The sequence below is a fragment of the Trachurus trachurus genome (genome assembly GCF_905171665.1).
Source record: "Trachurus trachurus genome assembly, chromosome: 3".
Lineage (NCBI taxonomy): Eukaryota > Metazoa > Chordata > Actinopteri > Carangiformes > Carangidae > Trachurus > Trachurus trachurus.
Window position 1 is genome coordinate 11,553,204 of NC_139893.1, and position 52,941 is coordinate 11,606,144.

General features: G+C 41.8%; 3 protein-coding genes across 4 annotated transcripts; 2 read left to right on the forward strand and 1 right to left on the reverse strand.

Annotated features, from left to right (window-relative positions):
* The first annotated feature begins 325 nt into the window (after positions 1-325).
* On the forward strand, positions 326-3,337 carry marveld3 (MARVEL domain containing 3). The gene is made up of 5 exons (XM_083994875.1): positions 326-430; positions 635-728; positions 1,279-1,542; positions 1,749-1,846; positions 2,403-3,337. The coding sequence occupies exons 3-5, from the start codon at positions 1,286-1,288 to the stop codon at positions 3,011-3,013; spliced, it is 966 nt and encodes a 321-aa protein (XP_083851001.1). The 5' UTR covers positions 326-430; positions 635-728; positions 1,279-1,285; the 3' UTR covers positions 3,014-3,337.
* Positions 3,338-4,798: 1,461 nt separating this feature from the next.
* Positions 4,799-48,682, reverse strand: phlpp2 (PH domain and leucine rich repeat protein phosphatase 2). Of its 2 annotated transcripts, XR_014595285.1 has the most exons (20): positions 48,367-48,682; positions 45,649-45,929; positions 33,362-33,495; positions 24,908-25,098; positions 23,682-23,807; positions 20,904-21,058; positions 18,910-19,056; positions 17,947-18,177; positions 16,154-16,356; positions 15,929-15,989; positions 15,235-15,330; positions 14,374-14,529; positions 12,939-13,139; positions 12,525-12,687; positions 12,303-12,433; positions 11,285-11,398; positions 10,519-10,713; positions 10,172-10,403; positions 8,577-10,060; positions 4,799-5,924 (listed from the first exon to the last, which is right to left on the reverse strand). XR_014595285.1 is itself a non-coding variant. In XM_083969230.1 (19 exons), the coding sequence occupies exons 1-19, from the start codon at positions 48,580-48,582 to the stop codon at positions 8,771-8,773; spliced, it is 4,323 nt and encodes a 1,440-aa protein (XP_083825356.1). In that variant the 5' UTR covers positions 48,583-48,682; the 3' UTR covers positions 4,799-8,770. The 2 variants fall into 2 exon arrangements, 1 of the variants encoding a protein (XP_083825356.1); XM_083969230.1 differs by having other exon boundaries at positions 4,799-10,060.
* LOC311008047 (uncharacterized protein) lies at positions 35,468-38,605 on the forward strand (the record flags this gene model as incomplete). The annotated part of the gene is made up of 3 exons (XM_084001480.1): positions 35,468-35,584; positions 35,829-36,117; positions 37,708-38,605. Exons 1-3 carry the CDS (start codon positions 35,581-35,583, stop codon positions 38,603-38,605), a joined length of 1,191 nt encoding a protein of 396 aa, XP_083857606.1. The 5' UTR covers positions 35,468-35,580.
* Positions 48,683-52,941: the final 4,259 nt, after the last annotated feature.

Below are 52,941 nucleotides of genomic sequence, written 5' to 3' on the forward strand. Positions count from 1 at the left end.
ATTCTATGTTTATCCCTGGGTTTGTGCTATATTGTAAAGAAAGTGGAGGGGTTTACTTTCTCAAAGGGAGTGAAAGCCTAAGTCATTTAATGACTCTTGCTTGTTTCAGATAACCTGATGAATAAACATTAACAGGTATCTGTTTTATTTAATTACAGCACGTGGGACTAAGCTTTCCATAACTGATACTACAGTAGATTAGTCACACGACGTTTATTTTGAAATGACGTACGCCTCACCGGAAATGCAAAGTGTACTTTTGCTGCGAGTTTCTCGATTTTAAACGTGACCGCGTGCGCTCTCTGCGTTCACGTCCGGGTTGAGGCATGAATCGCAATTTTTTGTTTTTGGAACTTGATTACAACTGAAATCAACGATTTCTAGACAATTTTCTGTTTTTATTTAACTTGATTGAAGCTACCGGAATCTTGTAATATCCACCTTTAAACTGATCAGTGACTTAGATGTTGTTTTATGGTCTAAAATGTTATTAAACAACATGAAATAGGCTACAGGGCTTATAATGATGCAATAAATAATATACCATATCGTTGTGTACTATGTGTTACTATAATTTGAAGAAGAAAAAAAAGGAGTTGGATTAATTTTACATCTTTTGCTCATTTTACTGTAGGCTATTTTCCCAGAAACTGCCTCCAAACTAGTGGGCGTGGCACAGCACAGGTGTGGGGCAGCAGAGGGGAACCTTAAACAGGAAGTTGGGAAAGGTAAGTTGTTGTTTCTCAGCACAAACGAAAAAAAAAACGCGACAACGAGGACAGAACACAAAAGTAGGAAAGGTAGGCCTATTGTTGATATTGTTTCTGTGTTAATCCAGAGCCTAACTATTTCACCTTTACGTAAAGACGTCGAAACACACTAATTAATTTCATAGCAGGTGAAGCAAAGGCGTTGTTCTTAATCGTGAGCATTAAGGAATTAAATCCTTTTGACTTTCGGCTTGAAATGAAATAGGCTAACATGCTGCGTAAAAGTCAGTTTTTATTTTGCTGACGTTTAATTCTTGTTAATTGTAATCAGTTTAGTTATTAAACCGCCCCTCTTCTGCCATCACCATTTTTTTTAATATGGTGTCACCTCATGAATGAAGAAACCTCTGTCTTTGGTCCTTTACCTCACCCAGGCATTAATCTCTGTTAAATAGTTCATGCAGCTTTACTGTGCATAGCTAGTGGCCCTAACAGAAACACCAGCCAACTATCCACTTAGTTTATTAGAGTCTCTAATAGGATTCATGCCCATAATCTTCTTTTGCAGGCAGAAGATGCCTGAGAGGGGACGACACCACCAGAGGAGTGATGTGTATGCAGACTACAGCAGCAGGGACTCAGACGTCTCATACAGTGGAGACCACTCTTCCTATGATGGCAGAGGCCGCAACCAGAAGCCAAGAGACGTGGGCGAGAGAGGCTCTGCTGGTGACAGGAGAGCCAAACAAGACAGACAGAGGGACGTGACAAGTGCCTCTCACCAGGAGCCACCTGCTTATAGAGACCACCACCATGAAGGACCCTCCGGACTGTAAGGCAGCCAATACTTTATACAGGCCTAAACAAGGTCCTGTATTCACTGTGATGTCTGTCCATACAACCTAAAGGCCACACTTGTCAGGCTTATGTTACATAATTTGTCTTATTTGTATGTTTATGTAAAAGTATGTTTTTTTTTTTTAGAAAAAACATATTATATCCTCCATTTAAAAAAAAAAACGTTATTATGTCTTGTAGGTCCAGAGAGACATCACTGTATCACTCTGAAGGAGAGTATTATGAGCAGCAACACAGACAGGCTCTGTACAATCTCAGATACATCGTAACCGCCAGAGGCAAGTACAGTTATTTCTGGGCCCTTCTGGGAAAACACATGCTTGTCGGTATTTATAATAAATATATTGAACCACATAAAATTGAATATAGTTAGTTATTGTTTTGTTTTTTTTAAATTGCGGTGGTGCAGTTTTTAGTTCACTTATGTAGGCTACTGTTTGCTTTACATCCTCAATCTGTTTTAAATAGCCTACTGCTGGTTCCTTTGATTGGTACCTCCGCAGAGTGCATGCTAAACATTTGAATTGTAAATGATAAGAAGCCACAACATTATACAATGTACTAGGTTTAGTCAAAACAGGCACAGGGATTTGTTTTTAACTGGTAATTTACATTTAGAGCTATTGATACATTTTTTATCAAACAGTTATTCATTATATAACATGTCAGATTAACAGTGAAAATAATCAATTTATTATAATTAGTAACAAAGATAAGTAGCAAATTTACTCATCAGAGAAACCAGTGTTCTCACTGTAAATTCACTTATTAGTCTCACTGTTTCATGCTGTTGTACTTTCATGTCAGAGTTGTGTTTTATCACGTATCTCTCAGGTCTGTGCCAGTTTATGGAGCTGTGTGTGAATCTGCTCATCGTCATCTGTGCCGGAGTGCCATACAGCAACAACGGGGGTTACCGTGACCTGGCCAGCCTCGGCGGCATCTACTATTATCACTTTGGCGGAGCGCAGGCCTTCACCGGAGCCGACGCAGACAGGGTGAAGGAGCTCGACCAGTTATTCCATCAGCTCAAGCGACCTCCGTACGTCTTCACCATGGTCTGCGGTGGACTCTTAATGGTCTACGCTTGTGCCCTGCTCGCTCTGGGGATTTTCAGAGTCCCTTACCGCTGGCCGCCCGTGCTGCTGGGGGAGGCTGTGCTGAACTTCCTGATCAGCCTGGGTTACATCCCTGCCTTGGCCTTCTACTTCATTAAGCTGCAAGAAACCTACAATAATCCCATCTGTAAGGAGAGAGAGCAGATGTACCAGAGCAAAGGGCACAAGGGTTTTGACTGCCAGTTCCACGGCACAGACATCGCAGGGGGTCTCTTTGGGGTGGTGGGGGTGTTTGTTTTCATCTTTGGAGCAGTGTTAGCTATCAGAGCTTTCAGGTCAGTGCGGGAGCTAAAGAAGCAAAGAGCCAATGAGGACAATAATTTTTAAGGTGACTTTTTTTTACTCCTCAACATTGGGTAGAAATCCCTGAGGGGAAAACATGGAGAGTATTTAGCCTTTTTTTTAATCACGTCTAACTGTCTATTAATCACTTTTAATGTGATTACATTTTTATACACTTTTTATGCTTTGAGAAAGTTTACATTTAATTTTAGAGAATACTTTTTTTTTTAACTATTACCTCTTTTCTACTTATACCTGAGTATGGTGTCTGTTACATTTTGTATAAATGTGAAGTTATAATAAACTAATGAAATGGCAAACTTTTACTTGACATTTTGTGCAAGAAAATAAAAAATAAAAATACTGACACTGATACTAATTGATTGTATTCATTCTAAATGAGTTGGTTGTGTAGTAATGTCAGCCTTTGCCCTTTTCTTTATGAATGACATTTATCTGATATACTTCCATAGGTCTTGATCTCTTACTGTAGGTAAAAAAAAAAAAAAAAAAAAGCCATCCAACAGATTAATTATTGGCTACCCCATAGATTTCAGTTGAGTCTTTTGATCATTAATCCTGGCAGTTTAATCTTAAATCATTCTCTGCTGTGAACGTTTGAATTTTGGAAGTCTTCTTTGCATAACATACCCACTGTATTTCAGTAGAATAAATAACATGTCCATTGAATGTCAATATCTTATAATTTTTTACTTCAGTACTGCTTTACAATCTCCCATCTCACAAGAAAAAAAATGTGGATACCCAGAGTCTTGTTACATTTAACAATTTAACCAACTATGATTGAGATGTTGTTCTAAACTCTACCAACAGATGGCAGATCTACAGTGTAGGGGGATTTACTCATGACTTCAACATGTGGATGAATGTACATTAGTACAGCATCAAGTGCTTCTTCTCATTTATCGTCTCAACATTAATGACAGCCGGTCAGTATTATATTTCATGCTGACCCAAAAGAAGTAATTTTGATTATATTTATTGGCATGAAATCAAAATGAAAAGTATGAGCAAAATGGACACTTGACAAAAATAATCACAGTAAAAAGTTTTATTGCTACTTGGCTTAAAGTTAATTTAAAAACAGCATGTCTGCTCAAAACTAATGATAGCAGCATTTCAAATAAAATAACAACTACCTTCCACTCTCAAAGTTCAGGGGAGTACAGTTCTGTCTGACAAACAGCAAAAGTGCTCATTGTTAGTCCTGTTCCTAAATCATAAATCGTCTTCTAATAATTAAACAGAAAACTTAATTTAAGCAGTAATCTGCATGCTAGAATACAAACCCAAAAATATTAGATATGCTCCTGTTTGTACAAATAAATCACATTTTGTATGCACTCTTATGTTTTTAAGTTGACTTATATTTAGGGCATGCTTTCAACATTAAATACAGTTATAATTAGTACCTTCAAATAAAGTACCATAATGAGAGACAGTATTCTGTAGAATCCCAATCACTTTAAATTCTGTAGTGGAGAGGGAAATATAGATTTGCATGAAACAATGAAGTACAAAAATAAACATCAGCTTCTTGGCATTGAGAAAAAAATATCCAAAGCATTTCTAGAAAACAATGTACAGAAAGGAACAAGTGGGGTTAAACAATGGCTACTTTGGTCACATGTTAAACAACTGGAGCATCTTCGATCAGTTTCATTCACCATATTCACACAGAATTACAGTCAATCCATTGTTCACACGAGCATGCATACACTTGTGGTACATGTGCACTTAAGCTTCGTTTTAAACACACACACACACACACACACACACACACACACACACACACACACACACACACACACACACACACACACACACACACACACACACAAACAGACATTTTGCAACATATTGTAGTTGAACAAGGAGCTTGTTACGTTGTGCAGAGAGGAAATAATCTTTTACAATTAATAAATGATCAGCTGTCAAAACAAAAACACTGGCACTGTAGCCTACTCAAATGCACATACCCTCTATTTTGGTGCAGGAAGGGGGTTATGAGCATTCTACTGGACCCCCTCCACTAAAGAATTAAAGGGAATATTTTTAATTCAATGCACTGTACCCTGTGCTCCCTCTTCCTGTATCTACCCACACAGTTGGCATATGTACACGCACACTGATTAGTCTAGTAATGGATCATTATTCAAATACGCTTAGTGTTGGAAGAACAGGACAGTAGGTGATTATATGGCATCAAGGAGACAGACAGAATTAATGTACAATGAGTGCATAAAACTGCATGAAAAAAACTGATCCAGGTGGCTCTGGTGGCACTAGACATAGCATTGTAATGTAGTCGGAGCTGACTTGGCGAAACTTGGAACAGAATAATGTATTACACTGGAAATGAGAAAGGAAAAGACATACACAATAAAAGAGCAATGAAACTTACACACGCAGTTCCAGTACATACACCACACACACATACATCGAGAACATTAAGAAAAAGGATCATTGTAGTTAAGGTAATGGAAAAAGAAGCTCTGATATAAATGTATATATGTATATATAAACATATATATACATATATATATATACACACACACATACATATACAAATAGAACTGACACTTTGCATATTTGTATGAGGGAATTCCCGCCATCTGTTGCAAACACCACAACCACCTCAGAGTTAACTTAATGAAACTTTTCCTGAAGGAAAGTTCCTTTTCTCCTCTCCACACTCTCTGAAGAGATCGGATTCCCAACTTGTTTCAGATGTGTACTAATACTATTCACAATCATTTGTCTTACAGCTTTTCTAGCTCCTCCTGTGGCAGGTACGCCCTCAGTGGCCATCAGTGTTTCACCGTCATTGGGTCGGATGCCGGACACCATGTGCGGGTTACAGGCTACAGTCAGAACCACATGAGCCCCCAGTGTTTGGCATCTCAGACCCTGTACCATCTGATCAATAAAGTGACTGGAAATAAAATACAGTATTAGCCTCAGCAGTTTCCCATTGGTTATTTTAGAAATTTTAAAATTCAAAACTTATGTTGAAATCAGTAATTGAATTTTGAATGAGCATAATAAGGACAGTAGCAGTGGTTTGATGTTAAACCAATCGTCTTAAGACTACAGTTTGTTGTGACATAAAACATTTTCTGGTAGGCCAGATAATTTTGTATCAGTTTGCACAATGCTTCAGCCAAATACCAAACTAGATATACATACAGTAATGTAAGTGTATATCCTACATTAAAAAGTGAGAGTAATATTGGCAAATAGTGTTAGAGTTACTAAGTACTAAGTGTGTTATGCTGTTTGTGGTGCTGACATAGGTAAATACATTCTGAAAAACTCAGATGTAGCTGAGAGCAAACAAACACATATCAGAAAGTGAATGTTGTAAATGAATTATAATGTCACTTTACATCATTGTCGCTTCCGTTGGCTATTCATTCTGAAACAGGAGGTGATATTCTGGTCTGAGGAAAGCCTCAATAATCCCAGCAAACTATTGTTGATCAACATCTCATATTAAACTCTAATATACATAACTTTGAAAATGTCTATCTTCTATATACAAAGTGCTTTTAACAGTGTTTCAAGAGACAAAACTTTTAAATAACAACAAAAGATTCAGACTCACACATGAATTAAGGCTTCATCAGCAACTGATCACTCATTTCCATGGAGCAAAGTAAGTTCAGAGGGGTTGTTTTAATGAACAACACCCCCAAGCTAAAGACCTCAGTCAAAAACAGAAAAGTAGTGGGACAAAACAATGGGCTCCACCTTTCAAAAATACTCAATAGTGTGACTTTAAGGCTAAAAGGGAACACTCAAAGGTCCAGCAAAACTATGGGATGCCAGAACTCCACCACTACCAACCTGGAGCATGAACTAAAAATATAAAATCTTATGTAGTAATCACTGACATGAGCAATTACCCAACTTTGGCCTTGTTGTAACCACGGCAGCCCCCGGCAGAGCTGCCTGTTCTTTTGGCACAAGGTGGGGAGGTTCAGGAACAGGCAAACTGAGGTTTTCCAGCGCTGCATGATATTTAACTGATCATTTGAATGATGATGTAGTTTTTGACAGCCTGGGTTCAGGTGAGATATATATGATTGATGCAATGCCTTAAAAACACTCATTGTACTATGCAATTAAATTAGGTGAAAAAAAAAATCATTATTAGCGTTACACCACCTCGTAGTGCTGCTGCACAGGTAATATGTTTTCATGTTAAACCTGTGAGTTGAATCCTGATGAACCACTGCCCCCCGATCTGGAATAAGGATAAATGCAATATGTGAGCTATATGAAATTATAGCAAGGCATGATCTGTTTCAATGTCACAACTTGTGCGCTTACTTGTAAAACAGTGGGTTCGGACCCAAACTTTGTGACACCTTCTGTACAAAGACCAGATCTTACAGAATACAAGATAAACAGGTTTCAGTTCTGTGTGTCACAGCACATAAAAGTATACTCTGCTTGTCTGGGTAGAGCTTTCCAGATCTAAGATGAAAAAATATTTGATATGAAAATTAAAAATGTCAATATCCTGCAGTACAAATTCTATATGTACCCTTCATCTCCTGACAGTGAACAGTGAAATAATTCACTTTTGTGCCTTCACTAGTTTGTTCAAATGACTGAAATTAAATTAAATGATGTTTAAAAACCCTGGGGTCTCCACTCTGCTATCCAGTGACAATAAAATAGATTAAATTCAAATTATCTTTATTTTCCGTAGATGTAGATTCAAAGGAGATCATTTGATCATGCACTGCGACAGATTATACTGGTAGAAGGATTTTTGAATTCTTAAACACATCAGCTCTGTACAGTTGAATGACTTTGATATTATAATTTTAGTCAGCTATTCAAAGTACATTGCTCTAAACAGCAATTCTTTTTGATCTTAATGTCAGCAGCTCAAACACACCACATCAGCTGGCTGCTAGTTGTGAGTGTGCAGTATACTTTATAGAATGAATTTACCCTATATAGAAGATTCTATACATTTGAGTGTGAATGGTGTAAATAAAACATAACCATAATATTTCTGGCCATGTAAATGCAGTTATTTTGTTTCCACATCTTCTCTAGTCCAATGTGCCGTACAAGCTTTAATTCTGTCTGATTTCTTTTGTAAGCCACAGGAGGAGGAGGAGAGCAAAAGCTGTGTCCGTGATGTTCTCGTGGACACACGGTCCCTCCTCCTAATTTAACTAACAAACTCACTTCCCCGAACACAGCCTGGGCGTGGGGGAGCTCTAGGCTGAATCGTCCACAGTAGGCACTTTTTCAAGTTGCAGTTAGAGGGTCTCTCTCCAGGACCTGAGAGACCACAAAGCCCCCCCGGAGAGGAGATTTGCCCTCACTGAACATCCTCCCATACACACCCTCCAGACTGCTCGACTTTCCAAGTAAAGGGAAAAGTTGCTGACATGTTTAAACACATGAGGTAACCCATTTCAGGTCAGGTTTGTTTTGCTTCATGATAGCCAGCCATCCTTCTCACAACATCATTGTTATGAACTGGGACCTTCGTCCCCCACCTATTTTCTCCAATACTCAAACTATGCACATAAACCTTTTTTCTTTTTCTTTTTTTTACCTTGAATTAATGGAGCAGGATCACTGCTGATGACTATCAAGGTCACACAGGTTTGTCTTATCCTCACAAAAGATCTCAATGGCAACTTGAGTTGGAAAATCCCACATGTATGAGAAAAACCTCTTCTCTGGAATGGCACAATCACATAATTGCAGCCACATGCCGCTCTGCTGTGTCCCCCCCCCCCCCCCCCTCTAGAGGGCGGTATCATAGACTTCTTGCTGTAGGATGGGAATTGGGCCTGGTCCTGGAACCAGGTTGGAGGCAAATGCAGGAGGGTGTGGATGATCCCACACAGGGTCTTTGAAGGAGGGGATTGTGGACGGTGCAGAGGAGCCTGAGATTAGAGGGCTCTGGCCTCTTAGCTGCTCCCTGACTTCCTGCTCCAGGCTCGGAGGCACGATCAGCTGATCCTCAGGGTCCGGCTGCGCTGGGGCAGTGAAGTAACCAGACTTCTTCTTAGGAGCCTCCAGGGCCACCTCAATAAGATTATGACTGTCCTCAGGGGCCACCACGGAGCCATTAGACAGCTTCTTCCCATTGGACAGGCTGGATGTGGAAGGAGACTTCTTAAGGTCAGCAATCTCTCTCCCGCATACAGCCAACAGGCAGCCGTTCGTCGCTGACACCACCACGCTGTTCTGTCTGCGCATTTTGCCATTTGGATAGTCAGAGCCTCGCTTTTCCAGTTCTAAGTCCTTGGGGCTGTCTGGGGCCCCCGAGCGCAGCTGGAAAGCACAGCAGTGAATGTCCACCTCTACTTCTAACTTGCTGCCGTTGGAGATAACACCCTCAAGTGGAGCTTCGTCGTCGCTATCCAAGCCGTTGTCGGACTGGTTACTCGAGAAGGTAGCACAGGAAGGTTGGCGCTGGAAGAGCCCCGGGTGTGGTACCGCACCAGCTGAGCCGGGCACCATGATCCCACACAGCGTGGTAGCGGGGTGCAAGCTGCAGCGTCTCTCTGGGCGAGAAGCAAGACCAGAGGATTGGTGCTCATCTGAGGCGGTGGAGCCTGCCTCACTGCCCACCTCCGAGGCTGACGTCTCACTGTTGAACTCAGACACAATACCACTGCTGGATGAAAGGGTGGCTGGATCATTGGGTCCCGGGGTCACGGACACGGGTGCAGGGGCAGGAGGGGGACCTCGGGGTTCGGTGGTGGAGATGGGCGGCTCACAGGTGCAGCTGTCTTCACCGATATGCAGGGACACCACCACAGCCCCGATGTTGTCCTTGCAACCGTAACTCTGGGCCAGCGAACACAGCTTCTTGGCAGCAGCGCGAGGATCTCGCACGGCCTGCACAGTGCACACGGCCTCCTGGTAGGAGACCCGTTCAAACAGCGCTCGATTCCCCAGGATCAAGAACTCGTCCTGGGAGCAGAGAGGCTCAGTGTGCACCCAGGGCTTTGGAAGCACCCAGGGAGACAGGTAGGAGCAGCCCAGCAGGCGAGAGCAGCATGTTACTCCACTCACTTTGTTATCCTAAAAGACAGACACGCTATTAGAATTGCGACTGTAACATACCCACCTATGAGTATGAACCTGCACATTGACATTAGATCAAAGGTTCTACATGCAAGCTGTGTGCATCACCTCGGTAATAATGGCTTTGCTGAGTTTAACTCTCTCCATCTCCTCGGTGGAGTTCTCCAGGCTGTAAACCTTAGAGAGAGGCACAGGTCGGCCATCCCGGCACAGCACTGCCTGGCAGGTGCCCACGTTAGCCACAGTGAGGCTGAGCGAGCCTCCTGGATCTGAAGCTTCATGGTGGATATAACACAGCAAAGCAGAAGCACCAAGTTTCTGGCCAGCCATACCCAGTTTCCTGTAGAATTAAAAAAACAAAACAGCAATTGACAAACACTTTGTGGAACAGGTTGCTACTGCGGTAACTAAATAGGTTTTTAATAAAGACAAACATTTTTTTAAATTTGTCTTACCTGTGTGAGGTGAGGAAAGTGTTGCACATATAAACACTGTCGATACCGGAGTGCTGCAGCTCCTCGCACAGCACATCTCCCATGGTGCACTGCAGCAGCCGAGGCACTTCCTCATTGCGGTCTCCATCAAAGATACCATAACACGCTTCTACGCTGTCTCCAAACTGGTCTACAGTCAGCACAGACACACATAACCTGTCCCCCAACAAGAGATCCGCATTAATAAAGTGATGACTCAGCGACTCGCATACAGAGGTCAACTTCATACACACATCAACAAGCAACACCAGCAGCTCCAGGTCAGGGAGCGATAAAAGAGTGTGGTGTCTGGGGCCCCTGAAGAAGCAGCCAGTCTTATCATGCTCTCAACAGCGATGCACTTAACATTGTTACAAGCATTAAATCCAACAGAATTATTAGGCTCCACTGCACCAGCTAAAAAGATTCACGGACTGCCCTGATGTCAGTACTAGGCGCCTACAGTGACTCAGATATTGACTCAGTGGTAGACACCTGCTCTGTGCTTCCTGTTTGAGTGTTGCTGTATAAGCACAGAACACAGCATGCGCATTGCATATACTGCATTGGAGACAGTATATCCAATGCACCACGTAGCAATGACATAAATGCAAAAGCGTCTTAATTGGGTGATGCAGATTTGTTTACACACTGAGCACTCATGTAATCATTTCATAACAGTTTGGATAGATGTACGAAGATGTTCACAAACAAACGAAAACAAACAGGAAGCCTAAGCAATACTCACTTGTTTCTTTGACCACTCATTTCAGAGTAACCATGGTTCCATGGGGTGGAGACACTCTGTGAGTCTCCTGCTGTCGTAGTGGATTTCTGGTCTAATTTTAGGGTGGTGATGTGACTGAAAAAGGAGAAGAAAATATACAGAAACAGGTATATAGTGGCATGCATACGTTTGGGCACCCCTAGTCAAAATGTATGTGAATGTGAACAATTAAGCAAGTGGAGGTTGAAATTATCTCCAAAATCATACAGTTAAACATGAAACACTCTTTTGCCATATTTTGAGCAATATCAGTGTATCATTTTATACACATTTTGTACAATTTTAGAGTGAGAAAGGGAAACAAAGCAGCAGCCTGCAAAAGAATGAGGAAAACCCAGGAGACTTGAGCTATGACAAGCTATGTATGTACCATTTAGACACTGTGAAAGTTTCCAAGGGGGGGGCTACTTGGTACTAGCTATGCAGGGTGCCACATCTTTGCTACGGGCCCTTTTTTTGATTCATCTCTTTCTCTTTTATTCACACACACAAAGATCATCATAATTGACTTGATAGTCACGAGGTGTGTGAACTGGTCTCCTGGGAAAGCTAACTGAAGCTTGTGGTAGGAGCCATTTACATACATTAGACATACATTAGACACACAGTCCTTCTCTGTCGTTTTTAAAATGTAAAAGATGAAACCAAAAAAAAAAAGTATTGTTTAAAATGTAACGGGAATGTGTCATCTGTAACTTTATGCCTTTTGGAGATCATTTCATCATCCACTCCCCTAACTGTTATTAACATTAACAGAAATTTTGACCAGGGGTGCCCAAACTTTTGCATGCCACTGTATTGTATGCACATGCACAATATATACATGCAATACACAGTGTATATTAAGACTGAAGCTTTATCTCTTGAATATGTGTCCAGACAGCTATAGAATCCGATATGCTGGTGCTTATGTTTGCTTGATACATTTTCCGTGAGATGCCTGCAGTCTTTTTAAATGTGACAGGGCTCTGCCACTCACCTGAAGAGGTTAAGGGTTTTGTGTTCCAGCATCAGGCTGCTGTTGCCTGTCAGGTCCAGTTCTTGCAGAGAAGCAGGCAACGAGTCGGGCAGCTGGATCTCCGTCAGCTCATTACAGCTTAGATCTACGAGCTACACACGTACAAAACACACACGGGCTGATGCAGATGCAGCATAATCACATATACAATGTTTGGGCAGATAAAATAAGAACATGTCTGACCTTGATCTCAGGCAGGTTGAGGATCTCTGGGAAGACAGTAATGTGGTTGGAGTGTGCTATGAGTGTGTGTAGTCTCTTACAACTGGACACAGTGGACGGGATAGTCTTTAACTTGTTGCCACTTAGATTTAGCTCCTCCAGCAGCTCCAGCTTACTCAGCTTACTAAAGAAGAGCAAAAATATCAGCGAAAAACCCTAGGGCACAGAGAAAAGCCAAATAATCTGAAACTAATGATTAAATTTTTAAATCAAATTACTAATAATTCAAAATGAACTCTTGAAACAGGTCATGGATTTACACCAATCAGCCACAACATTAAAACCAGTCATCTGTGAGGAAGGAAAATGGTTGGTAATGATAAACAAAACAAATAAAACCTCTGTGTTCATAATAAAGAAAGCACAGGTAACAACCTGGCAGGGAAGGAAAGTAATTGGTTGTAGGCGAGGTGAAGGACGCGCAGGTTCTGGTGTCCAACCAGCAGAGCACCACAGTTGTCATTGAGGTTGTTCCTGGTCAGGTAGAGCTCCTGAAGTGTGCTGAGGCTCTCCTCTGATTGGCTGCTGGGAGGAATACTTTCCAGGGCATTGGATGACACATTTAAGTATTTTAGGCTGTAGGAGACAAATAATAACAAGAGACACATTAGTGATTGGTCAGGATTGAACCAAAATAGTATACTGTATGCACCCATCCCTGTTTCTTTTACTTGGAGAAGCTGAAATTGTAGGTTCTCATTTCTCTTTGTGTATGGTGGATGAACAAAGACATTATTATAATATATTATATAAGAGCGATCCAAATATTGAGGAAATTATTTGCGACACGTTGTAGGTTCCATCATGTGAACAGACATTTTTGCCATTTTTATGATGCAGATCTGAACAGAATTTCCCCTTGTATGCATTATTTCTCTCTGCTTTTATCCATCCAAAAACAGTGTGTGTAAGCCGCAAATGTGTTTCATTAGACTTTTAATGTAAGTGAACCTGGCCTCACCTCTACAGTGAACAGGATAGAGGACGTAAATAATGTTTGTGCAGTAATACATGGGGATTTTTCTAGTTTCCATTCTGATTTCTGACACAGTTCATTTGTCTTTGCAAGTGGAGACTTCATTTACATGTTGTACAACTTGCATATAGAGCAGCAGCAGCATTTGAGTGGTTCTTATGTACTTTTGTTAAGTTACTGTCTGTTCATATCAGATAATGAACAGTAATAAAAACCTGCCCCTCCCGTCCACAGAGCGTGTCATGCTGTTATTTAAAACAGTCAGACACTGAATTGTCTGTGCAATCTTAAGGCCATAAACATTACAAGACCACTGACATCTCACTGTGTCGACCTATGAACACATGAAAAAGTGCTGGTTATTGCCCTAGATTCTATAGTCAGAGAGCTATACTGTTTCCATCTGCCTTGAGTGTCACTGCCTTTCCTTTCCTACACAGCTCTTGAAAGCATATTAGGAAAACCATCATGCATAAAGCAGTTACTGCCATTATGCCTCAGCATTAGAGACAGTAAAGTACATTAGAGCATTTGAACTGCTAATGGGTGTTAAGTGATTTACCACACAGGAAATAGGAGGGCAAATGAAGCTCCAGTTACTATCTAGAATGCTCCAATGGTCTTGACCACAGTCCTTACACACAATATATCCCTCGCCCAAAACAATCAGCTGCAGTGCGACAACTGTCGGCTGCAAAATAGCAGTGAACAGACTACAAGTAGAAGTTTAAAAACAGAGGAACCATTTGATGATAGACTCAGTTAAGAGTATAAATAGTCTTGAGGGCAAAACGACAAAGCAAACACGAAGAGGAAACGGATTGAAAGACTCACTTTAAGGCTTTGTAAAAGAGACTCTCCGGGAGCTCAGCTAGTTTGTTGTGCTGGAGGTCTAGGGCTTCCAGAGGGACATGGTCAACTAGGTCAGGCACTCTCTGCAAACGATTGTTCCCCGCCAGCAGCTTTCTCAAACTCAAGCTGTTGAGCAGTCTGTCAGAGGCCAGAAGAGACATTAGAGAACAAGATTAGGCCAAGAAAAAAATGAACAGATGAACAAAAAACCAAGGAACCAAAGAACATCTTCTCCCCATGCAGACTTGACTATTGTGGAGCTCGGGGGAAAGTTGTCAGACATGGCAACCCATGCTAACTAATCCATCAATGACATTCCCAGCTTGGCTGCCCAAGAAAATCAGCAGAGCAGCTTTTTATTCTCTCCTGAAACCGTCACAAAAGTCATGAGTGGGTACAGTGGATAGAGGAATATTATCTCATTTGCTTTTTGGATATCTAATTCAAATGCAAATGCAAGTATTGAGGGCTGGCAGTGAATGGTGGTAGCTACTGTATGAGCCAAGCACTATAGGATGGGATGGCCGTGTTTTACTGTGGCAACCAAAAGACACAGATATTGCTTCTACAAAGAGCCTGATACCAGCTGTTTTTCGTGCCTTGTGATTTTTTCCATGGTTCCACTACCATAACAAAATCTTCCAATCTAATGAAAAGCCATTTGGCATGAGTGAGCTGTTAAAAAGCACAACCATGTGTAATGACACACCTGATCTTCTACATCGGCATTGGACAGCCAGCTGTTTATATTACACAAGGCTGAATAAATTCATATTATGCAACAGAAAAAAAAAAAGTCCCAGCAGAAACCGTTCAGGATTAGTGAATCAAAAAGCCAATAACCTGGAAGGAAGCTCAGACAGGAGGTTATGTGTGACGTCCAGCATCTCAATTTTTCTGCAGTCACACACCCAGTCCGGAAGGTACTCCAAAAGGTTCCTGTCTCAACACACACACACACAGTCACACACATAGAGAGACACACAGAAACACTCAAACTGAGCAGAGTTGTCATTTTGATTTTTAATTGAACAGATGAGCAAACTGTAAATTGGAAGCCAAATTAATATCTTCCAGGATCAGATAAGCATGCAAATTGTGTCTATCTGTATTTCAACAAAAAATAATACATTAACATCAGAGACTTGAAAGGAGACATTTTACAGATCTTTCCTACACCAGACATTTGGTCTGGAAACAGAACAACTGCTTAGGGCAAGCTTATACTGTCTATAATCTTGACAAGCAGCATTTTCTACCACAATCCAGTTATGAACACAAAAAAGACAAAACCTTAAATGCTATGGGTGAATACCAAGTGGTTAGGGTGAGTAGGGACAAGTCTAAATAGTTGGTTACAATGGACGACAGTATGAATACTGTGAATACTTTGAAACTTCACTATATCTGTTCATCTAAACATCTTTTATCCTACGTGCCTGATTTGATTAATTAAAATGCAATACAATTTATTTTTTTGAACTGAAAACATCTGTCAAAAATGAGAAACTATGACTGCTTCCCAGCCAGAACTCACTGTGATAGATCCATGTGTGTCAGTTGGTTAGGGACGGGATAGATGTTGACTGTTGTAAGGCCTGTGGGCAGATAAAAGCAGTAATCAGCAGCTGAACATCTGGGCCATTCATATGTGTGTTTATAAGATGAACGTATCGCGAGCTAGAAGGGCCTGAACACACACACACAGACAAACAGACAGTCAGGCAACAATAGCAGCGACTTGACACTCGTTTTGACTCACGGTTGCTGCTGGCATGAAGCATGCGCAGTGTGAAACCGCTGAGTGTGAGTGTCCCCAGCTGGTTGCGCTGGCAGTGCAGAGTCTCCAGGTTGCAGATGGAGCTCAGGTCTAGAGAGTCCAAGCAGTTGTCCCGTAGGTCCAGCTGGGTCACTTGGCTCACAGCCTCCAGACTCTCACTCTTCACCGAGCGCAGCCCATTCAGTCTACATTTTACAGAGAGAGGACAAGGGACATAATAAAACAGTTTTATGATATTTGTGATTGCAATATTAGGAGGTAGGGCAGTTTAGTTTACAATGATAGATCATCTGCATACACAACTGTGAAGCAATTGCATGTATGTATGCATATACCTATTAAAAACTTGATTTAAAGCTATTTACAATCTGCATTATGTCATCTTTCTTGGAGCTGAAATAGTAGCTAGAAGCAACAACATGCATCCCTTCCCTTTCTTTCTTTCTTTCTTTCTTTCTTTCTTTCTTTCTTTCTTTCTTTCTTTCTTTCTTTCTTTCTTTCTTTCTTTCTTTCTTTTTATTTATTCCAGCCAAGGCAATTTCACAATTTGACAATATCATAGCAAATCACAACATTTTCTTATTCCTTGGTTGGAAGGGAGCAGGGAGAAGATACAGCTTATATTGCCTGCCCCTCACTCAATATCGAAGTATTCTAGTAATCTAGACTGTCACTGAGCAAATTATTTGAAAATAAGATGATGTGCATGTAGAGAAATCAAGCTCTCTACTTGTAGCCAATTAGTGTGAAGTGTGAAAATGCTGAAATTAAACAATTCTACATTCAACACCACATACACAAGTTACACATCAGTCCCTCAGGCTTGAAAATCTATCAGTAGCATCCAAGATGTTGGATGATTCCACTGAATCTCCCTCCATCCCACAGGGAGAAGCTTCTGTTTACTTTATTCAAATTTGTATAATTGGCAATCTCCTGTTTGTTTTAACAGTTTTCACATAGTAAACAAAAAATAGAGAAATTCTAAGTTCATGACTGTCAGGAAAGGCGCCGTGCTGAGGCCCCAGCCCTGCCTGGCTGCGTCTATCAGGTTAATAAACAACAACTTCTCTTTTATGAGAGCTGCCAGCCCAACTAATCCACCACAGATGCACCTTGCCCTCATAAACATAGTTTGCCACTGCCAAACCACAACTTCACTCCCAAGGTTTGAATTATTAGCTTGGCTGTGGGTGGAGCAGCGGTCTCCGTTTTGATCGTCAGACTGGCGGGGAAATCAATGAGTAGACGTTTCTCCTCCCTCCATTACCTGCCAGAGAGGTTCCCCTGAGCAGGACACTTAGCCCCCAGCTGTTCCTGTGGAGCTGCTAAGAAGCTAACAACTACATACGACTGTAGTTTTGGGCAGCTCCCAACTGTGAGTGTAGGAGTGAAGGAGGGCAATGCAGGAAAAAAAATGTGGGCTCAGCAAACCTGGCATCTATAAATACATGTTGAATAAAAAGTTGAGGCTTAGAGAAGTGGTGGGGAATGGAGGCATGGCTGAAGTTCAGACCAGTTTTTGTGTCAGGACATTTATCTTCCTGTCAATGCAGGAAAAATAGGAACATCATTGGAAGATGTAGGAAATTCCCATGTGTACTATTTATTTACTGAATGACACACACCCTCCACAAAATGATGGTGGATATATTGAGAGAGGAGGAAGAGAAAGATGAGAGGAACATAAAGGAAAGAGGCTACACAGAGACACTGCTGCACTGTGCACTGTGCAGAGGCTGAGAGCTGTTTGTTCCCTGGCTGGCCTCTCTTACCGGAGGTCGATGTTTTTCAGGTGGCTCATTCTGGCCAGAGTACACAGCTCCAGACTCTCCACTCTGTTCCCGGCCATGGCCAGCTTGTCCACTGCGCTCAATCTCTCCAGCACAGCAGGGATGTGAGAGAAGTTGTTGAACGAGAACCCCAAGCTGTTTAGCTGGGACAGGCCACCCAGATCTTCAGGCAGGGAGCTGAGGTGGTTTCCGTCCAAAGACAGCGTCTGCAGGCTATAAGATGAAAGGTCGATACAGTCATGTTTTGATTTCTTTTACTTCAAAGAGTGATAAAAAAAAAACCTGCTTGTAGTTTGGAATCATTATTGTCTGCTGAGAAACATCCCACATTAAACAGCAAACACAGGGTGAGTGATTAAGCTTCCTGACTTAATCTGATTGCATAACAAAATTTAAACCTTTCAATTTCGTTGACTCCCTCAAAAAGCCTAAATCCAGAAGTTATGAGTACCTGCATTAGGCTATATATAATTAACATAACATGAGATTAGTAACAAAAGCAAATCAATGTATAACATAAAACACATACAAACTTTAAAAGCCAATCGAAATAGGTGGCAAAGGTCCAATATAATACAATTCTGTCAATCTTTAATAAATTGACATGAAACTTCTAAGTGCTTACAACAATGCACTTGACATAATGACACTGTGTTTCCATGGCAACTCCGACCTGCAGGGTGGCTTGTTGCTACTTGCAGCTATATTATTAGTTGTTTCATGCTTAATATAAAACTCACACACAGGTGTCATTGTCTCCTTTGAAGGTGGTAGGAATTGCATTTCATGCGGGATTTCATGGATTTATGTCTTGTGCACTTTTTCCTTGTGTTGCTGTAATTGTCTAATTCTGATATAAAAAAGAGTGAAAACCTATATCCCTAATGTATGTATTCATATTCATAATATATGTATTCTATGTTTGTGTGTGCTACTGTGTCAAACCTTTGAAGGTTGCCTATCTGTGCAGGGACAGTGTGGAGATTATTACAGGAGAGGTTGAGCTCGGTCAGCGTGAGGATCTCACACACACATTCAGGGAAAACTCCCAGACGGTTGTGAGACAAGTTCAGGCTCTTCAGCTGGGAAAACCTAAACAAAGAGAGGACAGATTAATGGACCTTCAGCACCTGTAGGGTGACAGCAAAACATCTGCATAAACAAACATCTTCCATCAATTAGTTTTGTTTATTGTGATTTTTTTCAGATGTATTTTAGTGGAACTAAATTGATCATAATATCTAATGTTCCTGGATCTTCCAATATCAATATCAGCGACCCAGATGATGATGTAGCACTGTCACTGTGCCAAAGAAAAGGTACATCGATTTCTTTAAATTTCTCTGTGGAATATTTAAGATAGATGAGCAGCAAGTATTTGCTTGGCTCTTCTAAAAAGCTATTTACCCAGGAGAGCAGAGTAAATAAGGGATGGGGGTTGGCAAAGAAGACATATAGTAAACTAACAGATGAGGCTGTTGTTGAAATCCAGGGTGAACACTGCAGAAATTAGATATTGAAGATTGATTCCCCACAGGTCCACTGTGGGAGTTTTGTGCTGTGAGTTATGCTTCAGACTAGTACCATGTTATTAAGCTAATTTAAAAAGCAGCTGAAGAAAACAGCCAGAAGCAGGCAAGGCAGTGTTCTCACTGAAAAAATATTCAGATCACCCTTGGTTTGGTTCCTGCATATTACGAGCCGCTGCCATAACCAGGTTTACATCAGCAAGTCATACACTGTTTCCCAACATTTGATGAAGATGATCTGAAACACGCAACTGATGTGTGCTTTTTTTGTTCATAAATTGTGTTGTCACCTCCTACGGTCTCAGCTGGCTGTTTCAAATAGAAATACATCACAGGCATCAGTTCTGATGTGTGTGTGTGTGTACACATTTGTAAAACGTGTCCAAACGACTGGGCTGTGATAAATGAGGTGGTGCCATGCAGCCGCACAGTCAGATCTTCCATATTAACTCTTGTTCACTTGTTCCCTGAGGTGCTGTGAGCGGTGGAAGTGGCTGCCATGAATCACAGCACTGGTCAGAGTACAGCCCATTTGCTCTAATCCATGTGTCTTCTTACCAGCTATACCCATAAAATGGGGTGAGCACCAAAAACAGAGGGGTGCAAGACACTAAAGTGTAACTCCTCTTAGCTGGAAGCAGAATGGGCCTTTATATAGTGTTATATATTCAGTAATGCAATCACACACACACAAAGAGGAAACCCATAATGCTGGATACAATGACAACTAGAGGGTTCGGAGATGATTAACACTTAATAGCACTGCATCTCCCGATAAATCCATCTTGTTTAAATAAGCTCAATTTCCAAGGCAGAAGTGGACACAAAGCTAAATTCTCACATGGATCCCACTCTGTTTCCGTGCATGTGGCATAAATGAGAGGGAATCATAAGATAATAAGCTGTTTGATGAGCAAGAAATGTCATGGTTACATAAAGAGTTTCACAAAAATCATGTCACAATATAACACTGAAACAGCTGAGTCGCTGGAAAGTTGGCAGTCGTAATTGTGGACTTGTGGGGAGTGACATACTTAAATTTTACTGTAGCACACAGAGCTCAAGACCATATGTTTTTATTTTTTATTATTGCTGAAATTATTGACCCTCAAAAAATATGTGTGATATTGAATTTTCTTAATATACATATCCCATAATAATAACATAAAGTTTTAAATATTATGTTCTATTTTTTCTGCCCACTCTTACACTATAAGACCACGTCTGATCTTTCCCGCGACAAAGCGTAACGGCACCTTTCTATAAATTCAGTAAGGATTGTGGCTGAAATACATTTCAGCAAGACAGACACTTTCCATCACAAGGATGTGATCCTGTTCTCTCAGACTGAAGGACAATCTCCTTTGTTCCGTCTCTTTATAGCCGGGTATGAGGAGGATGTGTGATTACCTGGGTAGGTTGAGCAGGCCCCCAGGTCCCTGCAGGCTCATGAAGTTGTGTCGTAGGTTGAGGTGGGTGATGTCCTGACTATAAAACAGATATTCAGGCACTGTTTCCAGACTGTAGCAAGAGAGATCCACCATGCTCACTGTCTGAGACACCACCTATTCACACGTAAAGACAAAACCCACAGACATTAAAGGCCAGAAAACAAAAGGACAAAAGACATCAAAACATTTTAAACCCTAACCATGTGAAGTAACACTTTCTAAAGTATTACGAGCTATGCCAGCTTTAGCTACCACCTGCTGCTTTATTCAATAACTATGTGACTATTTGAGTCTTTACTTTACATAAATTCCAACAATGGTCAATGGAGGCAACTATATTGGACCCAGATTATGCAAGCATCCAAATGCCTTGCCAAGAAATCTCTCAGACAGAAAATGCCCCAGTTTCCAGAGCAATAAAGTTTTATCTTTAAGGGGAGACACACTGGTTTTAAATTAAATGGCTAACAGACTAACTCCGACATGAGCCAACTGCATTCAGACAGAGCTGCCAGTTTATCAGGTGCACCTACCTAGAATTAATGTAGTCTCATACAACAGCTCTTCAATAATGTTTATAATCATATAAACAATAAAGTTTATAATGTTCAGTTTTTCTTGAAATTATTGATCCAAGACAGTCAGTCCCACTGTTGAATTGCATTGTGTTGGGCTAAGATACAACACTAGCCCCCAAGGAAATAATACTGGATTGTCAATGTTTTCACAAGCAGCAAAACTAACCTGCGTGAGTGTTAAGAAGTGTGTGACTGCATCTGTATGTGTGATACTGTGCTTGTTTTAGCATTGTTCAAATTTCCATCTGCTCTCCCTCCATCATCTCAGAGATGATGTCTGAGGACAGGCTCCTCCATTAACTACAGGGCTGCACACTGTGCAGCAACCCAGAAAATAGGACGGCTGCTCAGCGGAGCGTGACATCGCGTCACTGCTTTTAGAGATGTCAAAGACAAAACAGTTCATCTCCCACAAAACAACTCATTGACCAACCACTTTCATAAGCATCTCCTCCTTAAAAAGAGTAATTAAGTGACAGGAGAGTGGGTGATGGACACAGATTGAAAGGCAAGAATTTAGGAGTGAGAAATAAAGAAAACAGGTCAGATTTGTTGTTTTAGATGATCTGCATAGAAATGAAACCTTTGTGAAGAGACTACACTGAAAGGAGAGAAACTCAGTGAAAATGACAGCTTTGTTAGAAAGGGAATAAAACCTCATAGCATAAATGGAGGTTCAGTGATTTTTACCAGGGACTGTGGTGAACAAATACACAACTATTCAGTGATTCATACATGGAACGGGATCATTTCCTGTAGAGCTGAGAAACCAGGACAGTCTCCTTTTGTGTGGGCTACAAACTTGCACAACTAGCACTTCTGACCACAGCTAAACTTATCACGTTTCTGAGTGTTCCTGTTTCTCTACTGGTGTGTATTTGTGATGAATATACTGTATGATGTCACAGTTCACGTTTCATTGACAATCCTTAAAAAAAATGTGAATAGCACATGTGAAAAATTGATCAGATGCCTGCTTATGCCACTTCCTAGGGAATATTTAGTCCAGTTAGATGTTAGCTGTCACACTTCACATAATGGCACTGACAGTGGTTCCTCTGTCTTTTTATATACTGAGTGTTTAGTGATGGTAACTGAGTACTGAGTTACACTGTATTATTTAACATAATTAGTATTCAGATGCTCTGACTTACTATAAAATACAGATTCTGATATTCATTTCTAAAATATATCTCTACACTAGAGCACTCAGTCTTATCCTGCATGCTCATTTTGCAAGCACCAATGCACTTGCTGATTCACTGACTCTCTCTCTCTCTCACTCACTCTCTCCCTCACACACACACACACACAATTTATGCAATCTAGCATAAACACTGGCCCAAATCCACCAAAAACCTTCATCAGTCATCATCCACAGTCTCCATAGAAACCTCTCATCTCATTCTCAGCCTAAACACAGTGCGCTAACAGGCAACTCTAACCCAGTAATCCCTACCACCATGGTAGAGAGAGATCCTGGACTTAGCATGAATCTGCAACTAATTGGATTTTCCTTTTTTTTTTCCTGTTGGCTTTCTCCTTCCATAGCTAATTGTATGTTGGCTCTGCCTCGGTGGAGACTCTCATAGAGGCCGTTCAGTTCCAGGAAGGAGCCGCAGCACAATAGCCATTAATTAGGATATTAGAGACAAAGCAAGCTGAGCAGAACAGAAACAATGAACTTTTTTGAAGAGCAGCCGAGAAAACCTAGCGTGATTCTCTGATAGACACGCACAGTATGTAACACAAACTAAAAAAAAATGTGTTCTGGTCATTTAGCATCCTCTAATAGACTGTGACTCATTTAACAAAAGCTCTACTGCTGATGACCTTTGTAAAACTCTGTTGTGCACCCAAAGAGAAGTCAACAAGATAAACCATGTGAGCAGAGATGTGCTGTTCAATCAACGCCAGACACCGCTGAGAGTCGGCCTCTGTGGAGCCAATCAGACACACTCAGACAGGCGGTTTCTGATTGGACAACTCAAAGGGGGGAAAGACAACTGTAGTCCCAACATCTAATCTCTGGTTTTAGTACAAGCCCAGAGGGACTAACTGGAAACAAACAAAGAGTTACTGAGAGAAAACACAGGAGACGGGGTAGTGTGTCCTACTACACACACAATAACACACTTTTTTTTTTGTCTCTTGCTTACTTTTGATGCCTGCCGATACCATCGCTGGTAGTCCGCGAGTGTGTCGAAGTTGACAAAGTATGTCTGCGCCTGCGATCCGGCTGAGCTGAACATCAGACAGTGTTGCCTCCGCTTCACCTCCTCCACCTCAACACAAAGACAATGCACAGATATGATAAGGAGGAGCAGTGACAAAGACAAACACATTTAAACAAAAGAGGAAACTGATGATTATCATAAATCAGTATTACCATGACAAATTGAAATTTTGCCACATCATTTTTTATTCTTTTACCACAGATATAAATCAGACTGTGCTGCTTCGTTTTGTGATGACGTGTGAGCTTTTTGATGGAGTACCTACATTTGCTAAAAGACTCCTGAGAGAACGTATCCACAACTGTACATTTCAGCGAGCGGTGTGAGCAAATGTTGAGTGGAGAGTGTGAGGTCAACAGTGAAATAACAGCAATTACTTTCTAGTTTTTTTGTCTCTTTTCCAGGAAAGTCGTTACTTCTTAATCAAACACAACCTGTGTCTTGTGGCTGAGGTGACTGAGTGGAGTGATTAAGCATAATGTATGTGTGAAAAATTATACCACCTCCTAAGTGTGGGCCATATCTCCTTTCATTATCATAACTTTGTCCAATTCATGAGGGATAGTTGAAGAAATAATGCAGAGGACCAGCTATCCCATTTTTTTTTAAATGTTGGAGCCACAAAAGACTTTATCCAGCTATTTCGCACAAGTAGTATTGTTCACCAAAACCTATAAATGGGCTTTGATGTGTATAATTGGAGCCTTTAAGTGAAAGTTTTCACAATACAAAGCAAAGGGAAACAAACGTAACCTTAGGGAGTTGTACTACCTACAAGACTATTACTGTAAGTTTTAGGGTGGACATTTTCCCTTGCGAGTAGGCTACAGCTTTGCTGGGTTTTTAGATCCAAGTTTTCAACTCTCTAAGACTGGACATTAGAGATTTTCATTATAATAAAAACTAACTTTATTAGTTTGTGGTTCAAGATAAATCAGCTGCTATATGTTCTGAGGTTGGGAAGACAACCTGTATTATGCTCTGCTGTCTCTGCATTACTTTGTATGTGCATCATCTCTTTGACTCAGTCCAGCTGTTCAACACAGCTGTGTTTTTGTAGAGTATCTATACTCGACCTGGAGCACAGCCTCTGCCCAGGGGAAAGTGTAACTCTGAGTTTGTCTGATCACCCAACACTGAACTCTCACCTTTCCCCCCACCAGGGGTAAGATGTGCATCTTCCCGGTCAGGCTGTCTTTCACAGAGGCCACGATTAGACAGGTGCCACAGAGGATGACCTGCCGTTCTGCCCACTTATGCAGCTGCGTCTTGCCCTTCCTGACGCTGAATACGCCTTTTAGCAAAGTACGCTCTTGCTGGTCTGCATTCACAGGGTGTTCTGGAAGGAGAAAAAAAAACCCACACACATACACACAGAGGTTAGTGCAGATCTACAGACAACGATCTAATGCACAAGAAACCCCACCCCTCCCGGTGATAAACAAATTCAGCTAATGAATAGCAAATGTTCTGCAGTTAAACATAACATGGAGGTTTCCAGAAAGTGAAGTCATATAGATACTTTCAGGTCACTATGATATCACCCAATGAAAAGTCAACTGCTCAGCATAGTAATTCCAGGAACTGGTCTGACATCAGCCCTTAGGATGAACACTGCCCCATTGTCACATGCCGTAGTCTACATCTGAATAGATCTCACTGCAAGACAATGAGCTTAAAGGGATAGTTCAACATTTTGGCAAATTGGCCCATTGCCATAATCGCTATAGTCATAGCAGTAGGTTCGTTACCTTTAATTGTCGGTGTAAGCTATTTTTAGAACGACGGAGCGGAGCGGCAGGCTGCTATGCTATGGAGGCTAAGGGAATTTCTTGGTTTCCCTCATCAAACTCATCAAATACACAACCCAACAACTCCAAAAGGCTGTCGTGGACAAGTTGTGAGCTGCACAATCACCACGCTATGAGATAATAACGGACCGTTACGAGACGGAGCTGTTTTAGAGGTAAATTCATGCAAAACAGCTGATGCGTGTTGCGTTCAGGGACAGTTTTTCAGCAAGCAGACTCTGTATTTACCCTGTATTTACCTCGAAAACGGCTCCGTCTCGTAACGTTCCATTATTATCTCATAGCGTGGTGATTGTGCAGGTCACAACTTGTCCACGAAAGCGTTTTGGAGTTTTGGGATTTTGTAATGAGAGGGAAACCAAGAAATTCCTTTAGCCTCCATAGCGTAGCCCTGAGCAACCTGCTGCTCCGCTCCGCCGTTCTAAAAATAGCTTACACCGACAAATAAAGGTAATGAACCTACTGCTATGACTATAGCGATTATGGCAATGGGCCAATTTGCCAAAATGTTGAACTATCCCTTTAACTTTACTGTAAGAGAAAGGAAAGGTATATCCATATAACCCCATTATTAAAAATCTATTAGATTAAACCTCAGAGTGCTGCTGTTCAACACATTTGGGCCATTTTGTTGCAGAAAGCTTCAGGCTCAGGTTGGAGTCAGATTTGATTATTTCATATCTCATTTATTGAGAATCGTTCCTCTTTCTCTCTATTACTGTGCCAACCATCTGCCTCCATTGCCACACTATGCAAGAAGGTGCAAAAAGCGAGAAAAGAGAGTCTTATTTGGAAGTACCAGTCAGGTTCAGTGAGGCTAAGTCTTTAACACATGGCTCTGGGCCACATGACGGTGTCAAATGTCTGAGCCCGAACGCCTCAGTGGATTACTGCAATTAAAGATCCAAATGCTTTTTCTTCATTATAATCTCAAAAAAAAATTCCCTCTACTTCACAGGTCTTAACAGATGATACTGGGATTTGGAAAATCAACATGTCAGTCAACATCGCAGCCAATCTGTCCTCTGAATGCTGCGTGAAAAATATGTCTGTCTCTTCTCTGCTGCTGTCCTAACCTAGAAGACGTATCAGCCATATTGATGCATGAGTCAGGGTTTTGTCACATTAAGCATCACTCTTTTCAATTAGATTATGCCAACTTGCACAGCAGGGAGTCTTGGCTGGTCCCTGCTAAAGAACACACCAGACAGGCTTCAAGTACACTCAGGTTAATGGCAGGTCAAATAAGCACAGAGGAGGCACTGTCTCAGCCTCTTGTCCTCTGTTGTTAAATTTCCCTCAAACCGACTTATGCTGCCTCCCACACACTGGCAATCTGCTCTCTCTGTCTCTCTCTCTCTCTCTCTCTCTCTCTCTCTCCCTCTCTGTCTGTCTGACTCGCTCTTTCTCTCCACCTTCCCTTTCACTTCACAAGGGCATCCAAATGAAATGAAAGCCTCCTCATGTTTTTTCTTCGCCAGAAACTGATAATGAACAAGCCAAGTGCTTCTGACAACAAACTGGCAGGCTGGCTGGCAGATCAATAACAGTGGCTGATCCTTGGGTGTCCCCTCACTCTGAGAAAAAGCAGGAGATACAAACCTCCGGGATCAGTGCTGGGTAGTACTGTATAGAGTGATATGAGAAGAGGGAAACTTGGGATTGACCGATACAGTTCTTTCAGGTCCGATACCAATACCTATTATTCGTAAACAAGGAAACTCATAACTTATATTTAGAACTGATATTCATTTGCAGTAAAAATGAAAATTTTGGTGTCAAAATTTAGAATAACACACCTGGGATTCGTCTGAATACAGTATAGCCTACTGATTGTTTGTTTTTTGTGCACTGGGAAAATCTGTGATAAGAAGGACCTTATAATTTTGCAGCGAAGAGTGGTGACTTCGTGCAGAGAGACGGCTGCATCGGAGACAAAGAAGCACGTTTTAAAATACATTTTATACGTTTTTTAGTTTTTTAAATGAATATTTGATAATTGGTTTGGGAAACATCTGGACTGTATGATGATTGCTTTTCTGGTACCAATGAAAGCATCTGAAAATTGTGAAGCACCAATGGCTGGCATCAAATGCTTGCTCATACTCTTATTCAATCAAACTGTGTATGCGATGCGTGCAAGGTGCTTCATCATTTGAGAGGATTTTGGAAAATAACATTTTTTATTTTCCTCCAAATGAGCTATCAAAATGATTTTAGTTCTGATACCAAAACCCGAGGTATTTTATTGGCACTAGTACAAACAAATTTCAAACCATTTCAATGTCATGGCCTTTCCTGTGCTTTATTGTGGAGAATCACTATCATAATTACAATCATCCGTTCAAGGAATCCACATGAAAATCCTTTTTTTCCATTATACAGCTGACAGCTGAAAGAGTAAGTAAGAATAAACTAAAGATAATATATTCATTAAAACAAGTAATTAAGCAAAACATTCGCCCACTGCAGTGTGCACATCAATAAACTCATCATCGTGCACCCACTCGCTGCAAACTCACACAGGTTGTCAAGATGCTCTCACTGGTTATAGAGTGCATCACCAGCAACAAGCGCACTTCACACTGTGCTTTGTTATGCTGTCACGGGGCCACATTCTTGAGGATACGACCTGAAGAAAGACAACACACAGTCTGGTTTGATCTGGTTTGGTGTACTTTATCAATGTTCTGAACATCTGTACTGCAAGCATGAGAGCTTAGACAACACTAAAACCAGTGAGGGGTGGTTTGGTTGAAGAATTCATTAACCTTCTATTTTATCACAGGTAATATTTCATTCTACAAGCCTCATTTGTCTTTCTAAAGCCTGTCTGGATTTGGATGATGTTGTTCATCAAAAAAAGACAGAGATGAGGAAGAACATCAATTATTTGGTGAGACTGACAACTAGAGTACATTTGAAGCACACCGGGCTCACAAAGGAGTTACTAAATAAAAACAGATACTAAAATCATCTCCAGTTTTCTGTTATTCAGATGGAACTGAAGCTTGTCAAGAAAATGCAGTTCATCTGCGCTAGCTCAACAGAGCAATGGACAACACATACAAACAGAAAATTAAGCAGAATAGTCGTACGTATGTGCTGAAAATCAAAGCCCTCAATAAATTGTGGAAAAAGTGAAATAGCACATTATGTCAAATTGTAAAATTGGATAATTTTTCAGTTTTTGTAACTCATCTAAAGTAGTTTTCTTCCCACTAAAATCACCACTACACAGCGTATTTCCTTTTGCACTTCCATATCAATGCAATCATCCATCTGAAAGTCTTTGGCCTATTTATGCAAACAAATCCCAGCCATAAAGAGTCAGTCTCTAAAACAAACATGCACGCTATCCCTCAAGGTCTGTGGGGCTGTTAGTTGCTAAGGAAACAAGTTGCTCACAAAATCAAAGTCCAGTGTGAGTTGGTAAACTCCTATACGATCTCCACCAACCTCTGGCTGCTCTGCAGCAAAACAGATAAATCAGTCCCATCCCACATGATGACGAACAATGTTGACCATCCCCGGTGACTCCAGAGGGGTTTAGTGACATGGCCACAGATGTTGTGTAACTCTGATGGTTTTGTCTGAGCAATGGCCGGCCCAATGTGCAGGTCAAGAGGCTGAGCAGCCTCCAATGAACTTATCATCAACCAATCAGAGTGTTGAGTGCACGACTTGTTGTCTCCAGTCCGTTCATGTCAAGTGTGATTGCAGCTTTCACTCGCCTGCAGACATAGTGACATCTCACTTTATGCGACACGTTAGATGAGCAACGAGGGTGCAACAGATCGAATTCTGTTCCTTAACCACTGAGGGACAAAAACTGACAAATGAATAGATGAAAACATTGATAGGAGACCTCTGACATCATTACTTTGAGCTCTAGGAGATTGTTTCTGGTGCTTTATTGACCAATAACAATACATCCAGAAAATAATCTGTACATTAATCAACAATGAGAATGATATAATGATGGTGATATAGAGTAATTGTTAATTGCAGTCTTAATTTGAGGATTTAAATAAGAGAAGCTGTTGATTAACTGTATGACGTCATAAATAATGCATGCTTGCAAATTCACCATCACTTCCAAAAGATTGTGTGTGCACTCAGCCAACATCTCTGACTTCAAAATAACTGAACAAAATAACGTAGAATGCTTCATTTAGAATAATTCGTCAATGTGGGAAGCTTAAGAAAAACTGCATTTTTCCAAAACAGATGAAATGGCCGTTCTTTTTTACATTTTAGTCCAAAGACTAGAGGGTGTTTACACATTATTTGATCTGTTTTTAATCACATATGGAATGATTTCAAGGCAACACTCAGCACTCATTTGGACACAGTATTCCCTGTATCCCAGAGCTTTTTTGTCTTGCTCAAGATTGCATAGATTGCGTTATCATGCAGTAGGGGGTCAGTGGAGGCGGAAACACAGTCTGATTTGACTCAGAACAGCAAGCTCTTTTTGGCAACAAATTCAAATTCAACCCACCACCCAGATGCCTCCTCTTGGTGATATGTGTTTACCTCTATTTCAACTTTCAACTTTGTGCATTAAAAAAAAAAAATCTGATATCAAATACAGCAACTGTGCACTGTGCAGAACACAGATGGAAAACATATAAGTGAGCACTGCTTCTGAATACAGATGACATTTCAAGAGACCATTAAAATGGTGGATATTTTTCAGCAGCAGTAAGCTGTCTGACTTGAAAAGTGACCGTGAGTCTAGAGCGTCTGAAGGTTTTAAATGGCAAAGAGGAAATCCTCAGGAAAAACAGGAGTCCATCACAGAAACAGCATTTTACAAGGAGCTGGCAGGAAACCAGGGAGAGCCCACTCTCTGCAGAGCTCAGTTGCTCGGGGCAATTCTGTGGGAACCCAGAGATCTGAACAGAATTTCATTTTTCTCTTAAATCTCAATCTGACTGCTTCTCTACTTTTTGTCCCTGTGAACGAATTCTCTCTCCCTTTCAAATGAAAAATGAAGAGGCAAACAAGTGCCTGGTTATTCACCGGGATGTTAGTCTTTCTCTTACTTCAGGACATGATTATTATGATAAATGACTGGGCCTCAGAGTTTCAGACATTAGTTCACGGTCCATGTCATAACAGCATAGGACATCCTTCATTTGGATTTCATTTCACTGGCAAATCAGTTCTAGCCAGATCAATAACTTATTAGGTGGGTTCACACTGACAGTAGATGACTTATTTCCTTCTGCTATGACCATGACTGTGCACGGCGGCTTCAGGTCACTGAGCTCTTAGACAGAGATGTAAGACAGAGATCATACAGGCAGAGATGGAGCAGGGCCCAGTGGACAAGTGCCAGAGCCTACGGCAGGCGTTGTCTGTGCTGCAGCTGAATGAGCCGACAGAGAAGCACTGCCCATCGGGTCTCTGCAGTTGTTTTCACTGGGAGCATTTTTCTATTAAGTCAGCATTTAGGACTGTTTACTCCCTTGTCTCTGTTTGTTTTCATCTCATCTGTGCACCACAGCAGGAGGGTGTGTGTGTGGGACGCAGGGTGGAGAAGTTTCAAGATGAGTTTCCTGAACAAACAAGGGGATGTGAAGTTTAATACATGAACACTTGGAAACACTTAATTGGCCTGAAAGAGAATACGGCTGAAACTGTGTTGTGGTTCAAAACTTACACTGGAATAAATGGGTACACACAGACAAATGCACACACATTCAAATAAGCAAATGAGCACATTGAGATATAAAGCAAGTCCTTCTATTTGAATGTGGATCAATAACCTACTGACAAAGCAATGTAACATTGCCTCTCAGTGTACTGTATGAAGTTGAATGAAACTTCAAATCTCCTCTTCAGATAGATCCATTTGTAGAGACCCTAAGAGGTCAATCTTAAGGTCATTTCACAAGAAAAAGATGAGGGAAAGACTGAAAAAAAAGTTCCAGCTCTAGAAGTTTAGTTCACACTGTTTGCAAAAATATATATTTTGGCAGAAAGAAATTCCCCCCAAAAAATCTTCAGAATAACCAAAACACTGCATTGCGACTTTTTAAAATAAAAAAAAAGCCATTCACCTCCAGGTGTACCTCCAGGCACAACTAGACACCTTAATTAATATGTAATCCCATAGGTTATTTAACAATTACTACTAGTCCTTACTCATGTACCAAAGTTGTCCTCATCTGCTTACTCAGATCATTAGCCCTAATAACATCTGTTAGACAACAAGCAAGCACCTGGGAGAAGGATCTCAGTGTAAGGCTGCTGTTGTGTGTTTTAACAAAACAGCCCACCTACAACACCACTGTGGGTGGGAATGAAAAAAAACACAGGGTCATCTTGGTGCCAACCAAAACACGAGATTGACTGGTGAATCTGTATGACGGCACCGGCACGGCAGGGACAGTGGGTGCACACAACCACTACAGCCTGTAAGTTATTCTACCAGGTACCTCTTTCCCAGTTCTATGGGAATAAAGTGGCTAAATCAAGTTGTCTTCTTGGCCTTAGTTGGGTATTACGAGTTCCTGAGTACCAGTCATGCCTGGTCCCTGGTCCTCTTTTCCCATGAGTGAACAAAAGAAGGCAGGAAGTCTCCAAGGGGCCTGGCTAGACTCCGGCCAGTGTGGCCTGACTACTGATAGTAGCCAAGATCCGATCGGTTCTTATGCTGGCAGGAGGCAAACAGACTAGAAGTAAGACTGAGGCCACAGCAAACTTGAGATCTCACAACTAAACAAACAAGCATCTATTGTATTACCAAACAGATATAAAGACAGAGTTGTATTCATCCTTAAGAGGCTGGCTAAAATAATAATAATTAAAAAAAACAAACACACAACAGAAAAGGTATAAGCTATAATATAATAATGATCGGACTGTATGGTGTAAGCATCAAAAATGTCAGGGCCCTCATCCAGCAAGTTAAATTTTTACTACTGGGAAATCTGAGTGTGAACTTGTTGAGTCACATGCTTAATATTCATGAATGTCATCTTAACTAGTGAAGTTGAGATTTGTGTTGAGCATGTACTTTTATTCAATGTGGCAGCATGTGATGGTAGGGAGGCGTGTGTATTTTTTGTGTGAGGAATAACATCTGAGCCCTTTAGACGCTGTGGTTTGCTCAGTCTTCCTCTTTCTCTGGCACCAAAGCATGTGAGCAGTTTTAACCCAGAACACAAGAAGTTCCACTGACTCAGCAGGAACATCAGTCGCTTAATTAAATGGAAACGCATTACAGAACATCGCTCACCATTTACCCGTAATGGTGAAATCCCTTAATCGCTGCTACTGTAAGAGTATCGTTAGACCAACAAACACACTCAAACAAGGACAGCTAGAGATGTCGAGGTTTCTCTGTTGTGCCACGTCCATTCTACTACCGGATTAATACATCACACTGACACAGGGACATTTAATCACTCCAGACTCGGGGTCATGGGAGCATGTTGGCAGCAGCAGGAGAAAGGCAGGCGACAAGGGAATACAGAAACACCACAGGATGAAGGATGGTAGGTCACTCATCATGGGGCCATGATGGGAGTGTGTTTGTGGCACCTCGGGAAGCACTCACAGAGAGCCTCAAACAGAAACTGCCTCCACTTTCACTTTACCCAGAGGAAAAACAGACACAATGCTGTGACTGAACAGTTTGGTCTGCTGCACCCTGTTTTTTTGTTTTAGGGCCATCATGTCCAAAAACAGGGTGCAGCAGAGGAGGAAACTGCAGCTTCCACTGAGCAGCAGATTAGTGAAGATTGGTTAATACGGACCCTATGGATTTGCACTTACCACTGTAGAAACGGATCAAACAGCTGAGGTCCGAGTTGGCTGCTTCTTGCTGCACTCGCATAGGGTCTGCATAGCCCATAGCTGCCAGGTACTCATACAGAATCTGGAGTGGACGCTCAGAGGGATCCAGCCTCCTGAAGGACAGAAGACAATGAGAAGTGGTGTGACAATGCCCACTACAAAATAGTAACACCAGTGGCATTAAAGGGGACATATTATGGAAATTTCACTTTCTGAAGGCTCTTTAACATATATTTGGGTGTTTGTCTTGCCTTTAGGCCCCCAAAATGTGAGAATTGACAAAAAAATATGAGAGTGAGGAGTTGTCGTCACAGCTCAGAGCCCTAATACATCCATGTCAGAGCCCCTCCCCCCTTCTCCGCCATGATGGAAGGATTCCGGTGGCAAAAGCCTTACTAGTCTATGGGCAAAACAAAATCGTCTACTCCGTAATTTACTGTTTTACAATACTGGAAATCACTGCTGTGTTAAAAACTGCTTCAGTTATTTACTTTCTCCTTATTATTTCTAGTAATTTGTTGATCTGTTGGCGCAAAAAAGAGCTAGAATTTAGTCCGTCTCTGTGCTGTTCTGATGACGTTGCCCCTGGCAACCGATAGCGTCTCCTTCCATCATGGCCGACCATCGGCACGTGACTCCTCACTCTCAATAGGTTGAAATCCACGTGGTTTTAAGAGCTGTTCCCTCAGTTGTCTTCCAGTGATGTAACTAGGATTCGAATTTGCATAATACCACCCCTACCTGGGACCGGTAGAAAGGGTGGGATGGGGCAAGCAGTGGCTCATTTGCATTTAAAGGGACAGACAGTCAGTACGTTTACATGACACTTGAAAAAACCGAATTATTGCCTTAATCCGACTATTGACCCCTTGCAGCTACGTCACAATTAGAACGTGACGCGAGAGGCGACACCATGACGGACGGCAGAAAGTGCTCCGTGATAATGTAGGCCTACTGTCTATGGGTGCCGTCCAACAATGTGGCTCGATCACTTCACACTACAACCTCACAGCATTATCACTTATTTTAAATAGAATATCTACTCATCCGTTGCAATATATGTTTGTTTTTTTGTTATTCGCCGTAGAATATCTCAGTTTTCTGTGCTTTTTCCACTGCTAAGGAGCTAACGTCAGTCAGTGCCACACTCCCCATACAGCAGCTGCTGCTGTCTTTGCTGCTGCTAACTACAGTTAACGGACCTGGAAATTAAAACCTGGTCCGACCCGTGGGTGTTGAACAGGGTTGCCAACTCTCACGCATCTGGCGTGTGTCCTGGGCCGTAAAGTATACCCCCGCAGCCCCCGCGAGGCGGGGGGGCCCCCGCATGCCGTAGGGGCCCCGCCCCCGCCCGTTAAGCCGGGTTTCCACCGAATCAACCTTTTTTTTTTTTTTTTTTACACCGCGACATATGGTTCACGTCATGATAACTTCTGTATTATGGCCATTGAAGCTTCCACAGTCCATAGTTCTCCTCTTTGTTTGATATTTCAAGAGACTTCCTAACCATGGACAGCTCCTAGGCAGGATTGCTCTGCTGTGTTGTCGCCGCCCCCCCCCCCCCCCCCCGTCCGTCCGTCCGTCCGTCATCGCGGCCATCGCCCCCCCCCCCCCCGGTCATCGCCGCCGTCATCCGCGGCGGACGGCCGCGGGGGGGCCCCGCACGGTTACGTTACGGCGCACACGCTTTTAGGTCCTGTCTCACGCTCTCACGCCACTCAAACAATTCTCACGCCAAAATCAAGCGATTTGGCAAAAAAAATAAATAAAAATTAAAGCAAGCTTTGGCACTCATCAATAGGCTCTCTGAGTGGTGTGCGTGATGCTTATCCGCGTGTCAATTGGACGGCTGCTCAAGCCTGTGATCACAGCACAGTAGGACGGGGAGTTGTCGATCCGCGACCCCCCCTCCCCTCCCCTCCCCTCCCCCAACAGCGGCACGGTGCTGAAGCCTGGACCCGACTTGGTCCGAATCCGATGGCCAAAAAAAAGAGGGAGAGAGCGAAGCCCGAGACACAACCTGACCTGACCGAGTTAACGCCGGGTTCACACCGGACGCGGAAGCGCCGAGAAGCGGCGCGGCCGCGGAAATCGCGCGCGAGCCGCGTCCCTCCAGTTCACACCAGACGCCGATTTCTCCGCGGCGGTCGACAAGCGCTCCTGCTCAGCTGTTCTTCATTCAGAGGTGTTTTTCCATCATGGGTAAGTAAATAACTTCATAAAAATTAATAGGCTACGCCATGTTTTTGTAAACAATAAGTTTATACACTATCTCTGTCTCTCCCGCATGGGAGAGAGACACACACACACACACACACACACACACACACAGAAAGAGAGCGTGTTTATGGTAGTAGACAGTAGTAGTGTGGATATAGAATTTAAATACACTTTTTTTATCTACTCTTCACATTTCTTAAATCTATTTTCTCTTCCTGTTTCCCAGTGCGAGTAGACAGAAGGAGAGCCCTTGCGTTGTACCTACTACTTCGCAGGCGTCGCCAGAGAAGAAGATTGTGGGTCCACCCTATTAACCAAAAAAGACAACAACTTGGCGTGTTTCACCATCTTGTGGCGGAACTGTCCCTGGACAGAGATCGCCATGTTAAATACTTCAGAATGTCTGCTGAAAAGATGGATCACCTTCTTTCTTTGATTGGGCCTGATCTGAGCAAACAAACAACCAACTACCGCGAAGCTATCCAGCCAAAGCAACGACTTGCAGTGACACTGAGGTAAGATAACAAAGAAATAAGCATTTTCTGCACAGTGTTTAGTGTGTTTTTTTATTAACTGCAAAACCACTGCAAACTACAATATAAAAACTTAACTACAACACAACAAACAATATAATTTAACAAAATAATAACTTCTTCAATAAATGGCATCATAAAAAAATAGAAGTCATTGCAGTATAAAACAAAAAGGACTTATTCAGGCTATCACTTACATACTCAAAGTTGAGGTATTTTTTGGGGGAGGAGAGGTCTTCAACCTCTTCTAGCATGGACATGCTCCTCTTCACAACCCTTTTGTCGAACTTCTGACATAAATGTAAACATAAAAAATTCAACTATGAAACAAAGATTATTCAGGCTCTCACTGTCTTCCTAAAAGTGGTGGTATGTTGTGGGGGAGGAGGGGTCTTGAAGCTCGTCTATCATGGATGTTCTCTTCACACCTCTTTGTTGATCTGGAGGAGAGGTGTATTGTTGTCCCTGCTGTGGGTGGGACATTGGGGGTTGTGTTTGTTGTTGATATGTAGAGGGGGGTGAGTAGTGGCTTGGTTGATAATGGGATGTTGAATGATAAGAAGCTTGAAAAGTTGTTTGTGGCTGGGTTGCCTGCTGCCAAGGTAATGGGGTTGGTCTTGAAGGTTCTTCTTCTTCTTTTTCCAAGTCGTTGAGGTACTGCACTAGGTGTATTTGAGCACGTGCCTGGGAGCTACGGCACAGTCTGTTCAATCTGGGGACAAGGCTGAGGGCAAAATAATACATCTCCTCCTCATCTTTGGGGACATGCGGCGGGACTGGTACTGGTTCAGCTGTCAGGAATTGCAGGAGTTGTTGTTCTGTTGGCCCTGCAGTAGTTGACCCTTGCCTTCTCTTTTTTCTGGCCTGTGATGTTTCAGTGTCAGCTCCTGATGACAAGGCCTGAACTCTGGGGTGTATTGGGGGGTTTGGAAGCTGGGTAGAGGTTTGTCCTCTGTCTGTTGGGTGTGGAGAGGAAGATGCAGACCTCAGTGTGGGAGTGGTTGGTGTTGCAGGCCTTGAAAGTAGTCCAGAGGGTCCAGCCTCATCTGTGCTTAGGTCTGCGGGTGTTGCTTCACTCACATCAACAGGCCGGAAAGTACTTTTAGAGCTTTAAAAAAAAAAGAGAAAAACCTTTTGTTATGAAATACAGGATAGAAACAAAATATTAAAAATAATAATTTGCAAAAATGATTATGAACGTTCACAAGATCACATACATTTTGAAAAAAGAAATATTTCATTTATAAAAATAACTACTAACCTTCTGGGTTGCATATATGGAATCAAGAAGGACATGATACTGCTGTATTTCCAGTCCTTTGCACTGCCACCAGCGGACCCGCTCGCAGCAGTTTTGTTTTTATTCTTTACAAAATTGTCCCGTAACTGCTTCCATCTCCTTTTGCATTCATCAACTGTGACACAGTAACATACATGAATTAATAATAAAAAATACAATAACCTTTTCCCTATTAATTAGTTATATTACAACACAATTATGATAATTATATTACTAAATACTGTTAATAGTACTGTTTAGTAATTTATATATATTTTTTTCTATTCCCACAGATTCCTTGGTACAGGGGAAACCTTTTCAAGTCTGGCTTTCCAGTATAGGTTGGGAAAGAGCACCGTGTCCACCTCCGTGCACATGACCTGCCGGGCAATAGAGAGGCAGATGATGGCCAAGCAGTTTCCCAGGCCCACAGAGCAGATGTGGAGGGACATCGCCTCTGCATTCTGGACTCGGTGGAATTTTCCAAACTGCCTTGGGGCCATCGACGGGAAACACATAAACATCACAGCACCACCAAAATCAGGAAGTCAGTACTTCAATTATAAAAAAACATTTTCCATTGTTCTGCTGGCACTGGTGGATGCCAACTACAGATTCATTAACGTCCAGGTGGGAGACTATGGACGGGCAAGTGATGGAGGAGTCTACAGTGGATCGGACCTTGGAATTTGCATGGAAAACAAAACGCTGCATGTTCCTGATGACTGTCCTCTGCCAGGAGCAGGCCAACAAGTGCCAGTACCGTACACCATGGTGGGGGATGCTGCCTTCCCTCTGAAGAGGTACTTAATGAGGCCATTCCCTGGACAACACCTTGGGCGGTGGAAAAAGTTATTCAACTACAGACTGTCCAGGGCCAGGATGGTGGTGGAATGTGCTTTTGGCATTCTGGCAGCACGGTGGAGAGTTCTCTACACACGGATAACAATGGCACCAGAGAATGTGGATGCTGTTGTTATGGCTGTTTGCATCCTGCACAACTACCTCCTCAACGCAGTGGACAACCAGAGGTTGTTGGAGGAGGCAGAACAGCGAGGGGAGCACCTCCAGGATGCCAGGAACATGGGTGGCAACAGAGGATGCAGGGATGCGTACGATACAAGGGAAAAATTCTGCGCATTTTTCCTCTCTCCTGAGGGCAGTGTGCCCTGGCAGGATCGTATGCTCTAAGTGCAATGCTGAGCCACAGCTAGAGGGACTTTGATTTGAGGGGAGATACATAGACATTATTTTGGCCTTTATTTTGCTGTGCTGTGTTTTTGCTGTATATGCTTGAAATAAATGTGAAAGAAAATCGATTTATTTGTCATTATTTCATGGACTCTGACTGCTTTTTAAATCTGTGGGTTATTATAAGCCAAATGTGTTAATAGATAGATATTAACATTACTATGTGAGGAATTTATTGCCCAGACTTAATAGGTATAAAAACCACAACATGAAATACATAAAAATACTGCATGTCTCTTCCAAATGAGTTTGTTGTTATTCTAGTGGATTATGAGGGCTAAATAAAAGTAAAAAAAATCGTTTTAAAACAGTAGAGCTTTATTTACAAAGTTATCATGATACTTGTAATGTTTCTATCTAAAAATACAGTCAGAAAATGTGATTTCACAATATGTAGGCTATATTATTATTTTTGGCTCTTATATGCTTTAGAAACAGCACTTAGCCTAATGACTATTCAAGAACTTGTACTTTTGGACATGAAACTGGAGGAGGGAGAGAAAATGGCTGCTGAGGACACTTTTCCTTGGAACAGGTAATGGGGGATGGAAGGTGGAGAAAATGGCTGAGGGACCCTGGTGGCCCCTGCAGACTAGGCTACTGAAGCAGGATTACATTTGGTCACACAGTGTGGAATATGTAGACTATTATTTAATTAATAGAGGCTATATAATTACAAATCTATGGACAATTGATTTTGCACAGAACTTGTGAGACATCTTTTGATTAAGACAGTAGGCTATACTTACTCGTAGATCCAATGGCTGTTGCTACAGCCTCCCAACACTTGTCTTTTTTTATGTTGTCCTTATAAAATAGGTGCTGTGGGTCGTACAGCTCCCTGTACTTCTCGACCTCCAAAATCAATTTCACGTCGTCCATCGTCTCTCTCGCTCTTCTCCCTGGTTGTTTGTGTGTTTAGACACCCCAAACCCCACCCCCCCGCCCCGTTGACAGCCCACTCCGTTGCTGTGTGTCTGTCAGTGTGTGTTTGTTTGTGTGTGTGTGTGTGTGTGTGCGTGTTTCTTTGTTTCTTTGTTTGTGTGCTTGTGTTTTGTTTTGTTTTTGTTTAGTTTTCATCTCCGATCTCTCTACTCTGTTTACATACACAAATATGATCAAATTTGTCAATCGCGGTATTTTATTTTGAAAATCGCTTTTATTTTGAAAATTGACCGGATTCTCTCGTGTTTCTTTGTGTGACTTCCTGCCAGAATTGACGCGGTCGGCCGCGGCTCGCGCACAAAATAGAGCAGACGCCGAAACTGGCGCTCCACGGCGCGAGCCGACCGCGGAGGACCGCGACGCGCCGCGTCTAGTCTGAACTACAACACCAGTTAACGAGGGCGCCGAATGGAAGCGGACTCCGCTCCGCGGCTATTCGCGGCGCTTCGGCGTCCGGTGTGAACCCGGCGTATGTTTTCGGACTGAACGCGGCTCGAACTGACGCCTGCGGTCGGGCTGGTTGGGCCAATCCGTTGAAAACTATAAAATCAGGATGCAGACTGGGTAGCCCAAAAGTACAGCTAGGCAGCTCAGCCCAGAGAGCAGAGGAGAGAGAGACAGCGCAGCAGCAGGTGTGTGTGTGTGTGTGTGTGTGTGTACGTCTGTGTGTACTACGTGTGTGCGCAACTGCGCATGCATGCACGTGGGCCATACCTGCAAACTCCGAATGGGTATGTAGAATGTTTATTACAGAAGAGAAACACACATTTCAGGACCTGACTTGTATCATCAGGCTGTAATATAAGACTGAAAATCACAGGACGTGTCTGTTCTGTCCTTTCATATATTAATAGGCTCAATAGGCTGGTCCAGGCCAAAAACCAGAGCTCCCCACTAGACCAGTTTCATACACTCCAGCCAGACAATGATAGGAACCACAGATCTGCTTTTTTCCCTCTTATCTGAAGCAAATGTTGTGTTTTCCCTTTATTTTCTTCTCAGAGTACACCAGAATGCTTCAAATACATGTTAAAATCACAATTTTTTTCCTGGGGGGGTGCCCCCAGACCCCCCTAGAGGGATATATACGTATTTTGTCACCTATTACACCTCTAGCCTACTCAGTTTGCAGGTATAATGTGTGTGTGTGTGTGTGTGTGAGTGAGAGAGAGAGAGAAAAACTACAATAAACATAACTATTATTATTATTATTATAGACAACCCCCCCCCCCCCCCCACCGCCAACAGAATCTCACTCCAGCCCAGGACCAAAAGTTGGCAACCCTGGTGTTGAAGACCTGACCCGACGTCTGTATAATTAGTGATCATTCTCTGATTAAACCCGGCTGAAAAATAAAAGAAAACAGGAAGCCGTCTTCGTTGTAATCGCCGCGATCCGCCGGCGGCAACTACGTTGTGACGGTGCTATGTTTAATACGAGCGTTAGCTGTTGTTAGCCACAGCATGTAGCTCAGCTAGTTAGCTTCAACTGTGTTTACATCGACTAGGCCTATACACTGTAGATAAACTAACTTATAATGGCATCGATAACGTGTCTGTATATCTTCGCACTGGTCCTGTTGTTGCTCATGTAACCCCGCTGCCAGTGGCCAGCCCCCGGTTCTTAGCTCTAGCCCAGCAAGGAGTTGGTGCTTCAGACCAGTTTTAAGGACCAATAACCGGTTTTTAAGCGGTGGAAAAGCAAAGAACCGGTGCTAGTCAGGCTCTGGCTCCGAATCAGCACTCGAACCAGCTCAGTGGAAAAGGAGGGGAAACCCTACAACCCCGGTATGTCACAAAACTATAACGCGCCCATTCAATTACATTGACGTTCACTGTTCTTTTGCCGTCCATCATGGCGTCCGGAGCTATCGCGAGTGGAACGTGACGTCACGTGCAAGGGGTCAATAACTGGACAACGCATGTGCGCATGCTCCACAACCGTAGAGACGGCACAAAGTGGAGCAGAGAAGCCGCCCGAACTCGGCAAAGTAAAGAAAAAAACCCAACATCAGCGCAGATTCAATGCATTTCACACATACACAGCACAACCAGCCAGATTGTTTTATTAGAGAGAGGGAGAGAGAGAGAGAGAGAGAGAGAGAGAGAGAGAGAGAGAGAGAGAGAGAGAGAGAAAGCCCGCGTATCCTATTCTCAGCGCGAATCCGGCCCAGACCGGTGCGTCTGGTCAGGAACTGCAGTTGAGAATTTATTAATAAGCTTATAAGTTGTTTATATTCAGTTTTTTACGAGGTGACAGAAAAGTCAACAGGACAGGGGGGCGTATTAACCCGCTGAAACAACGGGTGACGCCGCATGCGGGGGCGGACCCTGTCAGTTATTTGATTTTCTCAGCATAGCTCGATTAAGCTCTGCATGTAAACGTACTGACTGAAACCAGCCGTTCTGAACAGGGCTGGTTTGAGAGTATAAGAGAGCACGTGATATTTGATCCTTGGGGTATTTGGACCAAAGCACAGACATGTCTTTAAGACACCTGGGAACTATTTTAATGTGTGGAAAGGGGGCATAATATGTCTTCTTTAACATTAAACTTAAGATGGACACTGTCTTTATCTCCATTAAAAGCATCAAACAGTTTTTGAATGTAATAGTCCTAATACTGCTTAATCTTGCTCAGGAGGTGCAATGCTATAGGATACAGCCCACAGCATGTCAAAGATGAATAAGATAAGCGTATCTATAGAAAGGGGTGAGCAGATAATTCTTTTAAAGTAATATATGCAAAGCAGATTATTCTTTTAAAGTAATAGGCTTCTAATATAATGCAACTTGTAAAATAAATCAAAGCAAATCTGACCAAATACTAGACAGTCTAGTGCAGTGACAAGCAAAAGAATTCCTCACTGGTTTCCCACCGTTGGACACTTCAGTCCCTGGCCAAGCAGCACTAACAAGGACTGTGCCCAAGTTACAGAGAGCTATTTTTTTGTTTGTGTTTAGAGTCTTGTTATGATTGACAGAGCTCAGGATGATCATTTGGAACCACAAACTGACCAAACCAAAACACGGAAAAAATGCAGTTGTGCAAAATCCAAAACATGCTATTGGTTTTTCTCTGACTGTGGATTTGACTTAATCTGGGGAAAAATCATCTTGGTCCAATAATAATCACTTTAAGGACTCTTACTGCAGATACCTAACAGGATGAACGTCAACTCTGGAATCCTGTACCACTAGCCTGGTACAATCGGCCTGTCACACAAATCCTTACTGTATGGCTTCATGAAAGAAGGGTTAGGGCAACCAAAAGAGCATATGAAAATGGGTGTGCAGGTTATAAAGGAACTGACTTGCAAGTACAAAAGAAATTTGATTAGTGTGTTCAGTATTGTATGTATCATCAGGGTATATTTTACATTTTATTACTTGGCTGGATGTAATACCTCAGCGATCAAAGATCATTTAGCAAGGTTTCAGCTTCTTACTAAAGGGATCAAGTGCTGAGAGAAGGAAGCTGGTGTTAGCAAATCCAGCAGAAGAAAGGGAAGACTCTCAACTGTATAAAACTAATTAGTTGTTTTCCCTATGCTGAACTGGTAAGTACCTTAACATAAATGTTAGAAGCACAAAAATGTCAATGTGGTATTTAAGTCAAAGTTTATAACTCAAAGCCAATAAAATGTGATCAAAAACCTTTATTGGTTGTTTGCTATCGCTGACATTAACAATGCGTGATGTGATCTAATTATTCTCCTTATTCAACAGTCCTTAACACCCATCCTCTCTCTTTTGCCTTGTTAGTGGTGAGCACACAAGATAAGATGTCCATGCATGCATCACTTATCTGAGCTGTACTTGACCAGGCCTTAAGGGGTCAACAGTCAAATAATCACCCGTAAATGCAAGCGATCTGTCCGTTGGTCTGGATCATCACCATGCAGAATGTACAGCAGAGGTGAGAGGATTAGATGGGATTTGGCTGCTAGTCTCACTTTACATTTCAGAGTGAGGAGCTCAGTGATTTGGGAGGCCTGTGGTAACAAGCCGCTAACTCCTCTGAGAGGAGGCCGTTGAGATGTCTGTGACCCTCCCTTTGGAAGTGCTCTGGGCAGGGCAAGCCGAAAGGAAACCCGAGGCATACCCAAGAACATGTCGGAGGGATTTCACATTCCATCTATTCTGGAGGCAAATTTGGGGTCGTCATGGGAAGAGCATGTTGCAACCCCTACTACTCACCCTGTTGGCACTGTCACACTGACCAGGGTAAGTGGCTCAAGAATGGATGAATGGAAGGATGTACAGTATGTCCTCCATCAACCCCACTGCCACAGTGAATTTATCTTAAAAGGGAGTTTGAGTGACTGAAAATACAATGTTCCCTAAGCAGGAAAGAACCCAGACCAAGTCTCCCTGCAAGCAGCACATTACTACAAGCTATAAAAAGAAAAGCACTAAAAAAAGCTTCCATCCCTTCCATCATGTCTTTACTTACAAATCCTTCTTCAGTGCTTCTTTCACTTCTGTCAACAGCTTTGTATGCTTCAGATCCGCGTTTATACAGCACATGCATCTATTATCAATGAGCCTAATAAAACATTTCCCTAAAAAGAGTTTATATACAACTACAAGTTCCTTTAAGGTCAAAAATAAATCGGGTCCTCCTAACTCATGTATTTACCATGAACATTGAATGCAACCGTGGCTTATCTTTTACTATATTTGCTGTCTGAAGGAATTAGATCCCCCTTTGAATAAACAGAAATTATAGTTTTCTTAAATCCCCAATACTCTGTTTTTTGGATGGTGAAGTCTTTAATATTGAATTTAAATCCACCTGGTTATACCTGCTGGCAGACTGCAATTTAAGAGCTGCACTGCTGGAATAGAAACCGGACCAACACGGCCCATCCACAGGCTTACCGAAAGCCTTTCATTTATTACCATTCTACATTACTCTGCAATGCCTAGGGGCTTTTAATGAGCAAAGATATGATGATGTCTTATATGTTGTTGGTTGGTCATAACACTGTCTACCATCCTGAGAAATCATTAGTAAGTCATTCCGTGTACTGTATGTGTCTAGTACAATATCTGCAGCACGTTCATGGCATAATCTTCCAACCTGTAACATTTCCTAAGAGAACAATTTACAAGTCTCCACTATAAGTGCACCTATTGGCATTTTTTGCCGGTACCTGACATCTTAAGAGATTTTAAGACTTTGCTCTATGTCAACATCATTTAAAAACTAGGCAGACAGTAAGATTTGCATGGAATACACTATGAGCCACAGTGTTTTCAGCTATAACTGATTTCTTATTTCGGCTCTGCCTTCTGACAGGCTTTCCCATGAAAGCAACAGAGCAGCAACGCAGATTCCTTCCTGGTCACAGATCAGTGAACCAGCTTTTCATCCTTTCACAGATAATCAAAGGGTCATTTGCTATTTCTGTCTACATGTGTCTTCTGGGGCTGAGAGAGGCATATAGTCATGTCCCTGAGGGTATCCTGGTGAAATCCTGTGGGAGTATAGACTGTTAAGAAAACCGCAGGAGGTCTTCAGCACCATGTCTGACCTTTGTGCATTAACCCAAGCTCAAGGTGATATTCTGCTTTTGGTTTTCATGGACAGGATATCAAGGATACCAAGTAAATGCCAGGGCCTGATATGTTTTTTAATATTATACAAATAAGAGAGATCATTAATAGATTCTTCTAGATGGCTTATGTTAGATGTTACTGTTCTGTATTATCCCCATTTCAGTCTTGTTTATTTAAGTGTGTCGGATGGAAGAGATGTGCTTCCATTTCAACCGGTTCAGCAGCTGTCTAAACCTGCTGTGTAACATCCCATGCTTCGCTTGCACTATGCTGACATAACCAGAAACCAAAGCATATTCTTACGCTTCAAATCTTGTTTCTTTCACTTTTCTTTTCATTTCCGTGTCAGTACATGATTATACATAAAGATGTGAAATGTCAGAGGATGCACGCACAGTTGGTCTCTGGACAGCAAGCCTTACTTCATAACATGTTCTACACCAAGTTGTTAGCTTAACTTAGTGTGTTTTTACCTGACTAGGTCTCCATGCAGCTGAACGTAGAGTCCCTGTCCATTCCTCTGAGCACACAGCTCCTCCACTGTGGTGCTGGTAGAACAGAGCACCAGCTGCAGGTCTGTCTGAGGGGTGGAGGAGGTCTGTGGGCCGGAGGCAGGTGGCTGAGGGTCAACTGTCCCCCCATACAGACACACACAGCCCCTCTGGGTGTCCCCCTTTAGCCAGTCCCGCTCTCGCGATCCGAATCTGGTCTTTCTCGTCACACAACCACGACTCCCATTCCGCTTTATGTTGCGCTGCTGACACAAAAAAGAATCATTTTAATACACAAATCAGATATCAGATATATGCTGTACATATTAGCATGTCTAACTGGCATTGGCTGCTAAAAGGGGCTTGACTGTAGTTTCAAAATGTATTGTTGACCCTCCCAGAGATGCTGTGGCCTTACCACAACACAACATCTGCACTGGGAGTTTCTGCTCACCTTTTGAACTGAATGAATATATCCATGCTGGAAATTGGTGCAGTCATATTTGTTGTGAACCCTTCCTACATGCTTTTGCACTTTGATAGAGAGCAGCAATTAAATGTTTTATAATCAATATTCAGTTATTAGTAACTCTGTAGCTAGACACTCCTGTCATTACACTGAACACAATTGCAATTGATTTCCTTTGTAGAATCAACCCTATTGAACTCTACATTTCCTGAGCAGCATGTGTCTAGAGCAGGGGAGAAGACTGTAAGTCAAGAACAGTCTTTGATGTTTTCTTCATTCTGTTACCTTTCTCACTGAGGATGGACTACGGTGTGATGAGATTACTAATGGCGAGAACATCATGTTGTTTCTGTTCGCTTCACTTGTGGTGATGTTAGCTGGATGTGTAAGTAGCTTGATGTATTTCCTTAAAATTATGCAATGCTAGGTTATCTGAATTTGACGTAAATAGAGACAAATGCTACCAAAATGATAAAATGTCACTAACATTAGCCACTCATATCATTCACAGGCCTAGAAAAGGCATTACAGTATGTTACTTGGTTCAAGAGGTAACTACTGTATCTATCCACTGCTCTGACTGCATTTAGGCTCTTCAACACACACACAATCTCTCTCTCTCTCTCTCTCTCTCTCTCTCTCTCTCTCTCTCTCTCTCTCTCTCTCTCTCTCTCTCTCTCACTCTCTCTCTCTCTCTCTCTCTCTCCACTGCTGTTGGAGATTGTCAAGGATGCACCTTGAACCTACATCTATTCAGAATATTCATAAACAGGATATTAGGACACAAGTCTGGACAGAATTCAATTTAGTGGCTTAAAGAAACCAGCCATACCTTTTGTTAATGTTGCCTCATTCAGTTGTTACAGTAATAAGACCGTGGACAATTTGCTACCAAAGTGCAACATATCAATATAAGGAAAATGAGTGTCAAAGTTGCAACTAATTACATTTTTTGTTGTTATTGTGTTTGGTTCTGCTTCACTTTAGTTAATGCATATTAAAAACCAGTAACATCCCTGATATAACCTTACATAATCCAAACTGGCAAAAATATTTATTGTTTCAATTGCTTTTTAGAATGCCTATCAATTATTTTTATTTTGATTAATAGGGAGATCCTGTCAGACAGAAAGTTTATCTTTCATTTGAATTATTTCAAGTGAATTCAAATTACTAGTTTATATTCTTCTATTTCTATGTTTATTCCTAATGTTAGAAATAAGCTTTTTCTTAAATAAGTCAAAACTGGAGCAGCAATATTCCCGAGGTTTAAGTCTAACACTAATATGTGGCCACATTTAAACACTGCCAGTCCTTTTCTTTTGTTAAACACTGAGCCATTGCTTGTGCAGTTGTCACTCCTGGTCAATTGCAGATGTAAAGCAGCCGTGTCCCAGACTGAGTGTATAGCAGGGTCGCACAGTGAATGACAGCATATATGTTGAGTCAATAAGGAGTAGATGCAGTAACATGCTGTATATTTTCCTACCTCCTGGTGAAAGAAGGATCTATTTGTCAATGAATGACGGCTGACCTGGATCAGTTTTACATGTGGTTACTGAGGTAACTTGTAGAGACTCAATGATGATGCAGTATGTACAGTAATCGTGACACAATCCTTTCTGAAATAACATATGATCCTTCACCACACGCTATGACTTAACTGTGGTTTCATAGACAATATGAGCAAGCATATAATACAGTAAAAAGGTGGGGGGAAATCACCACAACACTTGTGCTATTATTCACTAATCAACAGGGTGACCTATTTCACTTTCTGATTTTGGTGTGCCCCCTTCCCTCAGATACAGTAACTCAGAAATGCATTAGATTATGTGTTTGGAGTTCCTATATCATTATATCTTACCTTAATGTGTCATAAAAAAATGTTGAGTAGGGCCCTCCTATAAAAGCTCTAAAGAGTGTGTGTGTGGCTTGTGGCTGTTAATTGGCTCTGGTACATTCCTCACTGAATGGCAATCATCCACAGATCAATCATCAGCCATCAACAATATCAATCAACTGACATTAGAGCCATTACATAATATTGCATGGAAGCGTTTTAATATCTCATCATGCCTCATTTTCAATCACTCACTGCAACGGTAAGAAACCCCCATTGACATGTAACACAATATAAAGATATGTGTCCGGTTCACTTCTATGCCCCTGTCTCAATCACCTATACTGCATCACATGAACGCATACATCCTCCTCTCGTTATGACTTGCCTTTAGCACTCGGATCCCCGTTGCAGCGTGAGCTCCGGTACCAATGCGGCTGCCACGACCTGCAGTCTGATTCAGCCCCGTTTGGTGGACCACCGTGTCCGGCTGCCTGTCTATGCAAGACCCGTTATCTCCGACATCACCACCTCCTTTCTTGGTGTCCGTTTGGGTGTTAGTCGCAACGACCGCTGCGCTGTTGTCTTCGTCCTCCATCGCCATGGATGATCCCGGTTAATAACAGCGACAAAACCCAAGAAATGCCGCCCCGGTACGTGACTGGCAAATTCCCACGGAGAGTTGAAAATGCATCCTGTGTCGGTGCAGCGACGCCATATCCAGACTGAATTTGACTGCTGTCAGATAGGCCTGCCGGGGAGCTGATCAATAAACATTAAATGGGCGGGCTTAGAGTATTTATTATTCAACAGCCACTGCCCCTTTCTGAGGGGAGAGCCTTATTACATTAATCATAAGGAGAGTCTATGACAAGCATAATTCAGTATGTTTAAGCTCCACAAAAGAGGTTTGGATGTGTGCTGTTTGGTTTTCTGCCCATGTGGGAATAGAGGGGAATGAGCATGTTGATATTAGCTATAAGCAAGCACTAAAAATCGCATCAAGTCCAGGTGAGCAGCAAAAGTGAAGGAAAGTCACTCATAAAGAGACATTTACACAAGTTGTGGCAAGAATATTGGGATTTTCAGTTTACAGGCAGACACTGTAATATCCATAAACATGTTGGGGAGGGAAGGAGGCTGGGAACTGGGTGGGTACTGACACAGTTTAGGACAGGCTGGTTCAAATGAAACATTGCATAAAATTGGTAAGCATTCAGATGGAAAGTGTGAGCGTTGTGGTATGACTGAATCTGCCCAGCATGTGCTTTTGGAGTCTAGAAAATATGAGGAGGAAAGGAGGATACTGAAGGCAGCAGTGGAAAGGGCAAAAATAGGATTTAATCTGAGAAATTCAAAGGGTCAAAGGGAGTCCTAAAGTAGGCTACATATTTACATAGGCTACCTCAATAAAGGGTTGATAGAAAGGATTTAATTTTCTTTCCTTCTTTATTATTATATATATTAATTTTATTTTTTTTATATTTTTTATTTATTTTTTTATTTTTTTATTAATTTTGAACTGTAAACTATAGTCTGTAACTGCCAATCTTTCGATCCATACTCCAGTTTAGTAGGTGGTGGTAATGCTCCCTGTAGTGGGTTGCCAACTGAGGAAGATGAAGAAGAAGGAGTCTGTGACAACCATGAATGTATTATTATATTAATTCTTATAATAGATATAACATGAACCAGTAAAAAATCAAGACATCTCCTTGTAGGGCTTTGATAAACCTTCTCCATGGTTGACCATTTATATTCAAGGACTGGGCTGTAGGACCAGGACTGGGCTGCTGATAACCTCTGACACATTATTTATGACACTGTAAACATTTCTAACATCAGGGTTGTTTGGTTTAAGACAGGACAGGCATATGGGAAAACTATTTCACAAAGGGCCGTGAGGCTGCAGATTTGTGCTCCAACCAATCGAGAACACACAGTTTGACCAATCAATTGTCTGAAGACTGAGATCAGTTGATTAAATGAGTCAAGTCTGATGTGCTGCTGCTTGGTTGGAAAGAAAACCAACAGCCCACATGGCCCTTTGTGGAATAGTTTGCCCTTGCCTGGTTTAAGATATGAAAGCTATAATTCGTGACCTTCCAGACAACCTAAAGGTTACTATTAGCTACTAAAATGGGGCTCATGAGTTTGCTTTGCCTAGAGGCAGAGAGCAGTTTCACAAACCCAGTTAAAATGCTGCCCGCTCTTCAATATCCTGTTTAATCCAACAGGTCAGTCATTTGGGAGATGGACAACTTTTAAAACGTCCAGGCAGGTCATGTACCAGACTACTGTAAGGCTGGATTAAGTGGAAATGTGCACAGGAGGTCTCAAGGGATCATCACACACTTTTTTGTTTTGATAAAATGGTGCAAATTTCCTGAATAAATCAAGAACCAACATATGGGGGTTTTGTGATGGTCAAATTTATGCAAAAATATTCAGTTTTCAAGCTGTCAATGTAGGTTTCCTGCTTTTCTTGCTTTCTTATATTAAATATTTAAATGAATGTTGTTGGTCGGACAAAACAAGGCATTTGAAAACTGAAAATAAAGATAATCCAATAATGAAAATAAGCATTACTCGTAGCCCTACTTGACATGTTTTACTTTTTTTCTCAAGAGTTATGTGTCAGGTGCAGATGAATGGTGGTTCAGGTGACAGTCAGATGGCCCCAAACACAAACACACACACACCTGCTCATACTGAGCTTCAACTAGGAATTTCCAGCACAGTAAGGAACTTGTCACAGAGGGAAAATTGCAGTTCTTATAAATCACATTAAGGAAGTATTTAGTCATGACAGTGAACAAGCGCACCAGGACCCTGAAACTGAAGCAGCTAAAAGGAATTCCTCCTCCATCATTCATTTCAATTATTTTAATTTTTCTTAACCCTCAGGTCTTCACAGTGCCCCACTGCTCCTCTGTATTTCACATTATAAAGGTAAGAGAGGAGTTTGGAGCCATTGAAGTTACCTGAGGTTTTTGTCTATACTTTTGTGATGCTGTACTAGCCATTTATTAAAATGAGCTACATGGCTGACCTTTTTGATTTAAAAAACAAAACACAGGATGAGATGTAAACCACCCTTTAAGTGTGAGCACATTGATTTAACATTTTCAACTGTATGTACTAACCCCTTTTAATCAATTAGTGGCAACCATTAAAGAAAATGATGGTACAGTAACTGATAGTTGTGCATATTTACACTGAAGAAATCAAGCTATAGTCATAATTGAAAGAAAAAAACCGCCAAGTCCATTGCAGACATTTGAGCATTCCTGTTGAATAATATTGTTTTCTGTTGAACCAAAAAATGGTAGAGGGGATAACCACTTTGGTGTGAATGGTGTAGCAAAATCTCAGTCTACAAATTTATACTGCCTCAAGATATGTGTTCATATTACTCATCACTAAGAAAAACCCGAATAATCCCAACACTCATTTTGAATAGATCAGATTATTACACCATACCCCCAAAACAAGAAAACAAAGTACCATTGTTCAACTAGATTTTTATTTGACTTTTTATTCGCTTGATCATTTTCTCCAACCCAAAGACAAGAATACACAGCATAAATTGAAAATATCCCATTTAATAGTTTACAACTGCTCATCTTTAATCATCATTTCATACTTTCAGTCTGACATTCACACTCACCTTGAAGCCATGGAACTGGGGTTCAACATGTCAAATGTGACTGGAAAAAGTGAACCTCACGCCCCATCCTCCTCCCCCCAACAAATCAGATACCATATTGTTTGTTTTTTACAGTCAGGGCAGGCCTGGGGGTTATAAACAGATTTTGTTTTCAAAATACCATGGATGTGTTTTTTGATTAAACAGGATAAATGAACATGGTGGTCATTCAGATACTCTTCCAAGTCTGAATTCACGCCAACTAATAAAAAAAAAAAAAGAAAAAAAAAAATCAACTATCCAATTAATCCAAATGATGGATGTGCACTTTCAACACCCTCTTAAAAACATTAACAGTATTGTGAGCACTATCTGAACAATGTCCTATTGTACATGTTAGTCCTGACTCATGAAGGTGGTGTGACAGATTTTATAATTTGAACTTTTCTTGCATTTCAAAAAGAATCTCAGGTCAAGAGTAGAAATGACATTATTTACACTGGTTTTCACATGCAGCTCAGAAGCTGAAAGTTGAAATTGCAGCCAAAAAACCATGTCCTATCTAGATAAAAGACATGTCACACACCATCTTTCAAGCATGATTATTTCTCTCTCTCTCGCTCTCTCTCACACACACACTCACACACACTAATATATCTTCAAACGCTGATCACACCGCCGATGGGTACTTGTTTCCGTTTCTTTTTGTCCTTTTAAGTTACACTGTCCAAAGCACTTATGTTGGGTTCATTTCCATTTGTACATTTAAAACTGCATGTATAGCGGTATCATTGAAAGAACTGATCGGATGTGATTAACAAGGGTACACACTGGTTGAATAGGACAATACAAACAACACCAACAAAACATTCAGGAATAGATGTATGAAACTTCCTTTCCCATCCCGTCAGCCTTCCGTTTTGCACAGCTCCCCCTTGTGGCTATTAGCTTGTAGCACAGGCTTGTCCCAGGTTTGTTTTTGGGGATGGTGAAGCAGCACTCCATATCACACAAAAAATCAAAAGACCCTAACAGAGAAAGACTTTATTCATTGCCTTTCTTTCTGATTCTGCCTAACTAGTGGGGGCTCAGAGTAATCTTACATCATGTGTTAAAGCCCCACCTTTCATCAGGGGACTACACGGTGAAGCTGAAAGCTGTGCCATGCAGAGGCAAACATCAGTATCAGTAACATTAAATAAGGGACAAAAGTAAATAAAGCAAGCCAATAGAAAGCCCTGTACTGTTCAGACCCAGGGAAGGACACTGCTGCTCCAACATACACATCGAAAACCACTTAGGACACAAAAAACG

Excerpts from the sequence above, each read along its gene's own strand:
- marveld3 (XM_083994875.1), top strand. The coding sequence starts at position 1,286 with ATGCCTGAGAGGGGACGACACCACCAGAGGAGTGATGTGTATGCAGAC. Across the intron at positions 1,543-1,748 it reads CATGAAGGACCCTCCGGACT|GTCCAGAGAGACATCACTGT; the intron begins GTAAGGCAGCCA and ends TATGTCTTGTAG. Across the intron at positions 1,847-2,402 it reads ATACATCGTAACCGCCAGAG|GTCTGTGCCAGTTTATGGAG; the intron begins GCAAGTACAGTT and ends CGTATCTCTCAG.
- phlpp2 (XM_083969230.1), bottom strand. The coding sequence starts at position 48,582 with ATGGCGATGGAGGACGAAGACAACAGCGCAGCGGTCGTTGCGACTAAC. Across the intron at positions 14,530-15,234 it reads CTGTCTGAGCTTCCTTCCAG|ACTGCTCAACAGCTTGAGTT; the intron begins GTTATTGGCTTT and ends GGCCTCTGACAG. Across the intron at positions 10,404-10,518 it reads ACTTTCCTCACCTCACACAG|GAAACTGGGTATGGCTGGCC; the intron begins GTAAGACAAATT and ends TTAATTCTACAG.